Consider the following 72,089-nt stretch of genomic DNA (forward strand, 5'->3'; position numbering starts at 1 on the left):
TTTGTTTTTGCTTGCAATTGTTATATATATGTTTCAAATTGTTTTAATATATACATATATGATTTTTTATAAGTATATTAATTATACATACTGCATATATACCTACATATATGTATGTATAAGTACAAAAGAAATAGAATGGAAAAGGAAAAAGAAAAAGAAAAAAAGAAAGAAACCTCACCTCGGCCGCCGACACCCTCAGCCCATCTCTCCACCCGGCTGACCGGCCTACATCCCGGTCCATTCCTCTCCCTCTCTCCCTCTCGCCTCCCCTTATTCTTTTGCTCTGGACCATGATCCAGATGAGCCGGCCCATCTCCCGCGCGACAGTGAGCCAGCCCAGCTGCGTCATATTCTTCCTCCTCACTCTCCTCTCCTTTCTCTCTGTTGTTTTCCGGCACAAACGCGGCACGAGAATACTCCGAGCCAATCCGCTGTGCCAGAGCCGATTGACACCAGGAGATCGACCAAATAGATTCGCCAGAACTTCTAGAAGAGATAGATAGCTCGAACTATCTCCATTTGAGCCCGAGCGAAATCCGAAATCGAGTTAGGATTAAATCCGCCGGCCGAATCCAGATCTTTCAAAAATCCGGATGAAACCAAGGTGGATCCTTATTATAAATCAATTAGGTAGTCTCCGTATGTATCGCGCCATATTTTGCCTAATTTATCTTTCCCTGAGCGCGTTTGAAACTAGAGAAGAACCTGGAACCGCCACAGATTCCTTCTGAAACCTAACCGTACTCGATCTCCTCCCCTCTTTCCTCCCGACTATATATACAAGACCCTAGAGCCTCCACAGAGCACCCCAAGAGTTTCCCCCAACATATCAATGCAAAACCACCACCGGAACCCCTCTTCCGTCGAGCTCCGAAGAACCTCACCGCCATAGCTCGTTGCCAAGCCCCAGAGAAGATCTTCGATGACAAAACGTCCCCTAGGTTAGTTCGCCTTGGTCTCTCACTTCTGTGCCGCCGCTCATCGTCAAGAACCGAGCCCCATAGCATAGTTCCTGCCAAACTCCGGCGAGACGCCGTCGGGATCGAAGCCGCCGCCGCCGTGCTGGAGAAGGAAGAAGTCGTGCCGTCCGATCTTGCGTGCGCGGACGAAATTAGATCATCGTGTACCCCTTCGATACATTAAATCCGAGACGTCCGATCTAGATCCGACGATCCATAGTTAATGAGCTGGCCCAGTTAGCCTGTCTGTTGGCGTGTCGCCCAGTGAGCAGCCGTGTCAGCATCACATAGGCATTAAGGCTGGCCACATCACCGAACACAGTCAGCATTTTAATTAACCTTTTTTAATAATTTCTATTGGCTGACTTCATAAATTTTTATTACGCAATAAATAGTATTTCTAGTACAAAATGTTTCTGATAATTAGAATGAAATTGATAATAATTTTAACAATGTTTAATGATGTTTTAATGACATTTATTAATTCTATTTAATGTTTTATGGGGTTAAATAATTCAAATAAATTCCAAAAAATCCTAGTAAATCCTGAAAATAATAGATTGCTCTCAAAAAATTCTTAAAAAAAATCCTAATCACATAATTTCACATGTAGTTAATCTGTTTGTCATGTTTTAATCTTTCGAAAGTCTTTTATTTTATCCGTTCTTTCAACAAAATTTCTAGAAAAGCCTAGTCTATTGAGTGATGTTTTTTGCTGTTTATTATTTGGTTCTTTTTTTATATTGGTGTTCATTTATTGTCTTTTCGCTTATGCTCGCGAGTAGACGTCAATGTTACGAAGAAGCTAGAAGGACTTTAGGATCAAGACTTTGAAAACACATATAAGTATTGTGAAAACAAGTTGTGTTCTTGACTATATTGATTTTAATTTTTAAAATATTTTATTTTACAAACATGCATTCTAATAATATGGGGAAATGAACTATTTATCACTAAATAGCGACTTGTTCTACGATTCGCCATCGAATAGGTATGGTTTCCTTCCATGCCATCAAATAGCAAGTTTCTTCCTTGTATGCCATCACCTCCATTAGGCATCCGTGGACCTCCATTGGACATTGTAAAAAGACCATTTTGCCTATATTGCATTATGTGAGTAATTTTCCTCATACCACTGCGAATAACTAACCAAATTTCTCTTGCAAGTATGCGGCAAACAAAAGCTACAAAAAATTATCTTTTAACACTTAGTTTAAAATAAAAAAATTGAATATATATTGTACATTCAAAAGTCTATCCATTGACTTGCTATTTGAATGTATAATATATATTCAATTTGTTTTTTCAACTTTAAATTGAGTGTTGAAAGTTGATTTCTTGTAGCTTTTGTTTGCCGCATATTAGCAACAGAAATTTGGTCAGTAATTCACAATGGCATGATGAAAATTACACACATACTAAATTAGGGGCAAAATGGTCTTTTTATAATGTCTAACGGAGGTCCACAACCTGCCTAACGGAGCTGATGACATAAAAGGAAGAAAACTCGCTATTCTATGCCTTGGAAGGAGACCAGACCTATTCGATGGCAAATTGTAGAACCAGTCGTTATTCAGTGATAAATAGTTCATTTTCTTTACTAATATCGATAGGAATTCCAAGTTAGGCTTTACCGTAGCTTTCCTTTATCATCCTTATCGCTATAGTTATGGTTGTGATTTTGATTATGGAAGGGTAGGACATGCTTAGCCCTTGCTTTGGGATGGTGATCATGATAATGACTCAACTAAATATGATAATGGCCTTATGCAACTATGATAAAAGATGGAAGTATAATTTTTGTAGTAACATGGAATTAAGATTTCAGCAAGTGGCTTGGACAAGATTGGTACAGGTTGTACGGTTGGGTTTGTGGTAGTCTTGCTCAAATCTAAGGACTAGCTCATAGAGCGATCTTTCCGAGTTAACAGTACAACCACAAGCCTGGTATGGGATGGGCCTAGCCGATTAATTTGCTTTACACTTAACATAGTGTAGACCATTTGGTTGCATAGAATGGAACGATGTACTTCTATGGTTTCCATAAGGCGTAAGAGAGGACTTCCATTGTTGAGGTGTATTCAGGCGGCGGTGTGTGAAACCTTAGTGGATATGCACATGTTGAGAGAGACTTTGTAAATGCTTTGTAGTGGTCTCTCGGCACACACCTCGAAAGTGTATAAGGTACCGATGGGTACTGGCAAAAGAGTTGATCATAACTTTTGGGAAAAGTATTAATGGAACCCACTAGGATTTGTTCCTGATCCTTCGATGAGAGTTGGGGATAACTTCGATTTGGGGTGGATTCGACGTTGGCTGTCCGACTACAACGACCACAAGGGGCTGCGCCTTAGCAACAGGTACACCGTCTCCGTTGGTGATGTTCTTGCCGTGCCAAGAACACCGCTGCTCCTGCTAGCAATCGAGAACAAGCAAGAACAAGATGAACAAGCAAATAACTCACAGAATGAAATCCAAAGGATTGATCTGAATCACAAGTTGGGGTCTTGAATCAAGCAAATCGGGTGGTCTGATCGACACACGCGTTTACAAGGAAGTAGCGGTAGCTAACTTGCATCTAAACAAAACCCAACCTTGCTCCTGGTGGCTGGAGGTTCTATTTATAGGTAGAAGGCAGCCAGGAGGTGTGGGATGAAGAAACCCTAACACAAGATGGGCCCCTAGTGGGCTGAACTAGATACAAGGACCTCAGCTCAAGACTGGAGGTCTAAACGTCTTCTGGTCGATTCTGAGCAGCTCCGGTGGAGTTTTGCAATGAGGTTGGATCCATTTGAAAGTAGACTTCAAGATCTTTTCAACAAGTACTCATGGGCCTCAAACAACCTTCGGAGTCAAAAAATATGGGCCAAGCAATTTGGGCCAGCCTGGCTGTCCGAACTTGATGTCCGAACCTGATGTGCAAACTTCTGCAGCTTGAAGATCTTGATGTCTGAAGTGGACGTCCACACTTGAGTCATCTGGTTCTTCTCCCATGTTCCTGATAATTGAGTTGTCGTGCCCGAGCTCTTGTCATTGATCCTTATTGTGCAGTAGGTGTAGTTGTATCGTTGGAAGGGATGTCCTCATCATCCTCCCCTTCTTGCAGTTGAGTCGTCCTCGACTCAAGGTTATCTTCCTCTCCCAAATATGGTTTCAAATCTGCAATGTTAAATGTGGGGCTGACCTCAAAATCTGCAGGCAACTCAAGCTTGTATGCATTATCATTGATCCTTGCTAGCACTTTAAAAGGACCATCGGCTCTAGGAAGCAACTTAGACTTTCTCAAATCAGGGAACCTATCTTTTCTCAAATGCAGCCAAACTAAATCACCCGGTTCAAAAGTAACATGCTTCTTTCCTTTGCTACCAGCAAGTTTATATTTAGCATTCATGTGCTCTATGTTCTCTTTTGTGGTCTCATGCATTTTTAACATCAGCTCAGCACGTTGTTTAGCATCAAAATTCAATCTATCCGAAGTTGGAAGAGACAGCAAATCAATTGGGGCACGAGGCACAAAGCCATAAACAATCTCAAAAGGGCTCTTTTTAGTAGTAGAATGTTGTGAACGATTGTAAGCAAACTCAACATGAGGCAAACATTCTTCCCACAATTTTATGTTCTTCTGTAAAACAACCCTAAGCATGGTAGATAAAGTTCTATTCACAACCTCAGTTTATCCATCAGTTTGGGGATGACAAGTAGTGGAAAATAATAACTTAGCCCCCAATTTAGTCCACAAGGTTCTCCAAAAATGACTAAGAAATTTTGCATCTTGATCGGAAACAATTGTGTTTGGCACTCCATGCAATCGAACAATCTCACGAAAGAACAAATCAGCAACATGAGTAGCATCATCGGTCTTATGACATGGTATGAAATGTGCCATCTTCGAAAATCTATCCACAACTACAAAGACACTATCCCTCCCCTTCTTTGTTTTAGGCAGTCCTAAAACAAAGTCCATAGAAATATCATCCCATGGTGCACTAGGAACAGGTAGAGGCATATACAAACCGTGAGGATTAAGGCGTGTCTTAGCTTTTTGGCATGTTGTGCAGCGAGCAATGAATCTCTCCATGTCTCTCCTCATCTTGGGCCAAAAGAAATGACTAGCAAGGATGTCATCTGTCTTCTTCACACCAAAGTGTCCCATCAACCCTCTTCCATGCGCTTCCTGCAACAATAACAAACGCACGGAGCTAGCTGGAATGCATAGCTTGTTAGCTCTAAATACAAACCCATCATTGAGGACGAATTTGTTCCACGTTTTTCCCTCCTTGCAATTTAGCAACACATCTTTAAAATCAGCATCTTGTGCATATTGCTCTTTTATTGTTTCCAAGCCAAAAATTCTGATTTCACTAAAACTTTTGAGCTTGAATGCGATGCACTTTTGAGCCAAAAATTCTGATTTCACACAAGAGCGCCTTCGACACATTGAAAGATAGGTTAACACATGCACCTTTGCTCCAACTTCTCAAGGTTACCAAACAAACGTGCATCACGTAGAGCATCAAAAATAGCACGCAAATGATCGAGATGTTCCTCTAGTGATTTGCTATATATCAAAATATCATCAAAATATACCACCACAAATCTGCCAATGAAAGCGCGTAAAACTTCGTTCATTAATCTCATGAAGGTGCTGGGTGCATTAGTGAGACCAAAAGGCATGACCAACCACTCATATAGATCAAACTTAGTTTTAAACGCTGTTTTCCATTCATCTCCTAGCTTCATGCAAATCTGGTGGTAACCACTACGCAAATCAATTTTTGTGAACACAATTGAGCCACTTAATTCATCTAGCATATCATCTAGCCTAGGAATAGGATGACGATATCTGATGGTAATGTTATTAATCGCTCGGCAGTCTACACACATGCGCCAAGATCCATCTTTCTTAGGAACCAAAAGCACATGAACAACGCAGGGGCTAAGAGACTCACACACATAACCTTTGTCGAGCAATTCTTGCACTTGGCGCTGAATCTCTTTAGTCTCTTCCGGGTTGGTCCTGTATGGCGCACGGTTGGACAGGGAGGCCCCGGGGATGAGGTCAATCTGGTGCTCAATCCCACGAATTGGTGGCAGCCCCGATGGCACCTCCTTTGGAAAAATGTCCTCATACTCCTGCAAAAGTTTAGTGACAGCAGGAGGCAAGGAAGAAGGTATCTCCTCAAGTGAAAACAAAGTTTGTTTGCAAATTAAGGCATAGCAAACAGCAGTGGTAGCATTGATCTCTTCCAAATCAGATTTGGTAGCAATGAAACATGACCCTTTCAGCTTAATCTCATTTTTAGTATCATGAACAGATTTGGCATTTTTCGTTTTATGCTTCTCAAGTTCATTTGCCACAATCTGATTTTCACTCTTAGCATGCTTTTGATTCTCCAATTTACTAGCTCTAGTAAGTTCATCTTTTAAAATTGCTTCAGGAGACATTGGATGCAAAACAAATTTCTTGCCATTGTGCATAAAAGAGTATTAATTAGCTTTACCATGGTGCAAAGAATCAATATCAAACTGCCATGGTCTATCTAACAACATAGAGCATGCTTGCATGGGCACAATATCGCAATCAATAGAATCATGATAAGAACCAATGGCAAAATTAATTCTCACCAACCGTGTTACCTTCACCTTACCGCTACTGTTCAACCATTGAATGTAGTAAGGTTGCGGGTGTGGCCAGGTGCTCAATGCAAGCTTTTCCACCATTTCAGCACTTGCCAAGTTGTTGCAGCTCCCTCCATCAATGATCACTCGGCAAGAGCGCTCTTTGATCACACACTTGGTTTGGAACAAAGTGTGGCGCTGATTTTGTTCAGCCTTCTCCATTTGTGTGCTCAACACTCGCTGCACCACGAGGCTCTCATAGTGCTCAGCATGTTCTGTTCCAATGTGCTCCTCATCTTGGTTGTGCTCCCCATCTCCCCCTGCATTGTTAGCTGCAAGCAAAGCATATGTTTCTTCATCTAAATCACTAGCAGAGGAGTACCCACCATCTGGACGCACAACTAGCACACGTGCGCTTGGGCAATCCTTGCGAATATGGCCGTAACCCTTGCAACGGAGGCATTGAATGTCTCTAGTTCGCCCCGAAGAGGCAATTGAGGACGAACTCTTGGTTGGTGCAGCAGCTGCCCCCTTTGTTGTTTCAGGAGGGCAAGGTGAGGAATTTGTCGTCGAAGGGCGTGGCTTGCTGCTTGAAGAAGGTGGTGCAGTGGCTTGGTTCAGTTGACCAGCGGGGTTGGATGGTATCCGAGAGGTAGCACTACCTGTAGAAATGTTAGTTCTTGTGCTAGCTCTCCATCCCTGTACTTCCCTTTCAGCCTTACAAGCAAGATGAAACAAACGAGTGATCGAATTGTATTCTTTGTAAGCCAAAATATCCTGAATTTCCCGGTTCAGCCTGCCCATGAACCTAGCCATAGCTGCATCCTCATTTTCTACCAAACCACACCGAAGCATCCCTGTTTGCAGCTCTTGATAATATTCTTCTACAGATTTGTTTCCCTGTCTCAAAAGCTGTAGCTTATGCAGAAGATCTCGTGCATGATAAGAGGGAACAAATCTAGCTCGCATGATTCTTTTCATAGCTTCCCAAGTTTGTGGAGTGTTGTTTTGGTGGCTGCGAATGTATTCACTCCACCAAATAGAAGCAAAATCAGTAAACTCACTAGTAGCAGCCCTAACACGTTTGTTTTCAGGAAAATCATGACATGCAAATTTTTGATCAACCGCTAGTTCCCAAGTAAGATATGCATTAGGGTCATATTTTCCATCAAAGGAGGGCATGCTAAACTTGATCTTCCCCAAAGGGTCATCATTATCACGTACCTCTCGTCGTGGTTGACGAGCACGTGTACCATGTCGATGGCGGCGCTGTTGGTGGCGTTGTTGATCATTTACCTCACCATCATGCTCGGTGTCCGCTGAATATTCCTCCTCATCATGTCCAGCTACACTGCTATCGGTGTTGTTGTTGTTGCGCCGTCCTGAACCATCATGGCCTTTCCGGTCCATCCTATCCAACCGCTCCAAAATACCTACAAGGGAGGTGTTAAGAGCCCCAAGAGTGCCTTCCAATGCTGTCAGTCTGGTGTTGGTGTTGATCTGCGTGGCCTCCAATTGACCTAGGCGTTCATTGGTGACACGAACATCCTCATCAAGGTGTTCAGCATGGAGCCTCACTTTGCGCTCAAAGTGCTGCAGCAAGGCCTTCGATCGTGATGACTGTGGCGGGGTCCTTTCGTCTTCTCCTGGCATGGTTAGTGTGCAGCAAGCAAATTCACAATAATAGAAGCCTATCTCAACTAACAACACTAGGTGGCATCAATCCATCTATCTCTCAAACTTGTCCAACCAAGCTCTTACATGTTCTTACCATGCTATGCAGATGGTGTTGGAGACGGCAAGAACAACAACAATGGTGGCAACAAACAGAGTCCTGTGACGTCGTAGTCGGATTTGTGGAGCTATAGGAGTGCTGAAAGTATTGAACAAGGTACAACTAGAACCACATTAGTCAATGCAAGTTGAATAGGTGTTCAAAGATAGTACTGTGCTGGCCCTAGGCTAACCCGTGCTAGAGACGCGAGCCTAGACACAAATGTTGTCACCGGATAGCAGCAAACAATGGAGATGATGAGAGTAAACAGCATTAACTTAACCCTTCTTCTTTTTTTTTTCCTCCTTTTCCTTTCTTTTTCTTTTCTATTTTCTGTTGTCTTTTTTTTTGACAAGTAGCACAAACTGAACTTTTGCAATATAATTATAACAAGATTGCAGCAAGTAGCATAGACTTTCTTTTACTAGGCACAAGGATTGCAGCAAGTAGCACAGATATGCAAATTGCACTCTCTCGTTCCCAAAACTGAATGTACTCAGATTTTCACAAAAAGAAGAGATGCATAAGGGAGTCTTTGTGCAGGTGTGGATGATGGTGATGGTGGTGAGGGTTGCAGCGAAAAGGTGGAGAGCAGCGCCAAATTCGGTGGTGGTGGTGGTAGTAGTTTTGGTGGAGATTGCAGCGGCTAAACTGGGGGAAAGGCAGCAGCGGCTCGTTTGGTGACCAAAACATGATAAGAACTCGAAACTCTAAAGGATTAAAACCTAAGAACCAGCACTTGACACCACGATGTAAACCACAAACTCAACAAGCAAAGAACTAAGCAGAAATAGCAAGGCTCAAACTTGTTTTTGGGGATTTCGGTTCTATACTATTTTTGGGATTTCTGGATTGTAGGTAAAACAAAGAATGGGTAGAATCTCTCACCGAAAAACCTTGCTCTGATACCACATAATGGAACCCACTAGGGTTTGTTCCTGATCCTTCGATGAGAGTTGGGGATAACTTCGATTTGGGGTGGATTCGACGTTGGCTGTCTGACTACAACGACCACAAGGGGCTGCGCCTTAGCAACAGGTACACCGTCTCCGTTGGTGATGTTCTTGCCGTGCCAAGAACACCGCTGCTCCTGCTAGCAATCGAGAACAAGCAAGAACAAGATGAACAAGCAAATAACTCACGGAATGAAATCCAAAGGATTGATCTGAATCACAAGTTGGGATCTTGAATCAAGCAAATCGGGTGGTCTGATCGACACACGCGTTTACAAGGAAGTAGCGGTAGCTAACTTGCATCTAAACAAAACTCAACCTTGCTCCTGGTGGCTGGAGGTTCTATTTATAGGTAGAAGGCAGCCAGGAGGTGTGGGGTGAAGAAACCCTAACACAAGATGGGCCCCTAGTGGGCTGAACTAGATACAAGGACCTTAACCCAAGACTAGAGGTCTAAACGTCTTCTGGTCGATTCTGAGCAGCTCCGGTGGAGTTTTGCAATGAGGTTGGATCCATTTGAAAGTAGACTTCAAGATCTTTCCAACAAGTACTCATGGGCCTCAAACAACCTTCGGAGTCAAAAAATATGGGCCAAGCAATTTGGGCCAGCCTGGCTGTCCGAACCTGATGTCCGAACCTGATGTGCAAACTTCTGCAGCTTGAAGATCTTGATGTCTGAAGTGGACGTCCACACTTGAGTCATCTGGTTCTTCTCCCATGTTCCTGATAATTGAGTCGTCGTACCCGAGCTCTTGTCATTGGTCCTTGTTGTGCAGTAGGTGTAGTTGTATCGTTGGAAGAGATGTCCTCATCAAGTATATAACCTCTGTAGAGTATAAAACTGGTTAATCAGCCATACTTACGGTCATAAATGACAAGGAAAATCGCGCATGATTAGAACTTGATGATATGATTTGTTTGATCAATCATGGTGGTGAGAACTGTGATTAAGGTGTTGGGTTTGGTAAATCTTGATGGTGATAACTATGGTTGAGGTGTTGTAATGTTGGTTAAGTCAAGATGGTTGGAATCTTGAGGTGTTTATTTATTTACTATTATTTACTTACTTTCCAATCGTTTTAAAGAAAATTTTATTTTATGAAAAAGTGTCATAATTGTCATATTATTGTTCAAGCCTTCATATATATATTATTTCCTCACAACTTGCTAAGTATGATGTGTGCTCACACTTGCTATCACCAAACAAACTCAGTCGGAGAAGACATTGAAGAGTTCATGGAAGATGGATCGTCCTAAGGTTTTTTCTATGTCTATTTGCTCGTGGAGTCATCTTGAAGGATAAAGTCTACATAGTTCCACTACAGTTTTATTTGGATCTTGCCCTGTGAAGGTCACTTTTGTTAGATGATTAAATACAATTAAGTTGGATATTGTGATGATTATCATCTATGAAGTATATGTTGGGATTTATTCCTAGTCTCAACACATGGATGAGACCGATCAGTTTCTTGGATTGATCTTGACAATTATCATGTCTAAGATCAGGCCAAGTATCTTTAATATATAGTCTCTTTCAATTTATCACCTACAAACTTGGTGCTTCCACGACAATACATGTCACGTATGAAACTCACCACCCCATACTATCGGCAATTATGGGAGACCTAATCACCATGATTATAGTATACCTTAAATATCACAAGAGGTCAACTAAATAAATCTAATCACCATGATCACTTCTAGAAGTAAAATTGTCTAACTCGAAACTAAATGATTGATTAAGCAAAATTGCAAGTGGTCACCTATTAGAGATACAAGATCGCTAACAATACTTGAGAAAAACAATTAATATTCATAAAGTGAATTTGATATATTATCATTTACATATCATGACGGTGGTCAAATTGTGGCTCTTGAATTTTGGCATAATTAGACATAGACTAATTAGAACCCAACTAAAGTGTCTCAATTATAGCACTAATTAGCCAATCCACTAGCCTAAACTAGACAACTACACTACATTGATTTAATTTGGTGGCTCTCAACTCAAGGATCTGATCAAGGATCAATGTTCTATAATTTGGGGCACCTTTGGGTCGTATATATAGTTTGGACAGTTTTGGGGTTGTGATCCCACAAATCCTTCACAAAGTCAATTGTGGAAGTGGAGTAGAACCCGAAATCTAGCCAAAATTAAGTTGGTCCATATTTTTGTATGTTATGCATGAATGTAATTTTCATGGCCCGCATGTCATGCTTAAAATTGCAGGTATGAGCTATCATGTTATTGTATAGTAGTACACGTGTCGATTTGTGATGCTTGATATGCTCATGTAAATTCATTACTTGCTATTAGATATAATAGCTTAGTACATGACTATGAAGACTTCAAGCATGATGGCAAGGAGGATAGGAAGTGTGGTGATAAAGATCACCATCTGAAAGGGTCATACTATCTCACAATTAACGTGACTATCTGTGATGCTTATTTATATTCTTGTTATTCTATTATTTTATATTGTTATATGTGGTGGATATGATTGTCATGATAGAATAGTTTCTCTCAGAAAAATTAAGAGTAGTTGATGTTCTTCTCATAGTTGCGCTTATTAAAATTTTGATCATTGTGTGGTAAGTCTACCAAAGTAGAGTGCCATCAACTATCTTAATTAAATTGGGTGGATGTCAGAAATTCACATGCATAGTATTAGTTTACTTAACAAATCTATCGAAACGGTTTTGATGCTTTGGGGCATGGTGTTGGCTGCTGGGGCATTGGATTCCACCCAACAAACAAGAGTCACATATGGATATGGCTAGCAAATTGTTGCTTACCTACGTCACTAGGTTTCTAGCAGCGATGCCAGAGCTCACTAGAACTTAGAGGAGTATGGATCCTGACCAATTGTATGCCATTAGAGGGAAAATGTTGCAAAACATATAGTGAGAATGTCTTTATTAAATTGTTTAATGAGAGATTCACATAAACATAGTGTTGAACGGTGCATGTTTATTTCCTGTTGTAGATTATGACAGCCGCCGCTAATTCCAATTTCGATTTTAACTTGCAATCGATTCTTGAAAAAGAAAATCTTAGTGGAACAAACTTTATTAATTGGTATCATAATCTTAGAATTATTCTCAGGGAAGAGAAAAACAAGTATGTTCTAGAGGTTCCCTATCCTGATGATCTAGTTGATAATGCCACTGCTCCTAACAGTAGAGCTTAGGAGAAGCACTGTAATGACTCATTTGATGTTAGTTGTCTCATGAGAATGTGAATATTCATGATATGATTGTGGGACTTCGTGGCATGTTTGAGAATAAAGCTAGGACTAAAAGGTTCAACACCTCAAAGTCATTTTTTGTGTTTAGGCTACTAGAAGGTAGTCCAATCAGTTCTCATGTAATCAAGTGATTGGTTACAATGAGAGCCTAGAAAATCTTGGTTGTCCCCTTAGCCTTGAGCTGGCTATGAAAGTGATTCTATAGTCTCTCCCTGCAAGCTTTGAGCTATTCATTATGAACTTTTATATGAATAGAATGGAGAAAATCATGGCTTAATTGTATAGGATGCTTAAAATAATGAATGAGAGCATTTAAAAGAGTGTCAATCATGTGATGATGGTTCATAAGAATAGTAAGAAGAGAAAGCGTAAGGCCAAGACTAAGGCAGATGAGATCTCAATCTCAAAGTGTTGGTAATATGCCCTAGAGGCAATCATAGAGATAATTGTATCACGTCTATAGTTATGTACTTTTGAATAATAGATTATTTGTTTCCTTGGATAATTATCGTTTACATTGATTAGTAAGTATGTGGCTTGTTTGTGAAGCTCTTCGTTTTATTGTGATATAATTCTAAAATGATCCCTAGTCTTATATCATTATGTGGGGCAATAATGATTCACATACTAGCACATGTATTGATTGATGATCATGTTTTATAGATCATAGATATAGAGATATCAAATCAATAATGTAAACACATGTTAGAGAACACGGTGGTGGATAGATCCACCTTGAGATACTACTGGGATTGTTATATGATGTGCCATCAATTGTAATCTCAAATAGTGTATATGCAGGATCCTTAGACCTGAGATCGTCATTGATTCCCATAATGTGTAATGTAACACTTAGAGGCTATCAAACACTACTCTGTGACTAGGTAGTCATAAAGGTAGCTTTCGGGTTTGCTATAAAATATTTCGTGTGGTGTGAGCAATCAAGATAAAATTTACCCCACCTTTATAACATGAGAGATATCTTTGGGCCCCTCAATGTGGTTGAATTTTAAAGTGCATGGCTATGCTAATGTGATTAAAGAGTTTATCACGAGTTGAGTAATCCGCTACAAGATTGAGTGAATGGTCAAGCTATCACCAGGATGGCACATGTCTTACCTTGAGCTTGACCGGTATCGTGAGGCAAAGAGATTGGTGCATGTGTATATTAAGGTTCAGCCGATATGATCTTTATGTATATTCAGGAGTCAATAAGCCCTGCTAGGGACCGTTGTTGATTTTGGTTCAAAAAGGGTTTTCAAGTCATAGTTATGTATACATGATCCTAACGGGTCACATAATTAATGGGTTAGAACAGGACACACAGATTTGATCCGTAAGAGGATTTAAATGGATTGTGATCAGTGATCGACTAGAATCCTAAAGGGATTCCAACGTGGGAGCCCATAGTAGGATCTATATAAAGAGAGGCGTGGGGAGGGGTGTGTACAGTTGAGCCACTCAAAAATCCTAGCCGCACCCTCTCCACTTGACCTCTCGAAATCCTAGTTGTACGTGAGATGCTAGCACACCGACATTCAACGTTTGACCCCATGACATATGGATACCATAGAGGTGCTACAGCTATTGTGGCGCTGGTCGGCTTGACATCGCTCCTAACATGGCAATCATGAGTATCCTGACTAGGTAGTCGGAACGCTCACATCAAGGAAGCCATACCCAGAAGTGATCCCGACTAGGAGGTCGATCATCTTTGACAACCATTCTGAGTTTGACTGCTTCCTCTGCATCGACGCGCATGCCGCTGGACTGGTCTTCTCATACTCTTCTTCCATTACACTATGCATCTAATTGTAATGATCCATGATCCCCTACTCGTATGGTTTCATGGTTGAATGCAGTAGAAAATTTGTTTTGCGCTAGCGAAGCCTACCCGTTCCCCAACACAAAGACCAAGCGTATTGGAAAGTCCAAGGCTGACCCTATTGCTGATGATGCATGTCAACGCTGCCATAAGCCTGGTCATTGATGGAGGAACTGCAAGATGTACTTTGAAGATTCCAATTCAGATATAAATGTTACAGACATTAATCTTGCTACTCGTCCTAATGATTCATGGGTATTTGATACCGGAGTGATGATTCATACATGCAAATCATTATAGGGACTAAGAAGGACTATAAGCTTTGCAAGATATGAGGTGGATATTCATATCAGCAATGGAGCAAAGGTTGATGTGGTGGTTGTTGGCACTTACCCCTTGCCATTACCCTCAAGATCAGTTTTGGAATTAAATAATCGTTATTGTTTCCCTACCTTAGGAAAACATTATTTCTTATTCATATTTGGAAGTAGATGGTGGTTTTCAAGTCATAATAAGGAACAAGTGTTGTTCAATTTATTTAAATGATATGCTCTATGGTCGTTGTCCATTAGTGAATGGATTGTACATTCTTGATCTTGAGGATGAGCCAATCTATAACACTAGTGCGAAGAGGCTTCGGCGTAATGATATGAATCCCACTTTTATTTGGCATTGTCGGTTGGGTCATATAAATAAGAAGCGTATAGAATCTCCATAAAGGCGGTCTTCTAGATTCATTTTATTTTGAATCATTTGACATATGTGAATCTTATTTATTTGGCAAGATGACTAAAATATCTTTCACTGGTCATAGTGAGATGGTTAATGACTTGTTGGCTTGTACATATAGATGTATGTGGACTACTAAGCTCCATAGTCAGAGATGGTTTTCAATACTTTATTACTTTTAACGATCACTTTACTAGATATTGTTACATCTACTTAATAAGACACGAGTCTGAATCATATGAAAAGTTCAAGAAATTTCATAATAAAGTACAAAATCAATTGAGTAAGACCATTACATTTCTGCGATCATATCATGGAAGTGAATATTTGAGCCATGAGTTTAGTGATGATTTAAAGTGATGTGAAATTTTTTCACAATTGACTCTGCCTAGAACACCTTAATGGAGTGGGTATCCGAACAGAGGAATCGTACTTTGTTATACATGGTTTGGTCTATAATGAGCACATCTAATATTCCATTATCCTTTTTGGGATACACTCTAGAAACTATTGCGTTCACATAAATATGGTTACATGTAAAGCCGTAGAGAAGATGACATATGAGATATGGATTGAGAAGTATCTTGGGTTGTCTTTTCTTAATATATGGGGTTACGAGGCTTATATAAAATGTTTAATGTCTAATAAGCTCATTCCTAAATTCGAATGTTTCTTTGTGTGGTATCTTAGGGAAATCAAAGGATATTATTTCTGTAATCGAAAAGAAGGTAAAGTGTTTGTCGCATGGAATGGTATCTTTCTAGGGAATGAGTTTCTCTCAAAGGAAATTAGTGGAAGCACGTTGCAACTTGAAGAAAATTAGGAAACACCTAAGACTATTTTAGCCCCTACTGAACCGTAGTGGGATGTACAAGATGTTATAAAATGCATTGTGGAGGCATCAGCTCCATGTAGGTCTAAAAGATTATGTCATGCAAATGAAAGGTTCACGCTCCTAACCATGGAGCAGCACGATATATTATTGTTGGACAGTGATGAGCCCAAGAACAATACATAAGCTATGGTGGGACTAGATTCTGAGAAAGGGCTTAGAGCCATAGAATCCAAAATAGAACCAATGCATGATAACTAAGTTTGGAACTTGGTTGATCTAGCCGATGGTGTAAAAATTATTGAGTGTAAATGGGTTTTTAAGAAAAAGATAGACATGTATAGAAATGTTCACATCTCTTAAGCACGATTTGCGGAGAAAAGTTTCAAGCAAATTCAAAGTGTTATTATGATGAAATTTTTTTGCCCGTTGACTCAAGGCCACCGACGTCAACATCAAAGCAAGGCGAATGGAGTTCATCAACCATCTCAGGCATTGCCTCGTCACGCTAGGGAGCCGCATGGGAGGAGAACTCGTTCTTCAACATAGGGCTTCCTTGGGCTTCAACCATGGCCCCCACCTTGCAGCATGCGAAACTTTCCCCAATTAGTAGTTCGAGGACGAGCTGCAAGTGAAAGGGGGGGAGAGATTTCATGGGTCAAGATCTAGCCCATGGCCCAATAAGACTAACTGGACCAAAAGCCCACTCGTGGGTACTATTCATGACCATGAACAATACCGCGTGTGCTATACTGGCGGTCGGGTCCAAACTATTTCTTGGTGGTTAAGTAGATTAGGGTTTTTCATAACTTTCCAAAGTTAATGGATTACTTAGGGGCCAAGTTAGCATATCTATATAAAAAGAGGCAAATTATCAATAAATAGATAAGAAAAAATTAGAAGGAAACTCTTTCTTCTTGCCGTCCAGACATCTAGCGCCTAGCCGACCCTCACCTTCTCTCTCACGCCGCCACCTCCTTGCGCCCAAACCCTAGCCACCGCTCACCACAGCCTCCATCGGCCTCCCTGGTCGCCATCCCCCTCCTCTCCTCCCTCCAATAAACAACCACCATTACACTTATCTTCATATGTTGGGAGTGGTTTAAAGCTTCAATCTTTGCTTCAAGTTGGGTCAAAGCATATTTAGGGGATGGATTGAAGAAGATGGGGGAGGGATAGGGCTATCACTAGAATTCCAAGCTTCTGTTCGACAAAATGCCTGCAAGCGATGTGCAATCAATAAAGTAGTGGTACAAAATTGTGATGTAATCGTGGCCGTGCTCAATTGTTTTTGAGAGGAAAACAGTAGGGGAAGACCCTACTATGATTTTATTATACAAATATAGGATGAAAAATAAGAGGTGCACTGTATAAGGACAAAGGAGGCCAAAAAGACAGAACACAAGAAGAAATCTGTACAAAAGCATCAAGCCAAGATGATAAATTCAACTTTAGAAAGTCTTCATTCTATACAGCTGGAGGGATGATTCATTTTGAAAACCTTTCTTCCACCCTTGAAAAATTGGCATAACTTGCTGAAATATGAGGCTATTCCTTTGTTTCCATATATTCCATGCAGCAAGAACAAAAACCTCCACAAAGAAGGATGTTTGGAAATTCTCTTTGGCAGCTTGTGTCATGGTGAAGAAAGGAAGTTGTGTATTGCAGTGAATGTGCAAGGCTTGCCAACACCTAGAGCTGAAGGAGCAGTCAAAGAAAAGGTGGAAAACAGTCTCTTTTGTCCTCCATAGGACACGTGATCATTGCCATCAACTTTGCAGCTTTTCCTTCTCAAGATATTCCTTGTGTTTAATCTCCATTAAGAGAAGCCATGTGAAGACCTTCAATTTTCTGCTATATTCGATTGTTAATAAATAGAAAGAGTCGAAAATTCAAATTATAATTTGCTAGGGGTATATGATATATTTGTTGCATTTTCTGGCAGTGCTCTTCCTATAACTTGTTTTGAGTATTTTGATTGTTTACGCTGCGCTTCATTGTCCCCTGCGGTGAGTATTTTGGTTTTCCAATTCTCTAATGTTGCCTCCTTGGGTCGTGCTAGTATGCCACCAAGGTTGCATCCATACTGTTCTTACTGCTAAATTTGTAGTGATACAAGGTGATGAAATTTGCCTTCTTGGAATCGACTTGACCACTTTGGGTGCCAAAACTCTTAAAACCACATGGGAGTGGGGCGGTAAGGCGTGGTCTTCTTTTGTTGCTGTTGCTAGTGGGCTAGATCCATGCACCATTGGTTGGATCCATGCGTTTGCGGTCGGTTTCGCGTGTTGCTGCCGTCGGCGATCTCCATAAGGGAGTGTGGCGGTGCGGCGCGGAACACTAGCGGCCCATGCTGCTCTCCTCTGGTGGCAGCTCGCCTCCCTTCCCTCATCCCCACCCGCTGCTGCCTCCCCCTCTCTGCCTCGCTCCCTATCAGAAGGTGAGTAGGGCGAGGGGAAGGCTCGGACGGATGCTCTCGGAGCTCGCCGCTGCCTCCCGTTGAGAGTTCGCACCTTGGCTGTCATTGTGTCGTCTTCGGCTCCGGCCTCCACGCCCGCCCTGTCGGCGTCGGTTGATGTTGTTGCTCCGGAAGGGTACTCCAGCCAGCCAACTATTGCGCATGTCGATCCTGAGTGGTCTATCACGATGTTGTTTCAATAGATCCCAACATGTTTTATCTGTGAGCATATTTCTATGGAGACTACGATGGTTTCATGAGCGAGCGGGATGAATTAGCCTAATCTCTATTTCCCGATGGAGTAGAGATTGCCCTAGCATTGGCTAGACTTTTTTGTGTTAGCTTGTAATTGTCTAAAGATTGCTAGAGTTGCATTGTGTCTATAAGCTTTTTCTTATTGTCGGTCTGTATAGTTTCACTACTGAAGTCGGGGCTTCCTTCACGCTTTCTTGAGGACGAATCCTTGTTTCACTCAGTTTCTCATAGCAGTATGCAGCCAGCCAGCCACGTAATTGGTAGAAAAAGAATCCAGAAAGAATTTAAGTTGGGCCCTGGTAATGCCACACGGAATCCGGAGCATGGCGCTGCTCCATCTGTCGAGAGGTCTCTGGTGTCGACTTGAAATGTCTCACGCTGGTATCCGTGTATTAGCATTTGTGATTCATACTTTACAGTGTTTTGGACAATCCACTACACGCAATAACTCGTGTGTACATGCCAAAAAATAATTCTTTAGAGTGAAGAGTCTGTTATATTTGTTTAGTGGATTTGATTTCTTCAGATGGTGCAGGGGACCCTCTTTATTTTCATGCTAGAAAATTCTTTCTGAAGAAAGATTCACTGTCACATACTGGTCAGCATGTTGGAAGCACCTCGGTCAAATGAATTTGCTCATTCCTTTTCATTTCTCGTCACAAGATGAAATAACCTTTCTTTGTAAGAAAAGGTGAAATCAGTTCCTGCTGTGCAAATAGATTTTTTTCTCTATGTATCAAAATCATCTCTAAACTGAGTAGTTTCATTCAAAAAGTAAAATCATATTCCTTTTATTTGAGAATTTCTGGTTAGACCGTAAGGAGTTAATAGATAAATAGATGCTGCACAATGGAGTTCAAGGGCTGAACTGAACTCAGGACTTTACATGTATGTCTTCAGCAGAGGCAGATGCTTGGCATCTTTGTCATGGGAACAAAAAGTTACTATAACAATCTCACATGCAATTTGCACAATGCCAAACTGTTAGGATTTGTTGGGGAAGATACTTTTTATGTGTCCAAATTTCAACTATACGATAAAATAGACCCATACATACATGATATGCTTACGTATTGACAACTTGTTTGATATGGATCCTACTTGCTTAGTTTTCATTTGAATATGATTAAGCAAGTCTATTGGTGGCTGCTCTTACAACACTAAAGTAATTTGTTTCATTTCTGTGTTGGATAGCTGCAGTGGCTGGTTGCTTTTTTTCAATTAAATGATGTTGTCGGATGATCAGAAGCATGGGCGTAGGAGTGGTAGTCAGGAACTATATAGGGAAATGCCTAGCTGCCTGCCGCATATCTGTCGTGAGGGTTGCAGCTCCAGATGTTGCTGAAGCTTTGGTGATCAGACATGAACTCCATTTAGTGTCTGGATCAGGCTTTCGGAAGATCAGTGTTGCTTTGGATTGCTTATCATTGATCCTAAAACTGAACTCAGTACAGCTAGGCAGATCCTGGACGAGCAATATAGCTCATGACGTTGAACTTCCAGCTTTGTCCACTTAGTGTCTATCTTTTGTCTATGTTAGTCACTCTGTAAATCAATTGTTGGTTAGAATATGCTCTTGTGAAATCAGTAGATCAAGTGTTGGTTAGATTTGGCTTGATGAGGTCCCTGGACTGAGCTGAACCATTGTTTGTAATCAACATTTGAGATCAATAAAGTGCTGGCCGTTTTCTCAAAATGAACATTGTACCCTTATTTGAGTGATGGAGTTCCCCCTCCATTGTAACTTGTATTCTTCCATTTCTGGAATCAATCATAGAGTTTTATTACAATTAGAGCCAATGTGTGGCACAAACGGGTGTTAGTCATTTAGTCAATGGATCTGGAACTGAGCACTGCAGTGCACAAAATTCGGCCAAAAAATAGAAGATAAAGGAATGTGGAGCTCTGGATTGGTGTCTACTGCTGACAATTAATTGGTGTACAAAGTTGTAAACAATACAGATGAGTCTCTTTATCCAAGGTGATAAGTTGATAACCCATAAATCTTGAACCTTAGCACAATTGAGCGTAATTGGAATTGAATACTCAGCTCCCAAGGTTCATCAAATCCTACATAGGGTGGCGGGCGAGCTTAACCTGGAACCAAACAAGCAACGGATCGAGAACCGCGGAAGCCATTGTGCTATCGCGCATCCATTTTCTTGCTCCTCAGGCTACTCCCAATGTAAGGTATAATACACATTAATTAGGTGCCATGTTGGAATTATTGTTGGGTGGCATTAAATTAAAAAGGAAAAGTCTACATTGTCTCTCTCAATTATTGTTCGAGTCTATTTGACCCCTCTGAACTATAAAACTAGATATCCCGCCTGATGGGAGTTTGACCGATCTTCGAAGGTAATATGATAAGTCGATTGGTGAAATTTCGATGTTGATGATCTAAAGGTTCCGACCAGAACAGATCGAGAACTCTAGCAACAATTACTTCGTGATTATCAACCATGCCAAGACGTGGTTGACCTCGCCAAAATTTTTTTTCCTGCAAGCTAATCGAGAACACAAACGAGAACACAAACAATAACACAAATAATAACAGGTAGATGCAATCTGAATATTGCTAATTGCTAATGATGTACTTGAGTTGGGTTCCACAAACCGAACAAGCGGTGAAACTGTCTAAAATAAAATAATCTAAACAAAATCCAAGCCTAAACTATGACGGGTACTGTATATATATAGAGAGAATATGAGGAGATCAACCTAAGGTTGTGCAGCTATAGAAAGAGGCTTACACAAACTAGACTCTGACCCCGACACGCTTACAAGACTCGACAAGGCCACAACGGTAATGTAACACCTTATTCTAACGACTCTAACTAATGTATAATGAATCTATAGTCGAGACTAGATCCATTGAAAAGAGCTTATTATAAGCTTTACAGCAAGTCTAAGATCATTTTAATTGGACTTCGTATGCGAAAGTTATGCCTCTTTTACTGATATGTTGTCCTGAGACTCCATGTAGACTTTGAAGTTCGACTTTGAGTTTGAGTAGACTTGGACATCAAGTGATGACATTTAGATAAGGTTGTTATGCTTCTTCCATATTTCTAAGCAACAAAATAATTAAAAAACTTAGTAATATCCTATTCTTTACTAAGAAAGTATAAATAGTGAGAAAAGAGATCACCTTATGTGTATTCGAAGGAGCGATGTTCTTATCATCACCTTCTTTAACTATTTAAATCGGTGTAATTTACCTTCTAACTAGTTTTAATGGTGGTTTCATCCTGCATGGCGACAACTTAGTCTTCCCTGTTGTTAGCGTTTCATTGATGTGGCATCAAAAAATTCCAAAAATAAATCTCAAAAATTTCTAAAAATACTAGAGACAATTCTAAGACATTCTGTGATTTTTTTTCTTTCAAAAATAATGTCTTTTGTATCATATTTCATAGAGAGAAAGCTTAAAAAAAAGAAAAACATGCTTTAAAAAACGCGCAACTCATTTATTAACCCATGTCAAGAAAATATTAACATGTAAACACATATTTTTTTTATGTAGGGTATACTTAAGAGGATCTAGAAAATTAGTTTCACTTCATTTAAAGTTTTATTAATTTATCCATGATTTTTACAAAGTTCACAAGTATAAAAGTGAACATCTTAAGAAAAAGCACTGTAATTAACTTTGTCATATCTACAATTATTTTTCCTACACAAAGAATTATTTAAGTAAACTAATAAAAATAGTTTCACTAATTTTGGGTGTGATGGATTAGTTATGAATTAATCTAGTTACAACACATTTACTCAATCCTATAGTTACAATAACTATTCATGATTTCATATATTTTTTGAGGACAGAGGATCATGTAAGAAGACTAAAAAAAGTGGTCATGATTTTTGGATTAGCAAATAATAAATTGTGCATTTAACTAGATTTAGCGAATAAATTTTCTCATAGAAAATATACAACTTTTCATGAGTATAAATACTTTTATCATGTAGATCATGTTACAAGTAAACCAAACAAATTTGTTTTACTTATTTGAAGCTCAGATAAATTAGTTATTAATTTTACAAGAAAACCAACAAAAACCAATATGTTCATTTTATGCTTGTGAACTTTGTAAAAATTATGGAGAAATTAATAAAACACTAAATGAAGTAAAACTAATTTTTATAGATTCTCTTAAGTACACCCTACACATAAAAAATATATGTTTGTATGTTAATATTTTTCTTGATGTGAGTTAATAAATGAGCTGCACACTTTTCAAAACACATTTTTTTATTTTTTTTCTAAGCTTTCTCTCTATAAAATATGATGTAAATGACATTGTTTTTGAATTTTTTTCACAGAAGGTTTTAGAATTATCTCTATTATTTTAGAATTTTTTTATACCATGATAATGAAATACTGCCGATAAGACAGGCTAAATTATCGTCACGTAGAATAGAATCATTATCAAAACTCTTGCAACAATTCGATTTAATGCCAGCAACATTGAAAGAATACTCTCGCAACATGAGATTTTGCAAGGCCTCAGTGCGACAAATAAAAACACCACTTTGCAACAGTTGGAGCAAATGCTCATAACAAATAAAAAGAATGTCTGCAACACGATAAGATCTTGTAACATAAGAAGGGCAAAAAAGACACTTACGTTGCTACCTCCTCTGGTGCTACCACGCTCTATCCTGCCTCCTCCTTTGTTGCAACTTGTCTGCTCTTTGACCTCACCCCTCCCCCAATGCTCAACTGTGTGAAAGAGGAGAGAGAGGGACTCCTTGCGGCCATAGCCATGGCTATGTGTAGTGGTGGATGACATCGCGAGATAAATGAGTCGTGGGAGAGAGAGTAAGCAGGAAGAGGATAAGCTCTTGGAGAGAGAAAATAGTTTAGAGTTGAGAAAGATGGGAGTGAAGTCTCTCACGTATCCTCATGTTGAGGAGAGTCAGCTCTGCCATCATTTTGAAAATTTATTTGACTGATGCATTAACAACTTAGCATTTGATTTGGCGTGGTGGAGACGTCCGATACCGGATCTTATATTAGACAACCAAGCCGAAGCATTATCGTTAATCACACGAGCCAACCTTACGATATCATGCACTGCAGGAGTTATATCATTCCCTATATCATATTACTTAGCAGCTTTATATACCTCTTCGTGATATAATTCTTAAGAAGTAATCTTTTAACTACTAAGGAGACGTCCCCTGATACTTGTGGATCACCGTGGAATCTTCCAGAAGGAAGCTAGAGACGGGCTACGGCCTGATCGATCTAACGGTTGGGTGCAAAGAACAGGATGCTGGATAGCGTATATACACAGACAGAAGCGTAACCAGACGGGTATACGTACGCCGTGCGCCTTCTCCTAAAGAACCCACAAACCCCTGCCCTCTCTCTCGACCCACCGCGACACGCAATTCCCCAGCCCGAGGCGGAAGTCCAAGCAGCATCAGCAGCCGAGACGCCGATGGCGTCACCGTCGCCGGCGCGGCTGCAGCGCACGCCCGACGAGGTGGAGGACATCATCCTCCGCAAGATCCTCCTTGTCTCCCTCACGCCCCCGGCCAACCCCAGCCCCGCCGTCGCCTACCTCGAGCTCACCGCCGCCGAGCTCCTCTCCGAGTCGCGCCCGCTCCTCGCGGTGCGCGACGCCGCCGAGCGACTCCTCATCGACCGCCTCTCGATCCCTGACCCGCCCGCGGCCTCCCCCTCGCCCTTCGCCTTCCTCGCCTCCGCCTTCCGCCGCGCCGCCGACGAGGCCCGCAAGATCTCCACCATCCGCGACGCCGCGCTGCGGTCCCGCCTCGCGGTCTCCATCGCGCACCTCCGCGGGCTCATCCTCTCCTACGCGCGCATCGTCGCCGGGAACCCCGACACCTTCCCCTCGCCCCCCAACGCGCCCCACCCCGCCGCCGAGCTCCTCATCTTCCTTCTCGCCGAGGCCGCCGACCCGCTCGATCCGACCCCGGCCCCCGGCGCACCGCCGGCGCCGGGCTTCATCGACGAGTTCTTCGGCGGGGTGGATTACGAAACCATCGAGCCGGTGATGGGGGAGCTGTACGAGCGGCTCAGGCAGAGCGTCGAGAAGGTGTCGGCGCTCGGCGACTTCCAGCGTCCGCTGCGAGTGCTCAGGCGGCTGGTGGGGATCCCAAACTGCGCCAAGGCTCTGGTGAACCATCCCAAGTGGATACCCATGAATCAGATCATGCTCATCGGGGAAGGGAGGGTCATGGAGCTCTCCAGCGTGCTCGGGGCCTTCTTACACGTCAGCGCCATCCGTGACCGCGAGTTTGCGAGCAAGCCTGATGTCGGGTGAGTGCTCTCGCTCTTTTTCTTGCTCTTGCTGTTGATTCATCGTTTCAGGTACAGTATAATGTTTTTATAGATGTGTAAAGCTTGCATTCTTTATACTGTTCCGCGGAGGTCTGCCGACTATGATTAGAACTGCCTCTTATCTTGGAGATTGGTTAAATGCTTGTTCTTTTGTACCTCAAGAGAGTACTCCATCCTATCTCAAATGTAAGTCCATATAGGTTTGTCCTAAGTCAAGCTTTTTATCTTTGACCATCAATAGCAAAAAAATCATATAGATTGACAACATAAGTTTGGTGTTACTAAATTCATCATGGAAAATACTATTATAATATATAACACTTTCTATTCGAAATATTATTAGTCAAAGTGCCATATTGGAGACCGTTTTGATGTCTTAATGGACTTATATTTGGGATCAGAGGGAGTATACAAAAGTTAGAATTTTGTGTATTGCCTTTGTAGATAGACTCAATTCAGAATATTGATGCACGCTTTAACTTTAAAACAACCTTTTAAGACTTCCATGCTTCAGTTATGCTGCCATTGCACTGTTGTTAGATGCATATTGGCTTGGAGAATTGGGCTAATTTTTTTTCATAGGTTCAGAATGTTGAGCTTTATTTCTACTAGTTAGATATTAAAGTTAGAATTTTGATTGTTGCCGTACTTATTGGATTCAATCTTAATTTCAAGGTGTATGCTAACTTCTAGACAACCTTTTTGGAGTTCTATGCTTCAGTGAATCTGTGAACAGAAATCACATCATCCAATTGTTGTTTGGTTGTGTGTTTCACTTGTTTAATCCCTTTTGATTTCCTCTGGAAAAGAGGCAACCTTTTTGATGGTTTTCTAGAGTCTTCTTGTTATCATAATAAAAAATCTACATCAAATCACGAGCGCATGTTGGACACCAGAGTTAATATAAAGGGGAAATGTTGATGCATCCTAGACTTTAATTCTGGTATTACTTACCTATCATTCGAGAGCATATAAGATATTAAGATTTAAGTTGTTAATGGGAAGTCTCCATGTACATTTCTTGTTTCGCTAACATAATTTGTTCTTTGCTTATGGGCTTGTGAGGGTCCTTTTGCTACAAAGAGATTTCTTAAATAAAAGGTCCTTCATCTTTTCTCTTTATGTTTGGTATTTCTGACGTTGGTATGTACTAAGTTGGATCTTCAGAATTCAGCTCTATTTGCTATGACCTTAGGTTTTCTATTCCCCTTTTTTCTACTACTGTAATACTATACATTTGAAATCCAAGCCTTCTGTTTTAATTCTGTGGGATATCCATGCAGCCTTATGTTTTCTTTCATTTTTTAACTTTTGGTTAGGCAACAGTGTTTCTCAGAGGCATCTTCACGCCGGCCAGCTGATCTATTGTCATCTTTCGCAACAATCAAGAGTGTTATGAACGGCTTGTATGATGGCCTCAAGGATGTTCTTCTAATCCTCCTTAAAAATTTGGATACTCGTGAAAAGGTTCTTGAGTATATAGCAGAAGTGATAAATAAAAATGCGTCCAGATCTGGCATGCAGGTAACTGACTAAATTTAACTGGGCATGACCATGGCGAGTGGTTTCACTAGACTAAGTTTCTCTACCTTGCACCATCTTTTCATTTAAATCACATGCTAGGGTACACATGTAATACAAAAGGCTTGAGAGGCGAAATTGGGTTGCGTTGACCATAGTGTATCGAACTGTTTAGTGCTAAGGGCTAGTTTGCGTTGATGTGATACGCTGTGTTGCAATGCAGAATCTAGTTAGTTAGGAGAATCTTTACTAATTTTAGTAAGCTTTTATGTTACAGCTCCATAAAAGACGCTGTCAACTAACTGCTAAATCCAAAACTAGAGATAATATAGTGCGTTACAAAGGTCACCTTAATGCCAAATGGATCCTATGTAGAGGAAAAAATAATTTCTGTTTATGATCTGTTCTCTGAACACAACATTGACATGATGCAATCTTGAAATTGTTGATTTAGTGGATATCATTGTTATAATCTAACATGCAGAATGTAATACTTTTATATGTTTTGGATCTTAAAAAAATTGCAATATATGTTAATCGTATAATACTTGGCAATCATTATGGCTTGGGTCCTTTGTTGCGGGAATCAACTATACTCAAATTGTAAAATCCCTGTTGGTAGTTTAGTGCTATAGTAAACTCATCCTGTGTCATGCAACAGGTAGACCCTCTAAAATGTGCGAGTTCAGGTATGTTTGTGAATCTTAGTGCTGTGATGCTCCGTCTATGTGAGCCTTTTCTGGATAACATGGAGTCAAAGAAGGACAAGATTGATGTCAAATACCTCTTCTGCAACAATAGAATTGATTTCAAGTGAGTTTTTTCAGAACAATTTGCCTGAAATGTTTGTTGGGCAAATCTGATTATAATGCATATGCTGCATTATTTCACTAATTAATACATTGCACTTTTACTGTAGGAATTTGACAGCAATAAATGCTTCTTCAGAAGAAGTCTCATCTTTGATAGAGAGCATAAGCAATGAGCATGCTCAAAATAATGCCAGCGGGGAGGCTTGCTTTGTGGAATCACAGGAAGCTACAAGCTCTGGCAAAAATAGTACAACTTCTATTCTTTCTAAAGGCGGGGCAGTAGTTAGGTGCTCAAAGAAGGAGAATTTCTCATTTATTTGTGAATGTTTCTTCATGACTGCGAGGGTACTTAGTCTGGGGCTGATGAAAGCTCTATCAGATTTCAAACACATTGCTCAGGTGTGGAGATACCTTTCCTCATTCCACATCTGTTTCTGTTTACTTCATTTACATTTGTATTTTTTTTATCTTTCTATTTTAAATATCGTATTCTGGTACACTCTGTCAAAAAATATAAGACATTTTTTGAATGGCCTTGTCCATATATTTAAGGCACATTTCATAATCCATTGCAAAATGTTCCTATAATACCCCCTTTAGATATCCAGTTTTTGCATTGTATTGCTCACATGCATGCGTTTAATATAACCCTTAGAGATAATAATAATAAGGGGCAGCCTAGTCATTTCGAATGTCTCTTTGGTCTATGTGCAAGATAAAATACGCCTTGTATTCTTGGACAGAGGTAGTATATTGTTGATGCATGCAAAATGGCCAATCAAACCCTAGCATACTAGTTTGTTTAGGGCGCGCACATACTTAACGCATACCATTCGTTTAGATCTGGACATGATTTCAACTCTATACTGAACACATACTATTTATTTTACAAATTCAGCAACTCGCAAGATTCGAAGATGACTTGGAATCAAACAGAGCAATGAGGGATCAAGGAGGGGGTTCACCACAGCTTGAGCAAGACATAACTCGCTTGGAGAAGACTGTTGAGATTTTATCACAGGACAAACTCTGTTATGAAGCTCAGATACTACGAGTATGTCCCAAACCTAGATCTTTTTACTCCATATTGATTATTCATCTCACTGCCTTTTTCATGTGAATCTCTTTGACTAAAATTTGGGGCTCTGATCTATATCTAGTCTTGTTCCTGTTATTGCATAGAATAGATGTTGATCATTCAAGGGCTTGTTGAACTATGCAATATGCGGCGCTTTAATTTTATTCTTTTAGTTGCAATTTACAAACCTCTCCAGATCAAGCTCATTGCCACTACTACGAATTTATTCTGTTTTTATATTTTTTATTCTACAATTACTGTCAAAGGTACTACTTACTTTTTTGAGGGAAAGGTACTACTTACTTTTATTCTTGTTCATCATATTTCTGTCTTTTTTCCTTTCGTGCTTAATGTGTGGTATCTAAAAGGAGGATTTTATGTCAGTTTCTGATTTCATACACGATTCCTCAGAAGGGGTCATACATCCCTTGTGGAATATGTTTCTTAATTTTTTTCTCAGAATAAGTCCTGTAAGCCCCTCTGGATATTCTGGTTTACCATGAGTGAACTGCCTTTACTTCTTTAGCATTAGTTGCTGATCTAATTTAACATTATCATATTTCTGTCTTTTTTCCTTTCGTGCTTAATGTGTGGTATCTAAAAGGAGGCTTTTGTGTCAGTTGCTGATTTCATACATGATGCCTCAGAACGGGTCATACATCCCTTGTGAATTTTTTTTTCCTCAGAAGAATTCTTGTAAACCTCCTATGGATATTCTGGTTTACCATTAGTGAACCGCCTTTACTTCTTTAGTATTAGTTGCTGATCTCATTTAAAATTATGCAATGTACTAATGGTTTATCTTTTATCAGGATGGTGCATTCCTTCAACGCGCATTATCTTTCTACAGACTAATGATATTGTGGTCAGTTGACCTAGTTGGTGGATTTAAGATGCCTTTGCCATCAGAATGCCCCAAGGAATTTTCTTGCATTCCAGAGCATTTTCTTGACGATGCAATGGATTTACTTGTTCTAACCTCTAGAATTCCAAAAGCCTTGGAAAGCTTCGCATTGGTGAGTAACCGAGTATCCTCCTTGTTTATTTTGGTATGCTCTAGTTTTGCTTGATTTTGTGATTGCCTGACCTTAGTTATATAGCTGCTTATGATTTTGGTTTCAATTATCATGTTTTCTTTGACAGGATGACTTTCTCAATTTCATCATTATGTTCATGGCAAGCACTTCATACATTAAAAATCCTTACCTAAGAGCAAAGATGGTTGAAGTTTTGAATTGCTGGATGCCACAAAGAAGGTTCATCATTGTTTTAAACTCCATTACAATAAATGATTTCTGACTGTAAGGTTGTGTTCTGAAAGTTCTTACAACATCATTTGTGCAGTGGCTTGAATTCTACAGCCTCGTTATTTGAGGGGCACCAACTATGTCTTGAATACCTTGTCAAAAATCTTCTAAAGCTTTATGTGGATATTGAATTTACTGGCTCCCATACACAAGTGAGTGGCATGATTAGTTTCTGTTAATTAATCTAGCCTTTTGCCAATCACTTCAAATCATCTCAGACTTGTAGTGTAATTACATTGTTGTCTATTTCTGTAGTTTTTTGACAAGTTTAACATTCGACATAATATTGCTGAGCTTCTGGAGTATTTATGGGATGTTCCCAGTCATCGAAATGCATGGAGACAAGTGAGTAATTCTTCGTGCAGACACCTTTTTTCTTCACTTGTTACTGAAATATTTCCCACATTTTATGTGGCAGATAGCTAAAGAGGAGGAGAAGGGTGTGTACTTAAATTTTCTGAATTTCCTTATCAATGATAGCATCTATCTTCTTGATGAGAGCTTGAACAAAATTCTTGAACTAAAAGAAATAGAGGCTGAAATGGCTAACACCGTTGAGTGGGAGCGCAGACCCGCTCAAGAAAGAGAGGAACGTCTACGTGTATTTCATCAGTGGGAGAATGTTAGTCTTGTTGACCATGGTTTTCCAATTCCCTCTGTCTGCTTTGTAGTCCTTTTCTTGAGTGAGTTTCTGATCTACTATGTATATTCACTTTCCAGATTGTTCGATTTGACATGAAGCTGGCCAATGAGGATGTTGGGATGCTTGCATTTACTTCAGAACAAATTCCAGCACCTTTCCTTCTCCCTGAAATTGTAAGATCATGAAACCATATCCTTGTTTCCAACAATATGTCATCGTGCACTATGTTATTAACATAGGGCATTATACAAAATTATAATTTGAACATACTGACTGTTATTTTGCACTAGCACACAATATTATTTTCTTGTAATATCCAAATGGGAGTCATTGTTAGACTATCCTTTTTATGTTGAATAGTTTGATAACCCTTTTTTCTTATTAAGGTGGAAAGGGTGGCGAGCATGCTTAATTACTTCCTCTTGCAACTTGCTGGTCCCCAGAGGAAATCTCTTACTGTAAAGGATCCTGAGAAGTATGAGTTCAAGCCGAAGCAGCTATTGAAACAGGTGCCATGGAGAGATTTAACTTTTCTTCACACTTTTTTTTATATCTTCTTTGCTGATAGCTCTTGTTGGGTTTCATCTCTAGCCTACCCCATCTCTCTTGGGACAAAAGCTTTGCTGCTGCTGCTGCTGTTGCCGTCGTCATTGTTGTTCTGTGTTCTTGTTTGTCTTCTTTACTGTCTTTCCATTGTAGATTGCCACCATCTATGTCCATATCTCAAGGGGCGATAAGGAAGTGATCTTCCCAGTTGCAATCTCGAAAGATGGCAGATCATACAATGACCAGGTAATTTCTGTTTGTTTATCCAGTTAGAGTTTTCTTCTGTACTAGTAGTCTGACTATTGTCTATCCGTTGCAGTTGTTTGCTAGCGCTACTAATATTCTGTGGAAGATTGGTGGAGATCCCCAGATCATACAGGAGTTTATGCAACTTGCTGGTAAGGCAAAAGCTGCTGCTTCTGAGGCTTTGGATGCTGAGGCGATCCTTGGGGACATACCAGATGAATTTCTTGATCCAATTCAGGTACTGCAGCGTTATTTCCAACAAATATCATCCTTGTCTTCTCTGCGATTAAGAGGTTTCTAAGTTGAAATGGAATGGAAGGTATCCGGTAGTCATTCGGTTGATTGTTTTGGGATGATGACTATACCTTCTAAATAATTCGGCTCATTTTCTTTCTTTTCTATTCTTTTTCTTTCTTTCTTTCTTTCTTTTTTGCTTGGGTTTGAATTCAGCAAGTCTAATCTCCAAGCTTTTTATATCAACTCCAGTATACACAATTATGCATGTACTCTGGTTTCAGGATGATCAGCTCATCGGACCACCTCATGACTACAGCTTAGCGGCTCTATTGTCTTGTTCTTTAGCTTCGTAGAGTTAGGACAGCAGCACCTTGCAGCCTTAAGCAGTGACAGTGTTGAGCGTTTTGAAAAACTTTTTATCATAGTAACTACGATTCTAGGTACTGGATGGGCTTTTCTGGATGAGCAAGGACCTAAAGGCTGATGAGCTCCTGAATTAGAATAGTGTACTAGCTAATCTTATTCACACTCTTAACAATACTATTTTTTTTTTGTCTGGAGCATTCTGAATCTAAACATGAGTTCATCATGCTATGTGTTGGCTATAATTCTTCTATGCATTTAGTCCGAAACTTGCTACTTCTGCTAAACAATATGTGATCTTGTCTTGCAGTATACTCTGATGAAAGATCCTGTCATACTGCCATCATCTAGGGTCACAATAGATCGACCCGTTATTATCAGGCATTTGCTAAGTGATCCTGTAAGTACTGGTTTTCTAATTCATTAGTCTCCCTAAACTGTTGATGCAAACTCAGTGCCATGCGGTGGCACTAATCTGACGCGTTGTTTTACAGACTGACCCATTTAACCGCTCCCACCTCACTCAAGACATGTTGATACCGAATACGGAGCTCAAGTCACAGATAGAAGAATTTATCCGGTCCCAGCACTCGAGAAAGCGAACGGCTGCCGAATCGGAGATTGGTGAAGCGGATGGCGCTGCTGATATGGCCATTTAAATTGCCAGGAGCAGAGGATGGAGCACTATTTTTTTTTTGGCGGGGGGGGGGGGGGGGTGTGGGGAATTGGTTTATTATTGGTCCTTGTCGAAGCTGATTATGTTGGTTCCCCAGCTTCTGCCCCCATGGTCTCAATTCTTTGTAAATTTTGGAACTGCACACTGCAAATCAAAGTTTATCCATACAAGTATAATACAGCAAGTCTGGTCTCGAAAATTGTACATTGTCACCCAGTGATATGGCTACGACAAACATAGTCATGTTTCTGCTTCTCTGCCTTGTTAGGCATAAGGAGCGTTCGCTTATCTGAGGCAAGCCAACAGCAGCCGTGGAAGCCTGTAATCATCGGCGGTCTCCACCGCCTCCTTGCCTCGCTGTCACTGCACGATGATGGTGCCGTTGTGCTGGCACACGGCCATCTAATGCTGCCAAACGAAGGTGCCGCCTCCGCGGAGGCTGTGGCGCAGGTAAGCGGGGCACGCGACGCCGCGGCAGGGAGTCATAATAGGTCATGGAGAAGCGCATGTTTTCCAGTAGCAAGGGGACTGAGATCCTCTGCATGGAAGAAGCCAATGCAAAGAGGCTATAGTCCTCTGCATTAAGTGAACATGCACCATCTGATAAAAACAGAGAGCTCAGATCTGTCGCTACAGTACCCTGTGAACAGTAAATTTCGTCGCCACAGTACTGTTGCTACACTATTTACTACGGCACTATTAATTAGTGCAGGCTACTGTAGCTATTGACTCGTTACACTGTTTGCACAGTGATTCTCTGTATTAATCACGATTAAGGTAGAGGATCGGGGTCCGTAGCAACGTGGGGGATTTGGTTCAGCGATTTGACCCTCTGGATTCCACAAAATCGTGCTTGGATGGAATGAACCACGAAATCGTGGTTACATGGTAAGGTGGTGTTACTTTTGATGATTCGACATGTGTTACCTGCAAGTCTCTCTGCCTCTCGCCGCCGTCGCCGGTGTGCGCCACCGCCCTCTCGATCACAGAAAGCTCCTCTGCTGCCTCAACTACCCAACCAACCACTTGCCCCTTGCCCATCCATGAACAGGCAGTCTCACAGAGCCACACCGGCACACTGAACACATGTTTTTCTCTAGCTGCTCCTGTTGCCGGATCAGTAAAGATAGGGTCTTTGCGCACAACACAAGTTTTTTCTCTCTAGATGCTCTTGATTACCAGAGGTTGGAACACGTGTTCTTTCTGGAGTTGGGGGTGTTTGAATCGGTGCCTCCCAGGAGAATGAAATAACAAAGTGAAACAAATGGATTATCCATTGGATCAAACAAGAGTACAAGACTACATTTTGAAGTTAGACACAAATTCAAAACAATCGATCCAAAATGTAGTGCGTTATACATAATACAAAAAAACATTGTACATAATACATGTAGTGCATGCTAGAATGCATGAACTTGAAAATGTTTAGTTGTAAAGTTTGATCATTTGTGAACAACATAAAGTAATTAAGATTATAAATCTGAATATATGTGCACAAAACTTAGTCATTTTTGTGCAGTGCAGAAATGTACCTTTTCTTTCACAACCGTTTGCAAACTCATGCACTCTAGCATGTTTTAGATGTACGAATTATTGTGTGCATAAGTGCACTTTTTTTTTTCACTCATGGTGCAAATATCACTACTACGTAACATAATCATTATCGGTTCAAAACTAACATCACTGCCGGGTTTGAAGTCGGCAGTGATAATCATGAACCGCAGTAATAGTAAGTATCACAGCCGGTTCAAGTTTTGAACCGACAATGATAATCCAACTATCACTGCCGGTTCTAGCCTTGAACCGGCAGTGATAATCCATCTACATGTGCAGAAAATACTCTATCGTGAACTCTTTGGCATGCGGATATATCTCAAGTTTGATCTCAAACTTGAGACAGAAGCCTTATACTGAAATGTTCATGGTTAAGTAGTTTATATCTAAATCTAAATTCTTAGCAGAATCTCAATCAGTATTAGAATCAATGTGTCATACGGTGCAAAACTGATCAAAGCTCCTAGCTCTTGGTAGAGCGGTTTTGCATCGCAAGGCACACTGATCCCCATACTCAAACTTGATCCTAATTTGAAACTACACATGCTCAAGCTTGATCCTAATTTGCAACTACAATCTTGTTGAAACTGCAATGACAAATAGGAATGGATGTTGCAAAGTTGTTATACCAGGAGCTCTTCAGCTTGGTATCTAGGCTTGTAGTATTGCACCATACGTCAAAGAGCTCTTGGTACAACAATATTGTGCCATCCATTTTACATATTGTGATATCCGAGTGATAATTGTATATATAAATGAATGGCGAAAACACAATCATCTTGAAACAAATGCATTTTCTGCTACTCATTTAGATCCGTCTATTGCCATAATTTTGAACACTCAACTTACCATTCATTTAGTTGGGGAGACGGAGATGGGGAGATGGGCTCGGGAGACGGCAAGGTTGGTGACGGGCTCAGGAGATAGGGTGACATGCTTAGGAGACAGGTAGACACACGACTCGAGCTCAGGGAAACGAGGCGACAGGGTAGGTAGACAATGAGGGCTCGGGGAAACGAGGGTGGCTGTGAGGTGGCTCAGGCTCGGGAGACGGCGACAGCCTCGGAGGATGTTGAGAATGGCCCGAGGGGTAGAGATGGTCCAAGTGGTGATGGTGACCATCGCACCACTTTAATTACCACTACCCCTCAGGAGCGTCTTCTGGAGATTGGGAGTGAAGTGAGATCGAAAGCGAACTGAGGGAGACTATCTCGAGTTTATAGAAGCATTATCATTGACGATTCATATTCGCTCAATTATTGTTCCGTCGGTGAGATTATGAACTGGCATATCATTGCCAGTTTGGAATACAATCGACAGAGATAAGGATTACATTGCTAGTTCGTATTGGCTCAATTTTTTGCTCTGATGGTGAGCTTATGGATCGACAGCGATAAGGATTATCACTACCGGTTCATGGCTCGAACCGGCAGTGATATCAACTATCACTGTCGGTTCTTAATGGCTCACAATTAGATCTGTCGGTTTAGCTTATGAACAACAGTGGTGCTTTATTACTACTGGTTATTTCTGAACTAGAAGTGAAAGAGGGGCAGGGATGACCCTTTGTGTAGTAGTGTATTGCTAGTTTGTAGGACTGAGGAATGCAACTAGAGGGGGAGGGTGAATAGGAGCCTCACCAACTTCTTGGATGGCCTATCATAATCTTTCACCCAAAGCGCCTCAAATCAAAACGCGGAAGCTAGAAACTGAGAGAAACAAGAATAATCACACCAAAAATCTCCATAAAGAACATAGCTCCAATGGATGGATCCTAACCCTAGGTTCCATAGAAATCCATTCCAAGTGTCATAGCTCAAACAAACTTGCAATTGAAAGAAGAAACACTTAAATCCAAAGAACTAGGTACCGAGTGAAGAAATTCTCCAAAGTGATGGATCTAGAGGTAAGGGGTGTTTCAAGACCAACTTATAGATGATTCTTATCCCTCTAAAAACAAGAAGAATAGCTTCAACACAATGCAAAAATTCAACTCTAAAAATGAAAATCGCAACAAAGCCGGAAAAGTTGCAATCATGCGAGGGAGCCAAGAGAGAAACTAGAAGGAGACGAACACAAGCGTAAGAGAAAACATAATATTCATTACTTGCAAAGGAACACCCTATTTTCGATGGATTACAAAGTATTTTTGGATACACAATTCTCACCTAAACTATAGGCTAAGATCTTCTCTTTCTCTTCTAAAGTTATAGCACACCACTCTCAATGGCTGGCTCAAGTAGGCTCTCACACCCCTCCCTCCATATTTATAGGTTTTGGGAGCTTCCTTGGATGCTATGTTTCCTAAATTCCTTGCCCCTCAAGTAATCTAGATTTCTTGCTCTCCAAATTACCTAGCTTTCTTGCTTCTCAAGTAACATTCTCGATCATGACACATGTACTCCATCTTGCGATCTTGATCGCTGGTAAGTCTCTCCCGCTCTTGATCCCTTAAGCCACCTTGTCACTTTCACCGGCATCTCTTTCGCTTGACTTTGTCAACACGCCGTCTTCATCCATATTCTCATGTTTTGCTTGCTCTCCACATGTACAGCTATGACCATCCTTGCCTCTGCTCGTCCCTCCTTAATCGTCTGGCACCAAGCACCCTGCTTAGCCCCGATCATCCCGTCGTCGACCGCCAAATTGCATTTATCACTTACACATCATAAGACAAGCACACAAGTTTCTACAACTACATTTCTCTCCATATCTAGTTAGTCATAATTAAAATTCTCTATCAAAAGCTCATCAAAAAAATCATGAACACCGGATATTCCGGCGTTAGCAGTAGTACAAGCATCAGAACATCGTGCGTGTATAACTCCATTTCTCTCCTCGTACCGAAGGAATACTTCTGGAAAATGCTCTGGCGAAGCATCCGGCGTCCATAACTTCAATCACCAGACCATCTAGCGTGTATAATTCCATCTTCCATTGAACCAAAGGAATCTTCTGGAAAATGCTCCGGTGAAGCCTCCGACGTGCACAACTGCAAGCACCGTACCATCTGGCGTGTAACCCCGACTTCTGGGATGCTCCGACATGCACAATTTCTCCATCACCGGATCATCTGGCGTGTACAAGTGCCTCTACGTTGGACCATCCGGTGTGTACATATTTCTTAGGACTTATCCAACTCAATCAAATCTTTGTCCCGACTTTGATGGTTTCTTCATGTGTACATCCATGACACCTACTAAAGTACATACTTGACAAATATGTTAGTCTCATTAACTATGTTATCAATGACTTATCATATATAAATTAAGGTACATATCCACTTGTAGTTTCTTCTTGGCTACCGTACTATTTTTCCACACTTGAAAATGTTCCAATATTTACAAATATTTGGACCCAGTCTTGTTTCTTTGTTTTGTTGACATGGGGGTTCACCCACTTTTGTTGCGACCATAATTACAATTGTTGACGGACACCACAGCATGTTACCTAGAATGGATGATGGCAGAATTCATTAGGAATCCACATGTAATGTTTAGGGCGAAGTAGGGTTGTTAAAAAAGTTTGAGGCTCACGAGATACTCAAACTTGACTCACTATAGGCTCGATTTGAGACCATAAAGCCAAGCTCAAACCTAGTCACAAGCTTGCGAGCATGTTGAACTCAAACACGAATAGCTCATCAAAAGATCGGCTAACTCTAATTGCTTTCTGTCGAGGCAAAATCTGTGTCTATTCACTTTAGCCAAGTTCATTTTTATTAACCTCACCATCCAACCTAAAGTCCAATTGCCCAACCTCAAGACCACATGACTACATACACATGTGACTCTTAAATAGGGCTATCAAAAAAGCTCGAGACTCGCGAGCTACTCGAACTCGACTCGCTCTAGACTCGATTCGAGCTCGGCTCGAGACCCTAATAAGTCAATCTCAAGCCTGGTTGTAGGCTCGGCTAGATCTTTAGCTTAGATCAAACTCGGCTTGATTTTATATCAAGCTCAAGCTTGAGGCGACGGGCACGCTCGAGCTCGACTCATTGATAGCCCTAACTGGAAGCTCGGCAAAAGCTAGGTTGTCAAAGATCTGTACAATTACCCGTGCATACCTTGGTGACCTCCACTACTTAAATATGGTCATCAAGGAGGGTCTAAGGTTACATCCACCTATCTATAATCTATAACATATACTATCACGCCAAGATTCGGTGAGTTCTCAGGCTAGGAGGTTCCTATAGCTATTGTTCCCCATCACTGATGAGCGGGCCTTCTCCCTAGGCGCCCTTGTCCACGCGTCCCCATGGTTCCACATCGATTGGTGGGTTGTGGCTTCCATCCGGACCCTGACACCTCACAACATGGTGTGTGGCGCGCGTCTCCAGCCGCTGACTCGCTAGCAAGTGAAAGAAGCCGTTAAGTGTACATATGTGTTTGTGTTTTCAATTTAACTCTCGATTTTATGTACAAGCACAAAGTGGTCTAAAAAAATTCTAAACGTGTTCAAAAGAAAACTAGATCTCACTAGTAACCTGTTTTAGTTGGTTTGACCCAAAAGCATGCACCAATATTTAATTAAAACTCTCTAAAGAAGTCTACTTTTATAACTTCTAGCTATTTTAATATATCAAATAAATTCTCAAAAACCTGAAAAAATTCACTAATATTCTTCTCATGTGATCTAATAATCTTTAAAAATATTACCATTCCTATGTTATTTGGTGAAAAGTAAGTACTTTGTAATGCTCTATTTATATATATTTTTATTATTTCATGTGATATTCTCGGACATCGATACACTATTTGTGTGATCGAACAAAGTGCAATATCAAAAGATAAAGATAATGGGTAAAAGCCACATATGTCTCACATGCGAAGGTGAGTCAACGCTATTGCCAGGGGCGGGCCCACGTTGGGTCATGGGTGTACAGATGTACACCCAAATATTTGTGCAAAATTTTTCTATATATACTAGTACATATGAAGTATTAGATATTGAGCAAAAATAGCAAGCCAATACAGCCGAACGTGGCCAGCGTGCTAGCTTCTGACCTCCCACCCGGCCACCCCATGGTCCCCATCAACCCACCCAACCATCTAACAGCCCAAGCCCATGCTGGCTCCCTGCCTACTGGCTTGCTGCCTCCCCAAACCCCACGGCCCACGCCAGTACGCCACACCAACAGCTCAAGTGCTCCACGCTCCACAATCCACATCTCGCTTCCACGAAACCTAGAATATGGTCGGCGCTAGCGGCGGAGGCGGCGCGGAGGCCAGCAGCTTTGGTGGCACGGGTGCCAGCGACGGGCACAGCGGCGGCGGTGCGGGCATCGGCGGCGGCGGCACGAGTAGGGCAGTGGCTAGCGCGAGCCTGGGCGCAGGTGCTGAGGGCTCTGTCTCCATTGGTGAGTGTGACCCAGCTTCCATGCTTGCTTGAAATGTAAGAAGGAAAATCTGTCAAGTACTAACCAAATTACAAGCAATCAAATTTAGCTCCAACTGTCCAACAGTGTACGACTCCATCTTCTTAGATTAGTGACTTACTGAGTTGCAACAAAACAATTATCACTACTTCTCCATGAAGAAAATGGCACCATTGCTTTCATCCATCATTTTACCCCAGTCCTCAGACATCATGTTCACATCCATAGGTCATAGGACCAGCTGGTGATCTGTTGCTAAATAGGAGATTTGTATTGAAGTTACTAAATTAAACTTGCTAATTTTGATGTGAAATGCAAGTGTGCGGGACAGAGCATGGTGTTCTTTTTTGTTCACTGATGTTGTTATTCTCATTGTTTGTCACATGCTCAATTGCTCACTTTTTTTTCTTCTAGAGGGGATTATGAAGTCATTTGGGCAGTCTATTAAGAGAAAGACAATTGATTTGAAAACTCTGTGGAGTAAAGCTGCAAAGTCAAAAAAGACTGAAATCAATTCATCTTCTCCTTCCATTCAATTGCCTGTGCCTGACAATGAGATTGAGATTGCTGCTAGCACGGAACCTGATCTCCCAGTTCCATTGTCCACAATCATTGAAAATGATGACAATGATGATGCAGTTCATGAAGAGGCTGAAGAGAATGAAGCGGGTCAAGTGGATGACAGTGATGATGGAATTTATGATGTTGACTTGCTTCCGCGTGATCCTGGGAAGAGGATTCCAATTGCAGATTATGATATCAATGATCAAGATAGGGTGAGAAGGAGATTCATTGCATTGGGGCCTTGTCAACCACGGGATCATAATTTTGAAAGAAGAATGATTGGAGGTATGCGTCGATTTGTGCCTACTTGGTTTGATACTTATAATTGGATTGAGTATAGTGTGGATAGAGAGGCTGCATTTTGCTTTGTTTGTTATTTGTTCAAGGATAATAGTCGTGCTGGTGGAGATGCTTTTGTGAATGGAGGATTTAAAAATTGGAACCATAAAGAGGCATTTAAGAAACATGTTGGTGATATTAATAGTGCTCACAATCAAGCTCAAGAGAAATACGATTTATTTGTGAAACCTAAAACATCAATTGAGCAGTCATTTGCTTCGACAACCAAACAGTACAAGGTTCTTTACATAGCCCGCTTGACATGGTCACTTAGGTGCATAAGGTTTCTCTTGAGACAAGGGTTGGCTTTTCGTGGGCATGATGAAAGTGAAGATTCTAAAAATAAAGGAAATTTCCTTGAGCTTTTAAATTTTCTAGCAAATAATTTTCAAGAAGTTAACAAGGTGGTTCTAAAGAATGCTCCGAAAAAAAATAAAATGATAGACCACAAGATACAAAAGGATCTCATAAGCTCTTGTGCCAAGGAAACTACTAAGCTTATTATGGAGGATCTTGGTAATGAACATTTTTCGATACTTGCTGATGAATCTAGTGATGTGTCCCTAAATGAACAATTGGCTCTTTGCTTGCGCTATGTTGATAAAAAGGGAAAGCCAGTTGAGAGATTTCTTGGTGTTGTCAATGTTGAAGACACTACATCTTCAACACTAAAAACTGCAATTGGAAATTTGCTTATGGGTCATCAGTTGAGCTTTTCGATGGTCCGTGGGCAAGGATATGATGGAGCTAGTAACATGAAGGGTCACATTAATGGTTTGAAGAAACTTATTATGGATGAGTCTCCTTCTGCTTATTATATTCACTGCTTTGCTCATCAACTTCAATTAACTCTTGTTGCTGTTGCTAAGGAGAGTGGTGATTGTCAATGGTTTTTTCAACAACTTTTATATTTATTAAATGTTCTTGGGAATTCTTGTAAGAAGATAAGAATGCTTCGAGTGGCTCAAGCCGAGTCTATCATTGAATCATTGGAATTGGGTGAACTTGAAACCGGTCAGGGTTTGAATCAAGAGATGGGATTGGGAAGGCCAGGTGATACAAGGTGGGGATCTCACTATAAAACTATATTGCATATTATTGCTTTGTACCAACCAATTCGGAATGTTCTCATCAAGATTGGGGAAGACTATAGTGGGACGGAGGCTATATCGGCTCAAACTATGTTGACATCATTTGAGTCATTTGAGTTTGTTTTCATGTTGCATTTGATGGAAGAAATATTTGGGTACACAGATGACTTATGCAATGCTTTGCAAAAGAGGGAACAAGATATTGTTAATGCTATTTCTCTTGTTTATACCACAAAGGAACAATTGCAGTTATTGCGGGAAGATGGTGGATGGGATACTTTCTTTCAAGGTGTCATTTCTTTTTGTGTGAAGCATAAGATCAAAATTGCTGATATGGATGGTCGCTACAAGCTGGTTGGAAGATCTGCAAGGTTCTATGGTAAAGTTACAAATAAACACCGCTTTCATGTTGATATGTTTTTGGGTGTCATTGATAGACAACTTCGAGAGCTTAATGACCGGTTTGATGAGGTGAACACAAAATTACTTATTTGCATGGCATCATTCAATCCTATTGATTCATTTGCTGCATTTGATAAGGAGAATTTGGTTAAGCTTGCTCGATTTTATCCTAAGGATTTCACAAAGGATGAAATGTTGAAACTTCCCAATCAACTAAGAAATTATATCGCAGATGTGCGAAGGGATGAGAGGTTTAAAGATGTGAAAAACCTTACCGATCTTTCTATTAAGCTTGTTGAAACAAAGAAGAGTGGCACTTTCGAAGTTGTTTACAAGCTTATCAAATTGGTGCTAATTCTTCCTGTAGCGACAGCTAGTGTTGAGAGGGTGTTCTCTTCAATGACTTATGTGAAGAATAAGCTAAGGAATAAAATGAGGAGTCAATACATGAATGATTGTTTGGTCATTTTTATTGAGCGGGACTTCTTTTTGCAAGTTGAGGATGATGCCATCATAGCTGCATTTCAAAAGATGAAGAACCGTAAAGTTGAATTGTAATTTTGATTTTTTTTAGAGTTTGGATGCTGTCGTTATTATGAATAAGTTTTATTTTAGAGTTTGTATCTGGACGTTGTTTAATATTTATGGTTATAAAAAATTTTTTAGCTATACATAATACTGTATGTACACCCAAATTCAAAAACCTGGGCCCGCCACTGGCTATTGCCATTTATATGTTCTCGTATGAATTCCAACTCCAAACTCAACGAGAATGATAAAAACCAATCATACGGGTCTGACAACCCAAACACAACGGATGCGGCATAGCGCACCTCCGAGGCAGTTTATGTATGGTAGCCCTAACAAAGACCAGCTATCTATTGGAATGTAACCTATGTCGCTTAGGTCTTTAATATACACATACTACTTTTGCACCTACTCACTCACTTTTACTTCACCCTATAACAGATACGGAAAATTATTTTGACTACTTTTTAACTCATGCACCTAATTTCAGACAATATTACCATATACGTACTGCTCAAACATTATCTCATTTGCTCTAACCAAGTACTAAAGTTCTACAGGCGCGCGTAGACACGCAAATTAGCCTAGTATATACTAACGTGCCTAGGATCGGCGAGTTCCCAGGGCCCGGTCACTGTAGCTACTGTAGTAGTATGTCCCACTCATGTGGATATATAGATATACGGATACATATACATATACTGATACGTATACATCTATAATATATACTAACGTGCCTGGGATTGGCGCGTTCCCAGGGGCCTGGGCGTTGTCTCATGTGGATGTATAGATATACATATATATGTATACATATACATATGCATATATATATATATATATCTACACACACATATTTTATAATTTTTATTTTTGAGAAATTCTAGAAAAATATGGAAAGGAATATAAGTTATATTGATAAATCGATTGAAATAATAAAAAATGCAAAGAAAAATATCTAAAACTCAAAAAAACTATGAAACAAATTTTTTTAGGTTCCTATTATTGTCATTTACATGTTAAAATTATGTTTTCCCTATAATTAAATGAATATGATAAACATTGATAAATTCATAAATAGATATTGAGATGTTCAAAATTGGTGAACTCAATTTTTTTAGTCTTATTTTATCATACTCTGTGCAACAAAAGAAAACAGGCACAACATAGGGCCAATGAGCCTAGTTCCTCTTATTTTGTGCGAGCTAAGAGAACGGTCAAATCATGGGCCCGAGTGTAGCATCTAGGCCCCTAAGTAAGTGGTAAGTATTTCGGTGATTAATGATAACTATATTATTGTGACTAACAAGTATGTTTTGAAGGGTATAAAAAATTTTAGTTCACAATGATATATGGGTAATCTTGGTCCCTATGTCGACTCAATGGACGATCAAATGATATATGCATCAAGATTAAGTATCTTCTAGTACTAAGTGTCACAAGGAGATGAAGGACACTTAGAGTAATATAGGTCTCTTTTTTTTTTAGTCTTTTGACTATACTATAAAGAGGGGCTATGAGTAGTAGTTTGACCTAGTTGACTATACTATAAAGAGGGACTTTATTTATGCTTGGGGAGTAGCAAGTGTGCATCTAGCTGTAGTTTAGACCTGATCTTGGTCAAGTGAAGCTTATAGCTTGTTACTTTTGGTGGTTGGTAATACCTAGCCAGTCTTGGTGATTGGAAGTGTCCTGGTGAGCTCTTGGAGATCTTGTGGAATCCTCAAGAGAAGGTTTGTGTTTGGTTTGATATCCACCAATCCAGAGATGGAGAAGTGGCAATCATGAGGGAACACTTGAGTCTTGGTGGCTATATCCTTAATGGATACCCCAACGAGGACTAGAGGAGAGTGCCAACTCCTCGATACCTTGGAAATTTTTTTTGATGTCCTCTTGTTTAACTCTTTATATTTTCACATTTATTTTGAGCATTTCCAATTTCCATACTTGCAAGCTTCTTATGTCCGCATATTCTTAGTTTCTTTGCTTGCTTAGTTAGTTGTTGTGTCCTAGTTTGTTCATATAGTCGTATTTCTTTTTATTTAGGTTAAGATTACTACTTGTTCTAAATATCAGTAAAAGTTTTAATTTTGTATCCAATTCACTTCCCTCTTGGATCATTCGATCCCTTCACTGAGATATTGGGATGACCCCGAAGAGTTCAAGCCAGAAAGGTTTGAGAATAGCAATGCTGATTACAAGGGGGCAAACTTTGACTTTATCCCATTTGGAGCTGGTCGTAGGATGAGCCCTGGATCTTTATGTGCAATCATGCTATATCCTTGATGGATACTCCAACGAGGACTAGAGAAGAATGCCAACTCCTCGATACCTTGGAAAAAAAATCTGATGTCCTCTTGTTTAACTCTTTACATTTTCACATTTATTTTGAGCATTTCCAATTTCCATACTTGCAAGCTTCTTATTTCCGCATATTCTTAGTTTCTTTGCTTGCTTAGTTAGTTGTTGTGTCCTAGCTTGTTCATATAGTCGTATTTCTTTTTATTTAGGTTAAGGTTACTACTTATTCTAAAAATCAGTAAAAGTTTTAATTTTGTATCCAATTCACCTCCCTCTTGGATCATTCGATCCCTTCACCGAGATATTGGGATGACCCCGAAGAGTGAATAGCAATGCTGATTACAAGGGGGCAAACTTTGACTTTATCCCATTTGGAGCTGGTCGTAGGATGCGCCCTGGATCTTTATGTGCAACCATCACCATTGGAATCATTTCGGCGAACCTCCTGTGCCACTTTGATTGGGTGCTTCCTAATGGGGCAAGCCTAGAGACCCTAGACATGGGCTCGCGCATTTGCACCATAAAGTGTGCCACTGGTGGATTGCAATGAACCTGGCATACACCCCACGACCCTTGGTTGATACCCCAAGACACGGTTCAGTATAGCTAATGTCGTATGTCAATATAAGTTATTACTCTTTGCATTATCATAATATAAAAGTATCAACTCTTTTCTATATGTAAAAATGAGTTGGGGAAGAAGGGAGGACGAGGCATGAAGGCTAAGAATGGGTAAGCTGGTCATTTCACACCTCCGTCACGTGACCGGTCAACAATTACAAATAAGGGCAAAAGGTTTGGAAACCGGATAGCTTAGGCGTTTTGCAATGGCAGACCCAAGATTTTGGGACTTTGCAGTAGTATATATAGAAACAAGTCTTTCCACAATTTGTTATCTATGAATCTTGTTGTAGCCTATTCAGCTTAATGAAAATTTGCTAGATCGAATCACATGGAGATTGACAGCACATGGAGAGTAGAGGCACAGTTCCATGGATCATAATATACTGTTGTTAACATGAATGCCATTTGTGTGGAAAAACTGAACACAGCGCAAATTATTTATCGTATTGTGGATGCACGATGACGACGATGCGGCTCCCGATCGGCATGACCCAAACCCTGTAATCGTCTCACCACACGTCCCGTCGATATCGACTATGCATGAGACCCGGCTGTGCAACTGAAAGAACAGGTTGAAAGCAGAATAGATGGCTGGGCATCTTTTTGTTTATTTGTCATGACTAAGTTCTAATTCCTAAACTTTGCCAACGATCGTTCATCGCATTGCTGATTAAACGGTCGCAAGGCAAGGGACAACACAGATATGTGGAATTTATAATTTTTACGTCAAATTAACTCAATCACAAGACATTCCTCAGGATGCATGGTGGCACCAAGAAGGGGCCGGGGGAGTAGACTCAATACTGCACCGGAGCCGATCGATCTGTTCGCACGGCTGCAACCATGGCGTAAGGAGAGCGCAGGAGTTGGTCGTGGGTTGCCGGCACATGATCAGTTGGCGTGTGGCCGTCGCGGGAGGAGGGTGCAGCGTGAGTTACTATGAAGGCACTAGCTCCTTCACAACTAAAACACCAGAGAAAATACAACTATGGGTAAGCGCGAGGGACATAGATAACTAGACCATAGTCAGGGCTTTCGTCCTGATCGTACTCCAGACCACGCTCACTCACTGTTGTCTCTCCTCCTTCAGATATCTCCGATGCTGCAAAAGAGATTGTAAGTTTGTAAAGCACGCCGCTCAGATAGATGTTCGGTCAGTTGCTTCTTGTTAACTAGGGCGTCCAACAAGCAGCTGCACACCTATGCATAACAACATTCCTGTCCTTCATTGATTGTGCTCGGGTCTAGAAAATCAAATCAACAGCCAAAATCGGCTTTTGTCCCATCCAAAAAATTCTTGTAAAGCAGCACAGACGAAAGAACCTTTTTTGGGTTTAACAAAAGTTCCAGAGGGCAATGGAATGAAAGAAATGATGAAATTTGTTCAAAAGTGTGTTAGTAATTCTAAAATTTAAACTTAAACAAGGGTAGGACAAAGCAGAATTGTTATACAGTAAAATGTGCATGTTGTTGTAGTTGTTTGTTCTCCACGCATGCGAGCAAGAGGTCGCGAGTTGGACCTCATGTGCAGCATTTTTTGTGTTTGTTTAAAGTAGGGTCCACGGTTCAATTTGTTGGAAACGTGAAAAAATTGTAGATGAAATAAAGATTTGATCCTGAGACCTGTTCTAAGCATTTAAAGTGACTGTCAACTAGGCTATATACATTGCTATGACAGACTCAGGCTTCAAATCCTTTAATATTTCAAAATTAAAATTTGAACTTTAATTCTTACCATAATTTATCTTTTGGAGGGTCCCAAATGACTGGAATCCACTTAATGGATCTGGTGATGGGAAATATGTTCACAGGTGGTTGAAAAACCTGATCATAGCATATTTTTCCCATACATCCCTTTTTCGTTAGCCCATCCCTTTCCTCGTTATATTCTACTCCACCTTAGTCAGCAACTCAACAATTTACTTATACTGTCTTAGCTCAACCCCCGAACATGTCCTTCTGAATTGCACATTCGAGCCCTGAGTTAAAGCTTCATCTATTGCCATATCCTCGTTGTAATAGATTTGACAAAGGTTGCGGTGTCAAGAACATCTGCAATCTAAAGGTGAACTCATGAACCATTTCAGATCCACCCTCACCGTTGTGAAGTTAAGGAACTGCACTTAGAAGGCCGGCTACACACCTCGAACAATTAGCAGAACAACTCCACCCTTGTTTGACTAGACAGATCATTTTGCACCATGGATTGGGACATCTTGTTACGGAATGCCACCTTGTTACCACTTTCAACATCCGTATCTCATCATTGCCCCAGGGCAAAAACTGCTATGTGATATTGTTATTTCATGAAGTTTGTTGTAGGAAATTGTTAAAATATTTTCTATAGCAAAGTAAATTTTAACAGTTACCTACAAAAAGGGCACATTTCAAGAGTGTCCTATAGCAAAATTTCGAACAGTTGGAAAAACAGGTAATATGTTTCTGCTTTGAAAAATTCTGAACATGCATGTCAGGCTTCCTGGAGCCTGTGCAACAGGCCTAACAAGAACCATGCAGCTACAACGAGGCCCTCTAACATCTAAAACACAAGCTTCTTTCAAGAAAGCAAAAACTCTCACCAAGCGGAGAAAGCAACACATTAGTGACACGAGGATGCTACTTTTCATTGGTAAAGAAATTGTGCTGCAACCAGACAATGTGATGGATATAAGGACGCTCGTCAGCCCCAGGAAACTGAAGAGACTCCATTTCCAACCACTAATTGACAAAATTGGGAACCGTCTATCAGCATGTTGGGGGTCGTTGATGTCAAGGGGTAGGAGACTGACGATCCTCAGCTCTGTCCTAATCTCCTACATACATCCTCACTGCCATCAATGTCCCAAAACCTGCCATCAAACAGACCGGCAAACTAAGGCGAGGTTTAGCTCTGCAGAGGTCGACTCCACCAGGAAAATTTGGAAATGCAAAATACAACTCGAAATTCGATATGTGTGTTGGGATCTGAATTGGATTTGGGGTGACCGATTCGGCAAAAATAAATTAGGACACTGGTGTCCAGATATCAGTGCTACTTGGTGGCCTGGCAATGAGTTTGTAGACTTCTCGACGAAGGTGGACTTGGTGTGCCTGCGACCCACATAAATTCAGCAGGATCTACCTTAGAATGGATTAACCGATGGATTTTAAATCCTATTACAGACGGTTATAGGTTCCGTCTCTGCAAAAGTGTCTGTGATATCAATATTGTTATAGATGATTATAACTCTGTCTGTAATAGAGATGCACACAGATGGATTTTCTAGAAAATTATCTATGCATAGTAAGAAGAGGCACATACGGTTTTTGTTGAAACCTATCTGTATGAAGTAGTTTTGTAAAAAACCGTCTGTATAACACTTTCCCCATAAATAATTTTGCTTCCTAGCTGACCTCATGATATAGCATACACACTTCATAATTCACAAATTAAATAACATCACATGCATTATTTACATATCACACATTGACATATTGTTTAGAACATCGATCACACATTGTTCAAAACTTCAATACAAGGATATCACATATATGCACACTACATATTGTTCAGAATACATAAACCTAGCTAACTATGTACAATCCCTAACTATACATCATTGGCGACACTGTCTACCAAAACGACAAAATAATAAACATAATTGGCTATGCCATCTTCCAAAAGGATGAGATGCTTGACATCATTGGCGATGTCATCTTCCAGAAGGACGAAATGATCAACATTATTGGTCGACGTCATCTTCTAAAAAGATGAAATGATTGACATCATCTCAACCTCCTATGCTTTAGCACAACGTCAACCCAAGTATCATCTTCAATGAGAATCTCATTGTCATCCAGATAAGGCTCCATCCTGACTATCTCACGCATGAGCTAGAACCAAACTACATTGCTGTCAAACCGCCAACCATGGATAAGAAAGAAATGTGCATTCAAACTAGTCTTGCAATTCACGACATATCTACATTGTGATGAATAACAATAGAGAAATTTTTATATGCAAGAATAAAATGAAGAATGTGATTCACAACAAAATTAGGGTCCATGGAGGGACCCTTCACAATAGCGAAAAACACGAAGTCCACCTGACGATGACTACTAGATGACGACCATATCCGGACACCGCAGGGTTTCCCTTGATTCTCAGGGTATACCTCTGAAACTACTTGTAGGCACCCAGGGTATCCTGTAAACAGGGAAGTTTATCTCCAAGAATAGGAAGAAAAACTCTAGAGAACGAACGACACCTCCTTATATATACAGAGCATGGTGACCCTGCGGAGGACAAGTGATAGAAAACTAAAATCATTAGAAGCTGCTTGACTAGGTTAGATCTATCTAGGCTAGCCACGCACCTCCTTGTAATACCCCAGAGATCAATACAAAATAAACATGACATATGATTATTATACTAAACGAGGTCCGAACCTGTATAAAAACTTCTCTGTGTGTTCCTTTGATTCATTTACTCGAAACACCCCCCATCTTTCTTACAAGTTTGTAAGATCGACGGTTCATCAATCGTCAACACCACCTGATTGAAGTCAATGCCAAGCATCCGCACTGTGGATTGGCATAGGTATAACCCTATCCTACCACTACCTGATAGCAGTGAACTGAGTCATTGTAGGTCTGCGATGGAAACAAGACATTCCCTTTGTCGGTGTATCAAGAACCAGGGGTCCCTGAGTCTCGAGGCCATGCCAGCCATCCGCCACATGGCGCCATCCCGTGAGGTCCCTCCTGTAAGATGAGAAAAACTCAAGTCCCGGGAGAAGGTGCTCGGGGCCACAGTCCGTGGTTCCCAAGCACCCCAGTTCCCTGATGATCCGCGGAGTCTAAGTACCGGGAAGAAAGTGCTCGGGGAGGTGCCCGGTCACCCCCGAGTGCCCTAGTCCCCCGACGATCAGAAGAGCTAAGTTCCGGGAGAGAGTGCTCGGGACTGCGTGTGGCAGCTCCCGAGCGCTCGGTTCCCCGAGGATCTGCGTAAGAGTGCTCGGGAGAGAGTGCTCGGGGCTGCACGTGGCAGCCCCCGAGCACTCAGTTCCCCGAAGGATCGGGCAAGAGTGCTCGGGAGAGAGTGCTCGGGGTTGCACGTGGCAGCCCCCGAGCACTCGGTTCCCCGAAGGTTCGTGCAGAGTGCTCGGGAGAGAGTGCTCGGGGAGGTGAACAGTACCCCTGAGCACTCGGTGCCCCGACGACCCAGAAAGACCCATGAGGAACCCGCCGATGAGGTGTCAATCAGTCAGAGGTCCGAGGCCGCATTTAATGAGCGTGCGTGGCCTGACATCCCCAATTGCTCCCACCGCAGTGTCAGTCCCTGCCATGTTTTGGCAGAGAGGCATGGGGCTATTAATTGCACGGGTCCCGTCCCGTATCATCTGGCATGTCTCGGGATAACATCGCCAGGATCAAGGCGTTCCGTCTGCCGCCCTGCTGTGGCAGAGGAACAAGACAGGGCGGGCACGCCGGGTTGCTCTGCGGTTGCCCGGTGGGCCCTCTCTACGGCGCCCGTTACCAGGGCATTTATGGTGACAGGTGACCGAGCGTGCGGCACTTTTTTCACCCCCGGTCACTTCACCCAGAAGAAATGATGACGCCTTTCCCAGTCGCGGTGCCTTGGAACTTGTGCCCCCCTCCTTCCCGTTCGGGGAATGTCGCAGCCGGCGAGGGATTAAAAGAGCTGGCGGCACAGAAGAAAGGATCGATCGAACAACCATCCAGCAAGCCATCGATAAACAACCAAAAAGAGGGCAACAATCCAAGCATCGAACACAGAAGCACCAAGAACCGAACCATAGACCAACCCAAGGCACAGTCCCTGCCCAAGAACAAGGAGCCTCAAGCTCTTGGTTAGACAAATATTCTTGTAACCAGCAACATCCTTGAGGGACTTCCTCAGGACAGTTATTACATCCATACAGGAGTAGGGTATTACGCCCCCATGCGGCCCGAACCTGTCTAAATTCCGGTGTATTTACTTCTCTTTGCACCAGATCATCACCCCCACCACCGGCCGTAGCATTTACTCTCATTCATTTCTCCGACGAACTTATTCAGGATCATCCCCCCGGCTGAATCTTTTAAAAGGGGTCTCTCGGGATCCCTGCGACAGGAGTTAATCCTCCGACAGCTGGCGCGCCAGGTAGGGGGGAACATCTCTGAATCTGTTTGTTTGTTTTCTTCCACAGAAAAAATAGCCAGTGAACACTGCCTCCAGCGTTCCGGCACCAGTTCCAGTGAGGAAATGCAGCCCCTCGCACAGGAGGCCCTAGCCGCTGCTGCGTCCCAGCAGCAGCCGCGATCTGCACGCGCGGCGTTCCTTTCCCAAGGGGACCAAGGCGTTGGGCTCAGCAGGGCCGTCGCCGCCGCCGGTGCACCATCCGACCCCCAGCAGGTGGTCGAAACTCCGGCCGCCAGGTCCACCTCTGGGCAGCGTCGGGTGCCTCTTTGGCGTAGGCTCGCTTTCAGCGAGGCCGGTCCCGGGAGCGCGCTGCTTGCGGCGCACGCTCTCCTCTGGCATTCGCCTGTTCAGGCGACTCCAGAAACCCGGAAGGCCGCTGGATCCAAGAAGTTGCTACCCTGGTCGGCACTGCTTGCCACCAGGTGCTGGCCGAGAATTCTCGCGCCACCACCCAGCGTGGCGCCACCCGAACCGGCCCATCAACGGGCAACGTTCGCACAGGTCGAGGGGCCTCCAGGCGAAGCGCCACCCCCCTGGCCGCGTCCGAAGCTCAGGACCTCCGCTTGCGTCTCAACGAGCAGAGGGACCACGAAGATGCACGCGTCACTCTCGAGTGCCAGCAGGAGACCCGGCAGGAGGCCGAGGCTGAGGACCAAGCTTCCTCTTTTCCAGCCCACGATCGCCAGGATTCCCCGGCTCGCCGGCATCCATCGACCCCGTCGAGTTCCTCCAAATATACACTATGGCCGTCCAGGTGGCCGGAGGAAGTGAAAAGGTGATGGCAAATTATTTCCATGTTGCCTTGAGGGGCTCCGCCCGTTCTTGGCTCATAAACTTACCCCCAGGATCTATTAGCTCCTGGGATGACCTCTGCCACCAGTTTGTGGCTAATTTTCCGGGCACATTCACGCGCCCCGGCTTGGAGTGCGATCTCCATGCCGTCAAGCAGCAGGAGGGGGAGACGCTGCGGCGCTTCATTCAGCGTTTCAGCCAGGTCCGCAACACCATTCCGCGGATAGCCCCCCACGCTGTCATCGTCGCCTTCTGGCAGGGCGTCTGCGACGAGTGGATGCTCGAAAAGCTAGGTACGCATTAAATCAAGACCACTGCGGAACTCTTCGCACTGGCCGACAAGTGCGCCAAGGCGGCGGAGTCCCGGGCGTGGCATGCTCCGCGCCCCACCGCCGACCAGCCAAGTTCTTCCCGCTCTGACAGGCGGGAAAAGAAAAAGAGAAGAAAGCGCGAAGCCGCTCCTGTCGAACCGGCCCAGGGCCCCGCCCATAGGCTGGCCCAAAAGCCCGACCGCCGGCAAGAACGCCGAGCGGCCGCCGATAAACGGCCCGCGCCGCGAGGGCCCCAGCCAGGGCCCCTCCTCGGGCTCCGACTCCCGCGAGGGCCCCGGCACCTGCAAGGGCACCAGCTCCCGCAAGAGCCCCGGCACCCGCCCGGGCTCCTGCTCCAGTGATGGCCCCCGCTCCCGTGGGGCCCGAGCCAGGCAAATGGTGCCCCATCCACCAGATCAGATGGCACGATCTCACGGAGTGTTGTACGGTCAAAGGTCTCGTTGAGCAGCGCCAGCGGGAGCGCGACGAGTCCCGCGGGGGAGGCGACGCTGAGGCCGCCCCCAGCAACGCCGAGCTCGGCTTCCAGAAACCCGAGCATATCGTCGCCTTCATCGACGGAGGCGCCTACACGCCTTCCTCACGGCGTGGCATCAAGACCATGCGGCGCGAGGTGTGCTCGGCAACCCCGAGCGAAGAGGCCACGAGGCCCCTAAGATGGTCGGACGCCCCGATCACATTCAGTATAGCCGACCACCCCTCCAGTACTGCAGGCGTGGGGCGACTACATTTGGTAGTGTCCCCCACCATCTGCAATGTCAAGGTCGGCAGAGTGCTGATCGATGGGGGCACAGGCCTCAACCTCCCTCTCCAAGGAGGCCTTCGAAAAGCTGCAGGTGTCCTCTAGGCGCCTAAAGCCGTCGCTTCCATTCTACGGAGTGACACCCGAGCACTCCCTGCCCCTTGGCAGGTCGAGCTACCCGTGACCTTCGGGAGTCGGGACAACTTCTGAAAACATCCTCTTCGATGTCACGGAGCTCCCCCTCCCCTACAACGCCATCCTCGGGCGTCCGGCGCTCGCCAAATTCATGGTGGCTGCGCACTACGCGTATCTCACGGTCAAGATGCCGGGCCCAGCAGGCCCCATCTCCGTGACCACCGACTCCGATGGCGCCGTTTCCTGTGCCGAGCAGTCGTACATGGCTTTGGTCTCAGCCCAGGCCGAGGTCGAAGGCTACACAGGGGGCCTGGGATCCTCTTCATCCAAACCCCGACTCACCGCCGACGCCTCTGTTCCTACGAAGGAGGTCGTGGTGGGCGAAGGCGCCTCCCAGGTCGTTGAGGTCGTGGTGGGCGAAGGCGCCTCCCGGGATCCCTAGGGAGGTGATTGAGCACCACTTGGCTGTACGACCGGATGCACGCCCGGTGAAGCAGAAAGTCCGGCGGCAGGCGCCCGAGCGCCAGGAATTCATCCGGGAGCAGGTCAGCAAGCTCCTCGACGCCGGATTTATCCGAGAAGTCCTCCACCCCGAGTGGCTGGCGAATCCAGTCATCGTCCCGAAGGCCAACGGTAAGCTCCACATGTGCGTGGACTACACCGACCTAAATAAGGCTTACCCTAAAGATCCTTTTCCCTTGCCCCGCATAGATCAAATTGTAGATGCAACTGCGGGATGTGATCTTCTATGTTTTTTAGATGCAAACTCTGGGTATCACCAGATTCGTATGGCCGTAGTGGACAAAGAAAAAACTGCTTTTATCACCCCGGTGGGGACTTATTGTTATATGTTAATGCCTTTTGTTCTGCGCAATGCTGGGTCTTCTTTCCAGCGCGCCATTCGCATCACCCTTAATTCGTAGGTTGGCCGCAACGTTGAGGCCTACATCGACGATCTCATGGTCAAGTCCCGAGACCGCGCCACCTTGCTCGACGACCTTGCCGAAACTTTCAACAGTCTCCGCACTACCTGCCTAAAGCTCAACCCCAAGAAGTGTGTCTTCGGGGTACCCGCGGGCAAGCTCCTCGGTTTCTTGGTTTCCAGCCGAGGAATCGAGGCCAATCCAGAGAAGATCTGGGCCATCGAGCAGATGCGACCCCGGGCTCGACTCAAGGAGGTCTAGCATCTCGCCGACTGCATGGCGGCCCTTGGGCGCTTCATCTCCAAACTTGGGGAGCGGGGGCTCCCCCTTTTCAAGCTTCTGAAGAAGACCGGTCGCTTTGACTGGACGCCGGAGGCCGAGCAGGCCTTCCGCGATCTGAAGAAGTACCTCACCTCACCGCCCGTGCTGGTGGCTCCATCCGAAGGCGAGCCACTACTACTTTACGTATCGGCCACTCCTCAGGTCGTAAGCATGGTGCTGGTGGTGGAGCGCGATGAGTGCGCGGGGCCAGGTGCTAGGTCCCAGCTCCGGGCACTCACCCATCCTCGCGGCTCCCCCCTTCGAGCCCGAGCTCTTGGCTCCCCCCAAGCAGGGGGTCGAGCCCGAGCACTCGGCTCCTCCCAACCAGGGAGTAGAGCCCAAGCATCCGGTTAGCCCCGACCACACCGCCAAGCCTAGGGGCTGCAACAACCCCTCGGGTGAGGCCACGATCCGGGCTCGTCGGGTACAACGACCAGTGTACTTCGTCAGTGAAGTACTCCGGGAGGCCAAAACAAGGTACCTCCAGGCTCAGAAGCTGCTCTACGCCGTGCTCATCACTTCCCGGAAGCTGCGCCACTACTTTCAAGCGCACAAGGTCTCGGTGGTTACCACGTATCCACTAGGACCCATCCTCCGGAACCGGGAAGGCACCGGGCGTGTCGTCAAATGGGCGGTGGAGCTAGCGGAATTCGACCTACACTTTGTCAGTCGCCAGGCGATCAAAAGCCAGGCGCTCTCTGACTTCGTGGCAGAATGGACACCCGTCCCCAAGGTCGTCCCAGAAGAGATTTCTGCATATCCCGGGCACGATGCGCCCGGGTACTGGATCATGCACTTCGACGGTTCCCTCTCGCTGAAAGGCGCGGGGGCCGGAGTGGTTCTCACCTCCCCAACGGGTGAAGAACTTCGGTACATCGTGCAGCTGCAGTTCCGCGCATCTAACAACATGGCGGAATATGAAGGTCTCGTCGCTGGCCTCCGAGCCGTGGTGGGCCTCGGGATTCGTCGCCTCCTGATCAAGGGAGACTCCCAGCTGGTGATCAACCAGGTATCCAAAGAGTACCAGTGCACGGATCCTCAAATGGCAGCGTACGTGGCAGCAGTCAGGAAGCTGGAGAGGCGCTTCGATGGCCTGGAGCTGCGGTACGTCCCTCGCCATGACAACGCTCTGACCGATGAGCTCTCCCACCTAGCCTCCTCCCGTGCGCGCGTCCCTGCCGGAGTCTTTGAAGAAAGACTCACACGGCCTTCCGTCCTGCCTGCCAAACAGGACGAAGGGGAAACCTTGAACTCAATTCAAGGGACCCCAGCGGTGCCCTCAGTGGGAAGCCCCGTTAGGGTGCCGCCGTCCGGCGAGTGTGCTGCACTTGCTGAATGTTCTCAAGATGCCTTGTGGATGGACGACATCCGAGGGTACTTGAAGGAAAAGTTCCTTCCCGGGGATGAGGCGTCTGCCGAAAGAGTTGCTCGGCAGTCCAAACACTATGACATTGTAGATGGGGATCTCTACTGGCGTAGCACAGGTGGTGTCCTCCTGAAATGCATCTCCCGGGTAGAAGGCGGCGAGCTCCTCGCTGAGATCCACGAGGGCGAGTGCGATGGCCATTCATCGTTCCGCACGCTGGTCGAGAAGGCCTTCCGGCAAGGTTTCTACTGGCCTACAGCCCTCCAGGATGCTTCCCGAGCTGGTTCGGCGCTGCAGGGCATGCCAGTTCCATGCAAAGTAGATTCACCAGCCAGCTCAGGCTCTTCACACCATCCCCCTGTCATGGCCTTTTGCGGTCTGGGGGCTGGACATTCTGGGTCCATTCCCCCGAGCAATCGGGGGCTATGAGTACCTCTACATCGGCATCGACAAGTTCACCAAGTGGCCGGAGGTGGTCCCAGTCATCAAAGTGACCAAGAACACGGCGCTCCAGTTTATCCGCGGCGTCACCAGTCGCTTTGGTGTCCCGAACTGGATCATCACCGACAACGGCACCCAGTTCACGAGTGCCCTGTTCGAGGACTACTGCGAAGACCTCGGCATCAAGCTCTGCTTCGCCTCCGTCGCTCATCCTCGGAGTAACGGGCAAGTTGAGCGCGCCAACGCGGAGATACTGAAGGGCCTCAAAACCCGGACCTATGACGTGCTCGCAAAGCACGGGAAGGGATGGGTGGACGAGCTGTCCGCCGTGCTATGGGCTAATCGGACCACGCCAAGCCGTGCCACCGGGGAAACTCCATTCTTCCTCGTGTACGACGCTGAGGCGGTCCTCCCCTCCGAGCTCACCCTAGGCTCCCCTTGGGTGCATGCCTATTCTGAAGGCGAACAGGAGCAGCAGAGGCGCGACGACGTCGACTACTTGGAGGAGCACCGGCGGCGTGCCGCCGTCCGGGCGGCTCGTTACTAGCAAAGTCTGCGGCGCTACCATCAGCGCCATGTCCGGGCCCGGTCTCTCGAGGTGGGGGACCTAGTTCTCCGACGCGTCCAGTCACGCGAAGGAAAGAATAAGCTGTCCCCTATGTGGGAGGGTCCCTTCACCGTGATCGGGGTCCTGCGAGAAGGTTCTTTCAGGCTGGCTGCAGAAGACGGGCAACCGCTCCCCAACCCGTGGAACATCGAGCACCTGCGCAAGTTCTACCCGTAGATGGTCATGCTCGCGGCTCAGGTCAACCAGGCCGGGGGTTTCCCCCCCCCCCCCCCCCGCCCAAGTTGATCGGGGGCTACCACTAGCTGGGTAAGTCACCCAACCTTGTAAAAGATTGTCAATTCAGTATGAATGTTGAAATAAAATCATGTGTCAATTTCATTTTTCTGGATTCCATATGTTTAATCTGTCTGGTGAGATGCTCGATTGTGCGAGAAAAGTTCGCTCTCTCATTTTTCCCGCTGATAAAAGAGTCTCGATCGGTATGCGCGCGCAGTTGCCGCTGACTTACGTCTGATGTGGTAGGCTGTGGTGTTCAGTGTCGTGGCAGGTCTCCAGGCACTACCGAGTCCCTGGGTGCTCTGGGTAATCCTATCGCTCGAGCCGCTCAAGTAGTCCAGAGCCCAGGCCCCAGGGGCGGGCTGTCGGTGCTCGGTCTGGTCTGTCATACTCGGGTGCCACTGAACCATAGGACCTATAGGTTATGTCTCTGCCTACTCTTGTCCGCCGGTCTGGGTATTCGAGAGGTCTCGGGTCAAAAATAAAAGCAGTCTATAACAAGTACCGCACTAACAGAGCGCACCAAACAAGGATTTTCTCCATTCTCTCTTAAGTCACAGATCGATAATTATAGCAAAGGCAGCTCAACCGCGAGGGCCTCGATGCCTTGGTCGTTGCTCAGCCCCAAGGGTCCTCGGGTGGTCCTACCGCTTAAGCATGAGTGGTCGAGATCACCCGATCCCGGCTCCTCGCGCGCCCCTTGATGCTCGGGCGCCCCCCCTGAGGGAACCAAGTCCCCGGGCACCCCGAGCTCGGAGCGCACGCCCCTCCTGGATCGGTTGGCCGAAAGGCCGACAGCTGTCCGGTGAGTGGTTAAATTCAGACGAATTTACGTTCAATAATATTTTGTTCCCGAGTCATCCTCGGGGGCCCTCGCATTCTAATCTGCCCGGTGAGATGGTCTCCTCGCGCACAAAACCCTACCATGTGCCCACTTTTTCCTAAAACGACAGAACGGTCCGTAGAAAGGTGCACCGTACGTGCGGTAATGTCTAATCGAAGTCTTTCATGGTGGTCGTGGTGCTCGGTCCGCTTTTAAGGGCCCCGAGCACTACCGAGTCCCTGGGTGCCCTGGGTAATCCTATTTCTCGAGCCGCTCGAGTAGTCCGGAGCCTAGGCCTCAGGGGCGGGCTGTCGGTGCTCGGTCCGGTCCATCTTAAGCCCGGGCACCACCGAACCATGAGGATTCTTGGTCGCATTCCCTCCTGCACATGTCTCTGGTCTGTTGACTGAGTGGTCGCAAGATGGAAAAGTGTTCACCGGTCACGGCGTGTTCCGTGCTGAATCGATCTATCTCCCGAGCAAGGAAGTTCGTGTCTTTGTCTCTTGACTTAGTCGATGCGGACTCACGAGGGCTCGGGGGCTGAACGCGCCGAGAAGGACTGTCGGGATGACTTCATTCTCGGGGATGGAAAGGTCGGGGTCGAACCGACTAAGTACTCCCCGGGGCATCAAGGCAAAACATCGGAAGAAGCACTAAGTACTCGAGAATATCGGAGTTGCGAAACCAAAGAAAAGCTTCAATTATATTTACAAGGGGAATACAAGCGTTTCTAAGGGATCACTCCCGTATTTACATCAAGTAAAAAACAAATGAAAGAAGAATAAACTACAAAAAGCCTAATCGGAGTCGGCATCGGAGTCGTCACGGCCACCCCTGGGGGCTGGCGGCGGCGGCACTTCCCGCATGAAGCCGGCCGCCACCTCGGCAGCGGTGCTCTGAACCGCTTCCCGGGCAGCCTCTCCCTCGGCTTCGACTACTCCTTCCCAAGTTGGCTCCAGCGGGAAGTTCGAGTCTCTGCTTCGGTAGCAGGCCAGGACGTGCTCGGCCACCGCTTGGGCCAAGCCGCGCCCCTCCCGGGCGGCAAGCTCCTGGACGGCCCAGGGAAGCGCCTCAAGGCACTCGCAGACTTGCTGGAGTCCCAGGACGTATCGTCCTGGGACGTCGCCCTTCTTGTCCACGACGAGTCGCCCAAGGCCGGCCCTCGCCACGGACCGCCTCATCCGCCGGAGTGTGTCCTCCAACATCTGTTGTAGGTTAGCCCGCGCGGCAAAGGCGGCCTCGAGCTTCTCCTTCGCGGTCCGCAGCTGCTCCTCGAGACCCTGGCCCCCGGCCGCGCCAGAAGAGCCAGCGTCGGGTGTAGGGCCGGCGGCTTGCTTCGCCTGCGCCACCAGTTCGGACAGAGCCCGCTTGCGGGCGGTCAGCTCCGCCTCGTGCTTAGCGATCTGCTCCTCCCTGGCAGCGGCGGCCACCGCCGCCTCGGTAGCCTCACCCTCCCGGCGGGTCAGCAAGTCGTCTCGGGTGCCCAGGTCCACCGCCGTGATCTCGGTGTCGAACTCCCAGATGGTGACGTCCTCCTCCCAGCGTCAGATATCCCCTTCGGTGTTCTGGAGCTCCGCTGCCCAACGCTGGAAGTCGGCGTGAGCCCGATCGGCCTCGCCCTCCCGACGGGTCAGGTCAGCTTCGAGGGCCTCCGCCGCCCACTCGCATCTCGCGACCGCCTCCTCCCGCTCCTGCGCCTGCCTCTCCCTGGCAAGGGCCTCGACAGCCTGCTGGCACGACGCCTCAGTCAGGCGGGCGGCGTCTTCTCATTGCCGCGCAACTTCTGCGCGGGCGCTCTCCAAAATATCCCGCTCCCGTGCGATCTCCGCGCAGGTATCCTCCAGAAGCTTCTACTCCCGCGCGGCCACCGCGTGGGCCTCATCCATGGCGCTTTGTTCTTCCTCGTTGGTGGCGCACGCCGCGACGAGCCGGGCTTCGGAGGAGCACCAAGCCGTCGTAAGCCGCGCCCTCTCCATGGCTAGCGTGGCGCGCTTTGCCTCAAGCTGCGCCACCTCCCCATCCACCGCCATGCACAGCCGCTCGACCGCCACCCGGACGCTCTCGATCACGACCGGGAGGGGGTCAGCAGGCTGGCCGGGCGCCGGTTGGGTGCTGGGTTCCCCGCGAGCCTCCTCCGGGGGGTTCGGGGTTCCCGAAGGTTGCAACGCCATCATACGCCCCGGGCTCGGCATGCCTGGGGTAGGTTCGACTGGCGTTGGGCGCTCGGGGAACGGCTGTGTCTCCGCCTCTGCCACCGCGCCTGCCGGTGCCCTCTCGGCCGCCGCGTCCGCCGGTCCCAGTAAGGGCGTCACGCCCGCTGTTTCCAGCTCTGCCGCCGCGTCTGCCAGTTCCGGCACGGCCGTCCCTTCCGCCGTCCCCGCCTCGGCCGCCGCATCCGCTGGCCCCGACACGGCCGCCGCTTCCGCTCTCCCTGCCTCTATCGCCGCGTCTGCCTGCCCTGGCTCCGCTGGCCTACTTGGCTCGAGTGCTGGCGCCGGCGCCGGCACTTCTTGAACCTCGGTGGCACCCGTAGGCGGCCTGCAAGAGAAGAATGAAAAATCAAAATCAAAGTTTAGTTCGGGCGAAGCACGCCCAAGAAGGAATGAAAGGCAAAACTTACGTGGTCCTGGTCCCTCGGTACTGCCACTTGGCCGCCGGGATCCAGAACTCCGGGCCAGATGGCACCGGCCCGGAGTCCTCCCTCATCCTCTTCTGCCGAGGGCTCGGCGGGGCCGCCGCGCGGTCTCCGGGCGCCGGATCGGGCCTCATCCTTACGAGGCACGGCTCTAGAACTGGGAATGCTGCCGCCACCGATGGCGATGGCGGGGACTCCGGCACGGGAATATAGAGCCAGGGGTGCTTCCCCCGGTCCCCCGGCGCCGCTGCCGCTCCGTTGTTGGCGGTGCCTCCTCCTTCGGTGCGATGGCTGCTGCCTGCAGCGGCCCCACCGCTAGCCTGCGGCTCGCCGCTCGCGGCGCCCGGGCCACCGGTCCGCACCGGACTGCTCGCGGCCCCCCCGCTGGCCGCCTTATCCAACCCTGGGAGCTCGGGGGCCTCGGGGCTCCGGCTCCTCGGCCGGTCGACGAGCCCTTGGGCGTTGAACTCCGGGAGCTTCGCCTGGATCGCCGCGCACTCAAGGTTGGTGGAGAGCGCCATTTCCCTCCACGGGAGCTCCGCCCGGCTCATGTCCTCCACACCGGTGACCACCCGGAGCATGCCCCTCAGCTCCGCCGGGCCCAGGTCCCAACTTGCGCCGATTTGGGTCGGGGTGATGTCTTCAGGCCCGGTGTAGAGCCAGCAGGGCCGGGCCCGCTCCCGCAGGGGTGCCAGGCGGCGGTGCAGGAAGTCCGCCACTACCATCACTGAGGTCAGCCCGGCGTCACGCAGGAAATCGAAGACCGGCTCCAACCTCGCGTCCGGCGGTGGCGGTGCCTCCCATGTCGATTTTTGGGGCTCCGCCGCTACCTCCGGCAGGGCGAGGCGGTCGTGGGGTTCAACGTCAATGTAGAACTAGTCCCGCCGCCACTCCACCCATTTGCTTCGTTGCACCTGGGGGATGTACCGCTCCCCCATGCCGTCTCGCAGCCGAAGGTTGCAGCAGCCCGTGACGTCCGCCGTGGAGTACCCTCTCTTCTTCCTGGCTGACCGTAGGGCGAAGAAGTGCCGAAGAAGCGTTACTGATGGCACCACTCCCACGAACATCTCGCAGAAGTGCACGAACACCACCAGCACGACGACGGAGTTGGGGCTCAGATGCACCAACTGCACGCCGTAGGACTCGAGAACTTGGAGGAAGAATGTTGAAAACGGCGGCACCAGTCCCGCTGCCACGAAGGACGTAAACAGGACGATGCGCCCGGGGATGGTCATCACCGGCGGGAAGCTCACCGGCGTCACCTTCAGGGCCCCCTGCTCGGGGTTGCACGTGGCGGCCCCCGAGCACTCGGTTCCCCGAAGGTTCGTGCAGAGTGCTCGGGAGAGAGTGCTCGGGGAGGTGAACAGTACCCCCGAGCACTCGGTGCCCCGACGACCCAGAAAGACCCCTGAGGGACCCGCCGATGAGGTGTCAATCAGTCAGAGGTCCGAGGCCGCATTTAATGAGCGTGCGTGGCCTGACATCCCCAACTGCTCCCGTCGCAGTGTCAGTCCCTGCCATGTTTTGGCAAAGAGGCGTGGAGCTATTAATTGCACGGGTCCCGTCCCGTATCATCCGGCGTGTCTCGGGATAACATCGCCAGGATCAAGGCATTCCGTCTGCCGCCCTGCTGTGGCAGAGGAACAAGACAGGGCGGGCACGCCGGGTTGCTCTGCGGCTGCCCGGTGGACCCTCTCTACGGCGCCCGTTGCCAGGGCGTTTATGGTGACAGGTGACTAGGCGTGCGGTGTTTTTTTCACCCCCCGGTCACTTCACCCAGAAGAAATGATGACGCCGTTCCCAGTCGTGGTGCCTTGGAACTTGTGCCCCCCCTCCTTCCCGTTCGGGGCATGTCGCAGCCAGCGAGGGCTTAAAAGAGCCGGCGGCACAGAAGAAAGGATCGATCGAACAACCATCCAGCAAGCCATCGATAAACAACCAAAAAGAGGGCAACAATCCAAGCATCGAACACAGAAGCACCAAGAACCGAACCATAGACCAACCCAAGGCATAGTCCCTGCCCAAGAACAAGGAGCCTCAAGCTCTTGGTTAGACAAATATTCTTGTAACCAGCAACATCCTTGAGAGACTTCCTCAGGACAGTTATTACATCCATACAGGAGTAGGGTATTACACCCTTGTGCGGCCCGAACCTATCTAAATTCCGGTGCATTTACTTCTCTTTGCACCAGATCATCACCCCCACCACCAGCCGTAGTATTTACTCTCATTCATTTCTCCGACGAACTTATTCAAGATCATCCCCCCTGCCGAATCTCTAAAAAGGGGTCTCTCGGGATCCCTGCGACAGGAGTTAATCCTCCGACACTCTTAGTTACACAGATTGAAACAAACCTTAATAAAAACCTAACAAAATCATGATGGGAACTCTATGATATTAACTTCAGTGCAGTGAAGGGGGTTCAACGCCCAGATCTCCTTTGATGTGAAAAAAGGGTGAGAGATGAACACTCGGATAGCAACGAGTAGAGTGAGGAAGATGAACACTTCTCATCGCTTTATATGAGGAGAGACAAGTGTGTTGTGTGTGTGGGAAGCCAAAAGAGTTAGGGGAGACAAGCAGTCACATTTAAAATGGTTCACGAGTTTTTAACTACAGATGGGTTTTCATAAAATCTATATGTGTTTATTATACAAACACATACAGATCTTACAAGAAACCGTCTGTGACAATATCACATACGGGTTTTTTTCTAAACATCGTTGGTGACTGTATGATATTAATAGATGGATTTATAAAAACCGTCTATGAGTTCAAGCACACCTAGATGATGGTATTGTAATAGGCACGTCTTTCTTAGCAACTATCTGAGGGTATTTTGTCGGTGACGGGTCCTAAGAAATCATTTGTGACACTTGGTCTGCTTTCACTGATTTTGTGGTCGTTGATGCTGCACCTGTGCACCTACGATCAAAGCTATCCTGAATAAATTATTGTGCTTAATTTTCGATGAGGTCTTAAAGCTATCAACCGAAAATAAAAATTAGCTCATTGATTTTATTATTGTTGGGGAACTGCCTCACGGGCCCCCTTCGGATGGTGAGTCGAAGACCTCTAATGGACATGGATTACTAATACAGATTACAGTTATATTATTTCAGGATAATGCTTACCACTAAAGGGGCCATTCAGATAAGTGACGAAGGTAGCACCAGGCCTTCGGACCAATCGAAGGCCTACCCATGTCGCCCTCAGGAAATCCCCATAAAGGAGTGCCGAAGCCGTCACCATAGGCGGAGCCTCTGAGGGGCCTTCAGAGGTCAACCAAAGGTCAATTCATGATGTCATGCTGAAGCTGGTCGAGGGTGCACTGATGGTCCCATTTGCGATGGACTTTTGGGGGCTAGGCCGATAGGGTGACGTTCGTCAGAATCCAAGGATGGTGAAGGGTGAAATTGTAAAAATGCCAATGTACTTAGGAATGTACCGAATTACCCCCAAATATTCCATGGAGTGGTTGAGTATGGCGCTATAAATAGGCCATCACTGTACCTGAAATGACAGTTGACATCAATGATATTGCATAGTTTCTCATAAGCGTGTGTCACCATAAGAAGCCTTCGGCTCCCTTTAAAGGGCCGAAGTCCCACCCCTGTGTTCGGTAAACAAGTTTCCAACAGTTGGCGTCGACCATGGGAATCGAACATTACAAGGCCATGTCACCCAAGAAGAAGCCGAAGCATGTGATACATTAGTAACATTGTCAGACCAATTGCTTCCAGTGGGGGCTTCGACCGAAACACTCCCTTCAGTGGTGTCAGAGCCAGTCAACACTTCGATCAATGTCGGCAATGACGGCCAGTAAGGATAGGATGGTGAGAATGCGATGGTGCCAGGCGATGGCGAAGCTCGTGAAGAAGAAGCTCTCTAGCAAAATGCAAATGCAGCAATACGAAGGGTAGAAGCTAACCTTCAGCCTGCTTCGAAGCTTTGGCAAATCCTTTGGCAGAAGAGAGGGGGAAGCACATCTTGTTGAAGAGCTGGATGACTTTAATAACTCAGAAGAGTACAAAGGAGAGAGAGAAATTGATGAAGAAAGAGCAACGAGGCTAGAAGCTAAATAATTAGAGAGGCAAATTGTGCAGCAAACGTGCATGCTGGATAGCTTGGCAGCAAGTCAGAAGGCCACAGAGTACCGCCGGTGAGCCGACGAAGCTAGAAGAACTCTGGAGAAAATGCAAGAAGATATTAACATATTGCAACAGGCAGGTGAGCAGACCCACCACATGATAACACCTCCGTCAGCATTTGCAACATGGCCAGTGCAGGACCTTCGACATAGGTCATGTGTAGGCAATCCAGAATCACCACTCTTCGTTAGCTTGCAGAACTAGCCCTGGCCTTCGGGCTTCAAGCTGTCGAGGGTGGTAATATTTGACGGATAGTTAGATCCAAAGGAATGTAGCAGTTGAATCCGCTAAGGGAGATGACACAACACTGGCGAAGGCCTTTCTGTTGGTAGTCAAGGGGATAGCGAGGTCGTGGTACTTTGCTTTGCCTCCAGGATCCATTTACTCATGGGATTAGTTGCGTAATGCCCTTTATAGTAATTTCCAAGGCAATCGAGTAGAGAAGGTTACCACCAGCGACCTCTTCGCAGTCAAGCATCAGCCAACAGAGACACCATAGAACCATATGTGTCGCTTTGTGCATATTCGCTGCTAGTCGAAGGGCTTGAGCGAAGATACCATCATCGATGCTATTATCCAGGGCATCATAGGAGAACTTATGGCAGGAAGGCTTACACGCAAGAGGCCGGAGAGTGTGCAAGAGCTCTTCAACAAGACAGAGGAGTATGCAAGGTTTGAGATGGACCATCTTCGGAGGAAAAGTGAGATGGCAGCATTTAAAATGTCAAAGCCAAACTCAAGCAAAGACATAAACGCTGGCCAGTCGAGGGACAAGCCGAAGCATGTGAAGAAAACTGAAGCATTCAAGTACACATAAAAGCCAAAAGAAGTCAATCAGATAGACTTCGCATCGGACGAGGTCATGCAAGAGGTCATCAAAACACAAGATAGGGGTGATCGAGGCAGCCAAAGTGGCAAACACGGTGGAGGCCGAGGAGGATGGGCTCTACGGGACCACATTATACTATGAGTTGCATGGCGAAGGTGCGGTCATAAGAATAAGCAGTGCCCGCAGGTTATAGCCATGAAAGAAAACTTAAGGAAGCATACCTTCAATCCTGCAAAAGTCATGCATCATGCCACACATTTTAGGCACAATGACACATGGGAATCCAATCAGAGCCGTGGCCCAAACCCCTCGACATTTTTTACTCAATGGCGACCGATGGTTGTGGCACAGCCTACGTTCATACACCTTCAGTCCCACCAGACCAGACCTTTGGTCAGTCAATAGCTTTTCAAGCAGCACTCTCACTCCCTCTACCAAAGCTAGCAATCGAAGCGCCCCCCCCCCCTCAGAAAACTAGCAGATCGGTGAACACAGTAACCGAGAGATTCAATGTTGTGCTAGCAATCACTGGCGGATCTAGTCAGGAAACTGAATCAAATAGACAACAAAAAGAGTATGTGCGAAGGGTTAACCATGTTGGTGTAGGCCCTACTTATGTCCATTCGAAGTGGTCTCATATGCCAATCACCTTCTCATAGGAAGACATGAGGTTTCTAGATTACCCACATATGGATGCCTTCGTCACCACTGCAAACATTTCAGGGAACAAAGTGCACATAATCCTCATATATGGTGGGAGTTTGGCAGACATCATTTTCGCTAATGCTTCTGATAGGATGGGCCTGCAGCGAAATAACCTTCAGCAGGCTAGATCCCCATTGCTAGGCTTCGGGGGAAAAGCAATTAACGCTTTCAAAAAATAGAGATCCCGATTTCTTTTGGCGAAGGGTCTAACTTTCGAACGGAGGATATCACCTTCGATGTGGTTGATATAAACTATCCTTATAATGTAATTTTTGGGCGGAGAATCCTGAACAAATTCAGAGCAATTCCACACCATGGTTACTTGTGCATGAAAATGCTTGGTCCCAGAGGTGTCATAACAGTATTTGGAGATCAACAAGTGGCCCATAGGATTGAAGTGGGAAATACCTAGGCAGGAGAAATGTTCATGTAGTGGTAGAGCCTCCGATGGAACTTGAGGAGTACGAAGAACAGCTACAGATACAGCGGGTGACAAAGGCTACACCCGAAGGTGCTGCTATGTCAAAACAGACCAGACAGAGCAGTGCCATTGGAGCTGAGATGACAGAGGAGGCTGAGCGAAGGATGACATAGTTCCTTCGCAACAACGAAGATGCCTCGGCTTAGTCGCCGAAGGATTTGAAAGGGGTAAATAAAGAAATCATACAACATATTCTAAATGTGGACCCAAATACGAAGCCAAAGAAGCAAAGGCTTCGAAATGCTTCAAAGGAGAGGGAAGACGTAGCGAAAGTTGAGGTGAAGAAGTTGCTTGATGCCGAGGTAGTACGTGAAGCGTTGCATTTTCAGTGGCTGGCCAACCCGGTGCTAGTCAAGAGACGTAATGGAAAATAGAGGATATGTGTAGATTCCACATACCTTAATAAAGCCTATCCGAAGGATGACTTCCATTTGTCACGCATTGATCAGTTAGTGGACTCCGCTGCCAGCTAGGAAATGTTAAGCTTCCTAGATGCACATTCTGGGTACCATCAAGTTTGGATGGCAAAGGAGGATGAGGAAAAAAAACAAGTTTTAGAACCTCCTTCGGCATATATTGTTTTGTATGGATGACCTTCGGTCTTCGGAATGCTGGTGCCACCTTCACTAGACTGGTCCAAATAGTAATGAAGTCATAGTTGGGTCAAAATGTCACTGCATATGTGTGAGGAACCGTCCAAATAGTATTCTAATTAATCATTAAGTTGATCTTTTACTTAATCACGATTTCAATGATTAATCATAATACCACTCTGTTAGTCCTGGAACACATGCCTTACCAACATATATCATCATAACAAAGCTTAAGAAAGAGCGAGTAATTAAATATTATATTACAAGTCTTTAAACATGTAGTTGTTTTCACAATTTACATCAAAAGGAAACAACCACTACGCAATTGAAGAAAACTATACAACAAAAGGGTATGGAGCCACATGCCCTTAGGCTGCACACCAAAAGCACCGAGTTCGGAGTAGAATGTGCTACTCCTGCCCGCCACCCTGATCGGCAGGCACAAAGTAACTCCGCCTCTTCCTCGCCAACCTGTGAACCTGCATCAACTTAAGGGTAGCACCCTGAGTACGAAGGTACTCACAAGTCTTACACAATATAGAGTAGATATACATAGCTCGACTCCAAGGATCATGCATTATCTAGTAGCAAGGATTAAACATGCGGAAGTGAATTAAAGCGGTAAGCAACCTAGACATATATGTGTGTGCAACTAACTTAACCAACATATATGAAACTACCCCGCACCACCAACTGAACATAAGTAAATGTAATCAACATGTGTATCAAAAGTATAACAAGTACCAACTCTGACTACTCTCACATAGCCACCATGTCCATACCACCACCACAAACCCGAACCACAAATCCACAATGAACCTCTACGACCGATATGGATGAAACAATAGCATACTCATGACCGAGAGCGTGGCAATTCGAATAGTTTATACACCCTGCAGGGAGATACTTCTGGACCCACACAACATGAGGACCATACGGCTTATGTCACCCGCTAAAGTGCACACAAGGGGGTACCCATGAAAACCTTTCCCAACCAGCCCCAACCGTGTGGGGCATGCATCGCTCGGCACGATGATACTAGAACTAGTACCACTTACAAGCCCGTTCGCTCACACCGTCGATGTTCACGCCCACAAAACCACAACTGCGAAGGTATTCGGTTCGCCTTACCATTAGATCAGCATGTGGTGAGTAAGGTAAGTGCTAAAGCCAACGGTACCGACAGACGACCTTAAACGATGCAAGCGGTCTATGGTGCTCGGGTTTCCTCTCCTGACCTGCCCCCAGGACTTCCCTCCGAGACAGACAACACTCCTAACACCGCCCACATATCGTCTCATACTCACCACTCACCAACCATCTCACCATCAGCATGTATTTGTAATCAATAGTAATCCCTATACTCGTGAACAACGAAAAACACCGTCGTTCGACTTCTACCGAAAGACCTAAGCATTGCTAAGCATGTATATCGTACTCGTACCTAGACATAACACCATCTCTACGCTACAAGGAAATTACTTGAACAATTGACCAAGGTAGAAAGATGCAATCGACATAGGTTCTACCCAAGGGTACCTGACACATGCATACATACATAAGCATATTCATCAATTGAGACTTCTAAATTTGACATCGGTGAAATATGTTAGTTGCTTGCCTTGCTGCCCTGGATCAGAAAGGTGGGGTGCCTTCAAACTGCCCTCGCTCGTCTGGATCGTCGGATCAGCATTCTCTAAAAAGAATAACACATGCAATGCCATGAGTATGGATGAAATGCAATAATGCATGCCATAAGATGTGCAAAACATGAATTATCCAAGTGGTTTCACAATTTTCGGAGATGGTATTGATTATCAGTGATTTAAATAAGCGGAAACACATTTAATTAACTCATCAATTATCAAAAGTATTTTATGAAGTTCCAACACTTTTAACACGTATTAATACTAATACGAAGCTAACGCACCTGGTCTCACATCGTTTGGAGTTCGGATGAATTAATTATGAATTTTACAAGCCTTAGCTCGCCTGATGAATAGTAACTGCGGAACCTCCACACTTTTCCAGACTATCCGCATATTTTTGCGGATACTCCGCACTGCAGAACCTCCAAAAAATTGTCCAGAGGTTCCAGGCTTTCCAGAACTTCCCCTATTTGGGGCAAAACTTTGCCAAGTCAATTTGCAATCTTCTCCAACCCAAAGAGGGATACGTTTGGGAGAGTTTAGAGAGTCTAGAACTCACTTAACAATATAGCAACTCAATTCCTAAATCAAATCTAATCTAAAATCCTCTCTTTTCTTCTAAACCTCAAGAATGCTCCAACTTCGCCGAAAATCGCTCCAACTCGAAAACGATCCAACCAAAATACGAACACACACCATAGATGCCTAGTAGACTCAGCCAAGGTGCTTTTGCCCTGCTTGGTGACCTTCGGAAAGAAGCGGAAAGCTCGAGACGGAGAAGAATAGCCAGAGCTCCAAAGTTTCAACCTAAAAACCAAAAGAGGTCAAAACCACCTCGAATCTTTCGGGGAGGCAAAAACAAATTGGATGTATGAGTAACCCTCGAGCGTGTGGTCGCGTGGGTACCACACACGTACCTTGGCTTCACTTCTTTAGGCGGGAAACCAAAGGGAAAGGGGTAGATCTTGAGAGAGAGATGACAACTTCACTTTTGCCTCTCACTTGTGTTGGCCGGTTGGATGAGGGAGTGGAGAACGTGTGGGAGGGAAAGAGAGAGAGAGAGAGGGGCTGCTGCCCTTAGAGAAAGTGAGGGAGATCTTTTCCACTCTAAAGGGCCCACATGTAAGTGATCAATTCCAATTTTGCTTCTAATTCTTTTATCTCTCTCAAATTCCTTTTCTCTCACTTCATTAATCCAAATTGAGGTGCAGTTGAGCTCCAAAATCTGAGAAATTTTTATGTCGTGATTAAAATCCTTAGGAGCAATCTGATCACAGAATCGCAGCTCAAATTTCAATCTGGCGATCGGAAGCGATCCAAATTCAAATATGAAGCTATTGATGCATGTTTAATATTAAACACACAATTACGGATTTCGGGACATGACAAACCTCCCCCCCCCCCCTTAAAAAGAATCTCACCCCGAGATTCCAAATATGCTATATTACATTAACATTTACATGTTCTCAAAGAACCCCGGATACTCGGAGCGGTGCTTATCCTCTCGCTCCCGCGTAGCTTCAGCTTCCGTATGGTTGCTCCATTGGACCTTAAGGAATTTGATGGAACTTCACCGTGTCTTGCGCTCGGCTTCATCCAAGATTCGTATTAGCCATTCACAGTACGACAAGTCCGGTTGCAACATTTACATTAGCCTTCATTGCAAGAACGATGATAAAATCTCAGGCTTTAGCGGAGTTTTTGGTAGACTGGACACCATAGGCCGAAGGATCGTGTATTGTGATGGAGCCTGGGGGCTTCCGATGCTGGCATGACAATAGTTGTATCTTCGCTCTCACGCGTGAAGCTACGATACATCACCAGACTTGAGTTTTGATCAACAAACAACGTCGCAAAATATGAAGCAGTTCTCCTTGGGCTTCGTAAGGTGCGAGCGCTTTGCACCGAAGGGTACTGGTCAAGACAGACTCTAAGGTGGATGCAAGTCAGATTGACAAGACATTTCAGGCAAAGGAGCTAGAGCTAGTTAAGTATATGGCAATAGTGCGAAGCATGGAAATCATTTCTTGGAGTTCACAGTCAAAAGCATATCATGAAATGACCACTTTGAGGCCAACGACCTCACTAAGGTTGTGACACAACATCTACCTATCCCGCATGATGTCTTTTATCAAAACTTGAAGGTGCCAGCTATCGAGGCCCCACCACAAGCGGCACATACTATCACTGTTATTGAGAGCAAAGATTGGTGCTCCTCTATAATAGCCTACTTCGGGGTCACTACGAGCTAGAAGATCATATGGAGGCAAAGTGTATGGCGCAAAGAACCAGAAACTATAAAATTGTAGGGGCTGATTTGTACAATATGGGAGTTTGTTCACTAGTGCTTTGGTGCATATCCTAGGTAGAGGGGCAAAGTTTCTGAGAAAAATACACGAAGGACTGTGTAGCTCACATATCGGCACTCGAGCACTTGTCGGGAAAGTATTCAAACAACGGTTCTTTAGGCCGATGGCCATCTCTAATGCGGAGTCCATAGTCCAAAGCTGCGCAAAGTGCCAATAATTGGCCAAGGGCTCAAATAGGCCTTCGACACAACTACAACTTATTCCACTGGTGTGGCCCTTAATATGATGGGGGATTGACATCATTGGACAGTTATCGGCTGCCCTAGGAAATTTGCACTATGCTGTCATCGCAGTAGAGTACTTCTCCAAATGGGTGGAGGCATTGCCGCTGGTGAACATAACATCAAGAAATGTACAAAATTTCTTATGGAAAAACATCATCTACCGCTTCAGCGTCCCTCGCGAAGTGACGATTGACAATGGCACACAATTTGACAGCCAAGGGTTCAAGCAATTCTACGAAGACATGGGAATCAAAGTCCACTTCACGTCAGTGTATCATCTGCAGTCAAACGGAGCTATGGAGAGGGTGAATGGCATCGTCATAACTGGTGTTGCAAAGCATCTACAAGGCTTGCCAAAAGGAAAGTGGGTCA

The 72,089-nt window shown here is 44.9% G+C and overlaps 3 protein-coding genes across 3 annotated transcripts; 2 read left to right on the forward strand and 1 right to left on the reverse strand.

Annotated features, from left to right (window-relative positions):
* Positions 1-6,449: 6,449 nt before the first annotated feature.
* LOC133910613 (uncharacterized) lies at positions 6,450-8,234 on the reverse strand. Its single transcript, XM_062352948.1, has one exon. The coding sequence runs from the start codon at positions 8,232-8,234 to the stop codon at positions 6,450-6,452; it is 1,785 nt and encodes a 594-aa protein (XP_062208932.1).
* Positions 8,235-23,990: 15,756 nt separating this feature from the next.
* LOC133912723 (probable ubiquitin conjugation factor E4) lies at positions 23,991-32,599 on the forward strand. The gene is made up of 16 exons (XM_062355614.1): positions 23,991-24,950; positions 26,291-26,495; positions 27,154-27,305; positions 27,412-27,703; positions 28,203-28,358; positions 29,195-29,398; positions 29,526-29,638; positions 29,727-29,841; positions 29,945-30,034; positions 30,108-30,311; positions 30,410-30,505; positions 30,719-30,841; positions 31,032-31,124; positions 31,198-31,362; positions 32,035-32,124; positions 32,219-32,599. The coding sequence occupies exons 1-16, from the start codon at positions 24,106-24,108 to the stop codon at positions 32,381-32,383; spliced, it is 3,108 nt and encodes a 1,035-aa protein (XP_062211598.1). The 5' UTR covers positions 23,991-24,105; the 3' UTR covers positions 32,384-32,599.
* Positions 32,600-39,150: 6,551 nt separating this feature from the next.
* Positions 39,151-42,288, forward strand: LOC133910615 (uncharacterized). The gene is made up of 3 exons (XM_062352950.1): positions 39,151-39,316; positions 39,749-40,110; positions 40,285-42,288. The coding sequence occupies exons 1-3, from the start codon at positions 39,151-39,153 to the stop codon at positions 42,286-42,288; spliced, it is 2,532 nt and encodes an 843-aa protein (XP_062208934.1).
* The last annotated feature ends 29,801 nt before the right edge of the window (positions 42,289-72,089 follow it).

The sequence above is a fragment of the Phragmites australis genome, chromosome 3 (genome assembly GCF_958298935.1).
Source record: "Phragmites australis chromosome 3, lpPhrAust1.1, whole genome shotgun sequence".
Lineage (NCBI taxonomy): Eukaryota > Viridiplantae > Streptophyta > Magnoliopsida > Poales > Poaceae > Phragmites > Phragmites australis.

Bases quoted from the DNA above. Each gene is read 5' to 3' on its own strand.
- LOC133910613 (XM_062352948.1), bottom strand. From the start codon at position 8,234: ATGCCAGGAGAAGACGAAAGGACCCCGCCACAGTCATCACGATCGAAG.
- LOC133912723 (XM_062355614.1), top strand. From the start codon at position 24,106: ATGGCGTCACCGTCGCCGGCGCGGCTGCAGCGCACGCCCGACGAGGTG. The intron at 27,704-28,202 runs GTGTGGAGATAC...TTACAAATTCAG, and splicing joins ATTTCAAACACATTGCTCAG to CAACTCGCAAGATTCGAAGA. The intron at 32,125-32,218 runs GTAAGTACTGGT...GTTGTTTTACAG, and splicing joins GGCATTTGCTAAGTGATCCT to ACTGACCCATTTAACCGCTC.
- LOC133910615 (XM_062352950.1), top strand. From the start codon at position 39,151: ATGGTCGGCGCTAGCGGCGGAGGCGGCGCGGAGGCCAGCAGCTTTGGT. The intron at 39,317-39,748 runs GTGAGTGTGACC...TTTTTCTTCTAG, and splicing joins TGAGGGCTCTGTCTCCATTG to AGGGGATTATGAAGTCATTT. The intron at 40,111-40,284 runs GTGAGAAGGAGA...TATTTGTTCAAG, and splicing joins ATATCAATGATCAAGATAGG to GATAATAGTCGTGCTGGTGG.